The sequence below is a fragment of the Emydura macquarii genome, unplaced genomic scaffold (genome assembly GCF_026122565.2).
Source record: "Emydura macquarii macquarii isolate MOO-44397 ecotype Brisbane River unplaced genomic scaffold, CSIRO-AGI_Emac_v2 contig_719, whole genome shotgun sequence".
NCBI classification, from domain to species: Eukaryota; Metazoa; Chordata; order Testudines; family Chelidae; genus Emydura; species Emydura macquarii.
Genome location: NW_027130856.1, coordinates 16,705,937 through 16,778,025, shown reverse-complemented (window position 1 = coordinate 16,778,025; position 72,089 = coordinate 16,705,937). Strand labels below are relative to the sequence as shown.

Sequence of the window (72,089 nt, the reverse complement as noted above, 5' to 3'; positions counted from 1 at the left end):
TTGGAAGCAGAGATCATCTAGACCTAAGGACAGCAATTTTTTAGAAAAAGTATCATCCACCTCTCAGCTCTGTTGCTACATAAAGAATTGGCTTGATGCTCTATCCGTGTGTCTCTCTATTTTTAACACCCACCAGGGGCTGGGTTTTCAAAAGAGCTGCAGGCCAGATTTTCAAGCGCTCAGCACCCACAATTGGGATCAGGTTTTTTTGTTTTAAAGAAGAGTTTGGTTTCCATTTGGTCACATAAAATAAGAGTCCGATTTTCAGACATGCTCAGAATTGCCAATCACTTTTGAAAATCTGGACCTAGATTTTCCAGTAATTTGCCAAATTAGTGGAAACCAAAGTGGGGAGAGGATCATCAAGTCATCAATTACAATGTTCAAACCAAGTCTAATTGTTATATTTATTTCTGGGTCCAATCCCCATTCAGAAGCGGCTTATTTACCAGTTCTATTCATATGCATCCAAAATCTGGCCACAGTGATCCCTGTTATGGAAAAGTGGATTTTCATTCATACTCGCCTTGTTCCCAGAAAAGAGAGAGAGAGAGAGAGAGAGATCAGCTAAGCCATTTTTGGTCAAATTTTCCAAAATCATTTACCTAAAGGGAGCATTAGAGCCTGGAAAATTTGAGCCCTAAAATGAAAGCACCTGAAAGCAGTGGGTTAGAATGAGACCATTATGCAACGCTGACGATAGTGGTTGCTCTTGCTCTAACATGCACACACAGACTCCAACCTGACAAGGGACTTGGCACAGACAGACCTCTGTGTCCACTGAATCTCACTGCCTTCCACCCAGTGGGACTACTCTCACACACTTAAAGTTAGGTACATGCTTAATTACCTGGCAGAATTAAGCACTAAGTGATTTATAATTCTGTGGCAGAATTGGGAATAAACTCTAGCTTTCTTGGCTCCCACTCCCATTCCTTATCTACCGGATCATGCTTTCTTTGATTACTCATGGTTATTCAGAAGCAGACACATGAACTCAGAAGAAAAAGAAGCTAGCAGTTCTAGCCACCCGACTGTGTTAATGCTGGGCAAGGGGATAATGGGCCATCGATGGGAATTCACTTATGTAGCTACTAAAACACCCACCCACGCAGGACAGTAACACATTCAGGTGACCACCAGCTTCTGATTGTAGAATACTTGGCTAAAAAGAAGAGATCCCTGAAGTTGGGGTGTTCTGGTAAAATAAAGATGGTACAACATTACTATGGCACAACCACTCCCAAATTTCAGGGTCTGCACATGTAACCCGCTGGTGATTTAGTGTCATGGGTGTTATTTAGAGTTTAGGATTATATCTCTCTCTGTGTCTGATTCACAGAGGATATGAGTTGTTATGGACCACAGATAAAGAGCCTTGGTTCTGTTGTTCAAGCTACAGTAGCTCATGCTTTCACCTCTGGAGACCCCCAGTTTTATCCCTAGTGTTGGTGGTCGACACACTCATACACAATACAAGTTTTTCTGATGTGCTGTATCCTGCCTGTGCAATGGAACAGAGAACATTTTGGGTCAAATTGAGCCTTTGATTACATATGTGCCAGTCCAGCTGAAACTAATGGGAACCACATATGTATGCATCGCAGGGGAGAGTTCGGCTCTTCATGCTACTATAACCGAACCAGCTCAGAAATGCATTTGTAAGCATAATGCAGGAGAGCGGTTGCTCTGGACAAAACAATTGGACGGCCAGAGACAAAAGTACAAACTGATTAACTCACCACTGCTACTCAAATAGCGTGAGGCCCTGATGGAACGAAGATGGCAGGTTTACCCCCAGCTTTCAACATTTAAAACCTGCAGATAGATTCAAGTCAGCTAACAAAGCAAAGTAAGAATGTGCACGAAAGGTTCAAGTCACAGTTATTCAATATTAGGGATGGCTTCCTCGTTTTGAGAAGAGCAGCTGGAGGGAGGAATGATTTACATCAGGCTCTCTAAACTTTCAGTGGGAAGGAGCATGGTGGAGGTGGTGAGTGGGGAAATAAATTGGCTACTAAAAATCCAGGGAGGCCGGTGGCTTCTAGGTCAATTCCTCATGCACCTTTCACCACTGATATCTGATCACGAGATCTAATTGCTGGACATTTCATTGTGCAAATCAAGTAATGCTCTTTCAGCAGCAACAAATTACATAGAAATCTATGAGACAATCAGGTGCCTGAATTTGTAAGTTGCTAATTGGATGCTCAAAATAAACAGGACACCACCCATTTTTAGGATGTGGAAATTACACACTACTCCTTTCTCAGCTGAATGATCCCATTCTGGATTTATGAACGCTCAGAGTGAAGACCTAGTTGTGTCTATACTGAACTTGCTGGTTTCAGTGGATAACCTAAGCTTATCTAATGTGGCTATTTTACTAGGGTCTGTATCACATCTTTATATCGATGAACTGCTCTATTTGTCCAAACTATTTGGTGAACACTTACAAATTATGGAAGAAAATCAGGACTGGTTCATGAAGGATTTGCTGACCATGAAAGAGCTAAATCCTCACTGAGTATTATTCATCACAAAGTTCTAGTTCCAGGTAATATTTTTATATGTGAAATGTGTCAGATCACAGAGAGGAAGGGTGGTCTTGTGATTCAGGCACTGGAGAGGAACTAAGAAGATCTGGGTTCAATTCCTAACTCTGTCCCAGACTGTGTGACATTGGGCAAGTCGTTTCATCTCTCTGTGCCTCCAGGCCTCCAGTGGGGGGATATCACCATCACCTCTCTTCTGCCATCCTTTGCCTGTCCCATTTGAGGAGCAGGAACTATTATTTTACTATGTGTGTACAGCATCCAGCACAATAGGTCTCCATTCTCAGTTGAGGGGGGGGTTCCCCAGGGCCTCCTGTAATATGAACAAACCATCAAACATATCCTAACAGCAGCGAAGAGAAAAGGCCCCAGAAAACTCTGTATACACCATAAACATAAAGAGTCTTGCATTTGGGTGAACCCTAGAATTTGTTTTATCTTCTACTTTTGTATCACTGAGGCTTGGAAGGCACAAGTTACCTAATCCTTACTGCTATCCTTCATCTCTTGCTACAGTCTATCAGCATTGTAAGTCAGCATATCTGGATGTGAAGCACTCCCCATATGAATGGGCTATTCATCTTCTGACACTGCACAGGCAAAGCATGTGAAATGTCGAGAGATTAGACACTGCCAGAGTGAGAGATTCCTCAATGCAATTAAAGTGTGGAGAACACATAAATCATGGATTTAAATGATTCCATCCACAGAGCCATTTCCTCCTCCCTTCCCCCTCCCCCCTTCCTTCCCCATACACACAGGCAGCATGGACTCCATGTCATTTCAAGCAATCTGGAATCCAATTGAAAAGCTGCTTTTTGGAACATGTCATGAGCATACAGATTGAACTGTCCAGCATGCAGAGGCTTTCTTAATGGGCTATGATTGACGAGGCAGCAATAGACCACGATGACAGGTGAAGCAGCCACAGCAAAACAGCCCAGTGAAGCAGAGTGAGGAATAGAGGCGAAATGAAACAGCAACATTTGAATAAAACTGGTGTCAGGAAAGCAACCATGCTGATAGAATATCAGCAATAAGAGAGAGAATGCCACAAAAAATACATGGCAAATTAAGCACCGAGGCTGTTAAAGGTCCAGTTATTTTCCAGTTAGTTGCCTCCTGATTATTCATTAAAGTACAATACCCAAAAAAAAACAGCCTTAAAAACAGCCACTGAGATTTCACATATAGGCTGGAGATCACTCAGGTCCCTGTATGTCAACACATTGCATTGGATGACTCATACCTTAGAATCCATATACAAGCAAGTGGAGCAGCTTTTGGACAGTTTGAATATAGAAAACGCTGGGGTTGCCAAACCATGATTTTATCGCAAGTGCTCTGATATTTGGTGTTTATATTAAAGCCCTAGCTGTCAGGGTGATTAAGAGAGAATCTCTTTTCATTTGTTTTTAAAAAGAGTACGTTTCTAGCGCTCATAGTTGAGGAGGAAAGCTTGAAAACGTGACCAACATGCACCACAGAGGGCTCAAAAAACAATAACCCCCACCCCAACATCTATTATTTTGTAAAAATGTCATGACTTTGGTGGCCTGATTCATGAGTTTTGAAGCCTTGGAGTTGGCAATACTGACACTTACCTTGGCTGATTTCACAGAGGGGTATTTTGTACAAGAAGGAAGTATGAAAGCAATAATGGGAAGCACTGCCTCTTCCAGAAGAGATACTGGAGCGCTCTGGGGTGACTCTGCAGAATGCTTGTAAAACCTGCTCCTTTTACCTGGCTGGCGGCCCTGCTCTGTGTATAATCCCAAGGGGTGGCTTTTGATGTACCTGATTTCCTAGAGGTGCTGAGCACCTGTAACGCCGATTGTTTGCAGTGCTGCTGTAGCTTTGCTGGTCCCAGAATATGAGAGAGACAAATACTATTTAATCCACCTTGTAACATCCAATGACATTGGATGGAGCCAAGAGTGGAAATAATCCCTACCTGAAAAGTAATCAGTTGCAGATGTAGATGCTAAGAATGCAAATGGCTTTTCTCAGCGCTTGCATATTTACGAACAGCCACTTGGTTGTGACCAGAAACCACGTGAGATGTTCTGCTAGTGGTGGCTTGCCTCATTTCCATTGGCCACAGTTAAAAATCCCCCACGAGCTCTGCTCTTAAAGGACCAGATCCCCAGCTGGGGTAGTCTGTAGTGACACTGACTTTAATGGAGCTACCTTGAATTATCCCAGCTGAGCTCTGGCTCTAAAATAAGCTCTGTGGGTGTGCCAAAGGTGCCACACATTAGAAAATTGGTGCGTGGTGTCTCTCTAACTGAGCTGTGGAACAGTCACAGCTACTGGATTTAGTGGAAATAAGCGTTCAGAAACTAAAAAGGTGACTGAAGACAAGCTGCCTTGGGCCTGAGACCTCACATCGCACCTGAGACACACACTAACAGCATGTGAATGTGCACCATGCAGTGGCTCACTGCCATACTGTTCCTAGCTGTGACAATGAAATGTAAGTTCTTTGGGGCTAGGGCCTTTCAACTGGTCGGCCTAACTCATCTGCTGTGCAGCATTGTGGTGCTACCTTAATGGTGCTATAATAATAATCACCTAACTCTCTCATGCAGGTTTTGTCAGCGTGCCGGGCAATAATGGAGCGACACCTCACGATGTATGTAAACAAACAAGCAGTATCTTTAACACCATCTGCCACCAAAACTGAATTGCCTCCCTCTTCCCAAAATAAAACTCCTCAACAAAAAGCAGCTGCTCAGACAGACTGTCCTCTCTCTTCCCCCCTGTCTCTCCCAAATTCTTTGTAAGCTGGTGGCATTCCCGCCCTGCTCCTAGTACAGTACAGATACACAGAGGCCCAACATTACCCTTTTCCTGAGATGTGCTTTTCTTGCCAACTCAAACAACTACACATTTCAGCATAGGTTACTTCTGAGCTCTGCTATTTCTAGGGCTTTTCCCTGCAGCACACGTCTCGTCTCCTCCTTCCCCTAGTCTCTTCTGCTTCCACAAGACTCAAGCCCTTTTATATACATAGATAGAGCTGCCAGGAACACGGAATTAGCCACCAGGGTGACTTAGCAGATTTACTCCACTTCTCTGTGCATATCCCTAGAGCCTCACACTCTGTCACTATGTTCTAAGTCATCTCCACCTGCTAACTCTTACATTTACATAGCACCCATCAAACCAAAGCTGTCTGCAAGCACATCACGTCCTTGCACCACTAGAAGGCAGCAATTATTTAACACAACAGTGCCCTATAGTCTGGGTCAGGAAATGGAGTTAGGACAGCACCTTTTCCGTGTGAAATTCAAGAGGGAACTTAGATAAAACACAGTGTTACACCATCTGTCATTAAAGTTACAGATGCCACCATTATTCCCTATTGCAGACGTAGAGAAAGTGTGTGGCAACTGTGGGCCCCATTTTTCATGGTAACCATTGTAATTATTGGGCAGCACAGTGGGATCAATAGACCAAAGGCTTGGTCTACACTACATACTTATTTTGTTATAACTACATCACTCACAGGTGTGAAAAATTGACACCCCTGAGCGACATAATAATGCTGCCCTTAACTCCCCATGTAGACAGAACTGTGTCAGTGGGAGAGTGACAGTCACTCATCTACACTAGTGCTTTGTCTGTGAGTGTGTGTCATACTGTGAGTCATTTGTAGGTGCAAAACAGTGAATGTAAAAATGAGCACAGTCGCATCCAAATGTTTCCTTTAAATATGTAGGGATTTGTAGGCCTTACTGGTGTCTACGTCAATACGTTTTTTATGAGTTGATAAACGGGTGGCCCTTCAGGGTTGTAAAAATTATATTTGTGGCCCTTGAGCCGAAAAGATTGGGAACTACCACTTTGGGTGTTCCAGCTGGAAGCAGAAATTGGTGGAGTCTGGTATTTTCTTTGCTGCAATCTTGTTTATTTAAAATGGATATGTACAAAATCCTGTTTCTTTGAACACAGCAGAAACAAGAACAAAAGGAGTCATTCCTTATTTAACAGCCCCCAAGCCTCTTTATCCAATACGAGACCCAAAAACCTCTCTCTCTAGCTTTTTCCAGAGTCACACTGGCTTACAGGCTCCTGCTTGGTTTTCTTGCCTATCCCCCCTCTTTGTGCTTGTCTGGTGTCAGTTTCTGTATGATCTCTCTTCTCTCGCTCATACCCTCTACCCAAAACAATACTCAGCCAAAAGTTTCTGGGTCCGTACACACACACACACACATGCACGCACGCCTTTTGTTTTAGGTGGGGGCTTACGCTTGCAGTTATGTTAATGGAAGGGTGAGTTCATACCTATCAGTCTCAACAGGGATTTCATGCAATACATAAGGAGGTTTCACCCAGCTGATGATACCCCCTGACAACCCATCTCAAATAAAAAGAAAAGAAATTTAACAAATTACTAATGATGAACGCTTAACTATTTACATATACAGAGTGTCTTGAAAGCAGTGTAGTTTTACATCACCGACATCAAAGAATTTTATTCTCCCACAAATCTCTCTTGGGTTTTCCTCTCCCTGGATTTCCTCTCCATCACCAGGGAGGAACGCCTTTCAGTCAGCCCCTGCGGAATGCCAATTGTTACTGTGGAATTTCCTGGCTGAGGCAGGCCTGCTCTTTCTATACTAAAGGGGAATTCACCTGTAACAACTTTTACAGCCTCAACTTTCACAGCTACATTCCCAGATTTGGGGGGTAGCCATGCTGAAATCCTGTCCCCCAAACTGTGAGAACATTGGTGTCCATTATGAAAGGAGCTTTGAAACATGAATAGGCCAAGACAGGTACAGTCCCAATAGCCTCTTCAACTCTGAAAATGCTAAATCACACCCTGTTGACTGCTGAAATGGTTTCCCTTCTTTTACTCTTTGTTGCCTGTCAGAAACATTCAGGATATGAACGGAGATCTGTTCCTGATTCAGATCCACAAGAGTTTTAGCAGCTAAGACTGCCTAGGATCCGGGGTCTCAAAACAGGTTTCAAATACTCCTCATCTTTCTCTTACTGAAAAACTACCATAGCAAGTAGCTATTATAATAGGTCCTGCCCCTGGGTTCAGGACAATTAGTTCATTACAAACCAGTTGTCTCACTTGAGCCATATCTTTAAAGGGAATTTCCAGACTGAATTTGAAAAAAACCACCTTTCCTGGCATTGATTACACAGTTATTAGCCATAATGCAACCCAAGCCAATTATTAGTCACCCACTACTTCACCCACCAAGGCTTCTTTGCTTGAATTTTAGGAGGTCCAATTTCCATACGCAGTTTTTTCAGTTTTGGGATGGGTGTCCTTGTCTCAGTCACTGTCTCCACTTCAGACCAATCTGGGAGGTGGGGTCAGTTTTGGATCCCCTATTCCCTCACCTTTTCAAAATGTCTGATCTAATAACCATTATGTTTGAGCCTTTGTCAACTATCCCCATACACATCACAGATCCTATTATGCACTCCCATTACGGTTATTAATTGCCCAGATCAAAACAAAAACTATGCAGCTTATCCATTTACCTCCACCAACCTTTGCCCCTTCAGGTTGGTGTTACCCTGATTCCCAAACTGAGAGAAAGGCTTTCGTTAGATACCAGAAACTCTCTGTCTTGCCCTGCGTTAAATTTGTAACAATCCTCCTTTTTGTGGCCAATTTTGTTACAGTCCTATCATTTAAATGGATTGTTAATTTTAATTTTTGCATTATTGCCATCTTCCTTTGTTTTACAAACCAAATTTATTATCTGTTCTAATTATTCAATAGGGTCATCATGAACCAGATTACAACCCCCCCTTTCATCACCGACAGAGAACACAAAGCTGTACTTACAGGACTCATGGTGATCAACTTCCATCTTCCTCATTAGCAGCTGCTTCCTCTTCTGGTGCACTCTGGCAAAAAAAGATTCAAGTGGCAAATTCCACAGCCTCTCAGAGGATCTTTGGCCTCCTTTCTCTGACCTTCATTTGCAAATCCAAGTCCAGCTAGATTGGTCCATTCGGTCCATTGCTAGTCCATCTTGGAAGGCCTTGTGGTATCTGGGTGTGCCAGGAACACAAACCTCCAGATATTCTCCACCACTTCAGATGGGAGTTCTTCTTTCCCTATCCTTCTAGTTCTTAGCTGTGCCCTGGGGTATGTCTTCACTAGAAAACCTATTGCAGCACAGCTGCACCATGTAGTGCTGTAGTGTAGGTACTTACTACAGTGATAGAAGGGGTGCTGCACCTCGAGAGAGGACTTCAATCTGGCACAATCCTACAAGTGCTAAATTCACTTTAAATATCCAAAGGAAAAAGAGGCTAAATAAATGGCACTTCAACCTTACAATGAGGGCTCCTAGACATATCCCATGATAGAACAAAATGAATAAGTTATATATGGGAGAGCAGAGGTGTGTGGTAATCAGAAAGAGGCGGAACGAATGTAGCCCACCCAAAACCACAGTTTTCCCTTTCGATGCCCTATCTCCATAAAACAGATGGGGTCTGAGCCATATTCTCCCTCCCTCCCTGCCCCAGCATGTAGAAATTTCTTCTGCTAGTGGGTTCTGTTTACATTATGCACTAGCCAAATTTCTTCAAGCCTCAGCTGGATTTCTTTGACCCCTGGGCAAGCACATGCACCTCAAAAGTCAAGTCAGCCCTCTGGCTACCACGCTGGAATAACGTCTGCTCCAGAGCCTTTTGCTTGGAAAACATTCCAGATGTAGAATCTCTGTCGCGAAAGGATTCTTCTTTGGAAGAAACTTGGCCATGCCCATTTTGGAACAATATGACCTTTTCCTTGAAGATATATGGCTCCCTGTCAATGGCTCATAAATGGATGAACAGCTCAGCTCTTTTTAATAGAGTTAAGCACTGGGTAGTAATAGACTTGTGCACTTCTTTCTCTTGGCTTAATTCATCTTTCTACAAATCATTAACATTGTTGGAATAACTACTATCACTGTATAGGATTCCTTCTAACAGCAGCCTAATGACATCGGTTTAATGTACAGTTCATGGAAAATGAGATTTTGTGAGCAGCATTGCTCATGCTGGAATGGGGGATTGGGTTGGTTTTTTTAGTTCTTTAAATGAGGATGAAAGGTGCCAAAGTAAACAGCTCCAGAGAATGAAAATAATTTCTTCATCCACAGAATAGATACAGCGTGGACATCAGCAAAGGGTATCAGTGCAGCAGATGCAGAATAGATACCGCATGGGCATCAGCAATGCAAGCTTCTTCTGCATCCTCCATCAATATGCCTCACACCTGTCAAAGGAACCACCAGTAGTGATGACAGGTGTGCAGTCTTCAAATGCGAGCAAACTTAGCCTCTCTGCTGAGACTGCCAGCAAAAGTGCCAGATCCAACCAGTGTTTTAGGGCCCTGAATTGCAGCGCTTGATATTTTCCCATAGGGGGGATTGTAGAATTGTTTTGCCAAACTTATTTTCTTGATTTTTTAAATCCTCTTAACAACGAAAACATGAGATCAGAGCTGCATGTAATACCTCAAGGTATAGAATGATCATAGCAGAGATCCCCCCTGTATAAACAGATACGAGCAATTGGCCAGGTACATTAAGGTAGGGGAGGTTCAGTTTCCCATGTGATCTCAAAACAGGCCACTACTGAAAACTGGATGGACCATTGATCCAATATGGTATGGCAAATCCAGTATTTTTTATGGGCTAAGTTCTGCCCTGGTGTGAGCATGTGCTGCTCTACTAATTTAAATTACTTTCAACAGAGTTGATAGATTCCTGAATTCTAAAGCCAGAACAAACCATTGTGATCATCTAGTCTGACCTTCTGTATCATGTGTAATAGTAATCACCTTTTAGAAAATCTTTTAGAAAAAACATACAATCTTGATTTAAAAATTCTCAGTGATGGAGAATCCACCACAACCCTTAGTAAATTGTTCCAATGGTTAATTACTGTCACTGTTAAAAATATACACCTTATTTCCAGTCTGAATATATCTAGTTTCAACTTCCAGCCACCGGATCATGTTGTATTTTTGTCTGCTAGACTGAAAAGCCCATCATCAAATATTTGTTCCCCAAGTAGGTGCTTATAGAGTGTGACTGTAGCAAAGAGGCATGGCCTCCCTCAGGAATTGACAGCGTGGGAGGGCCAGACGCTCCCTGGTGGGCAGAATCAGGAAAGCCATGCCCACCATGCTGGAAGCAGAGGGGCAGCTTAAAAAGTATAAAAGGTGGGCCCTGTGTCGCTCAGTTAGGCTGGAGCTGCTGAAGGAGACAGATGCTTCCGCACCATTGCTGGAGCAGGAACCCGCTGAAGACTTCTGCTGGCCTGAGAACTCACCAGAACTGCCAGACGTGCTCGGTGCCGATGGACTGCTGGGGTTGCCACTGGCAATGTACCCCAGGGAGACGGAGGATGATCTCGGGATCCCTGAGGGGAGGGGAGGAAGTAGCCCGGGGATAGCCGACTACAATCTGTCTGTGCTAATGCCTGAGTACCGATTGACATGTTGCGGCCAGACCCCTACTGACCCAGTGGCAGAATACTCCACCATTGATAGGGCCCTGGGCTGGGACCTGGTGAAGTAGGGTGGTCCCGGTTCCCCCCATCCACTGCCACCTTAACCCAGGGGTGGCAGACTTCCCCCACTAGAACAGGAGACCTCTTGTTTGATGCTCACCCCTGCCTGAGCCCCAAGACAGCTTGGTGCCCTACCCTGCCTGAGTCCCGAGATGGCTTGGGCCCCTGACTTTACCCTGCCTGAGGGTTTGAGCCCTAGACGCTGCTAACTTTCCCTTCTGCAGACTGTCATTCTAGGAGGGTGTAGCAAAGAGATGTGGCCTCCCTTGGAGATTGACAGCGACGGAGGGCCCCGCCCGCCTACATGCTTACAGTGATCAAGTCACCTTTTAATCTTTTCTTTATTACACTAAATAGATTGAGCTCTTTAAGTCTATCACTATAAGGCATTTTTTCCAGTCCTTTAATCATTCCTGTGGCTCTTCACTGAACCTTCTGCAACCTTTGATTTTGTCCCTCTGTGTTAACCTTGCTGAAGCTGGAGCATTCACTAGCACCTAAAGCAGTGGTTTTCAACCTTTTTTCATTTGCAGACCTGTAAAAAATGTCAAACGGAGGCGCAGACCTCTTTGAAAATCTTAGGCATAGTCTGCAGACCCCCAGGGGTCTGCGGACTTCAGGTTGAAAACCACTGACCTAAAGCAAAGAAAGGAATTCAGCTCCCTACTGTGTTTGGTTGTTAGTGACATCAAAGGGAAGGAATGGAGATCTCTGAACTTATTTCTTGGCAAGTAAATAATCTTTTCAGTTCACTGAGAGACTAATATTTGGGCTGGATTCTGAGAGTGTTCAGCCACCCCAATTGTCACTGACTCGATGACAGCGGATGGTGCTCAGCAGCGTGCAGGATCAGACCCACTTGTATTATTCAAGGCTAGATAGATATCCTATTAATGTTGCGGGATCTGACTTTAACTGCATATGTTGTGTTTGATCTATGCAGCACATTGGTTTGGACTTGCTGACAGCCGTACACAGAATGGTAGCCATTACTATTTACACGTGCGAAGCCACATTCTTGCTCCAATTCACACGTACAACCCTAATGAAAATCACTGAGACCGCACACGTGTAGTTGAGAGCAGAATTTGACCTGTGCAGTCCTTTTCTATAGCGTTGTGTGACTGTTCCAATCTCTGAAATGCAGAGTCTTTGTTTGTGCATTAAGGGAAATAGTTCCATTTAAGTACAGTAGAATTACTATCAGAATGAAGAGCTACAGTTTAGAGGCAGAGGGGCGGCAAGATTTGTCCACACAAACTGGGAAAAAAGGTTTGATGTACTCAAAAACTCACAACATTGCTGTCTCATGCCATTAATGAAAGATTATGTGTGACCCTAACCATCATACACACTACAATCACTCATCTATTACAGAGACCAGGGAGACTTGTAAAGCACATTGTTGTAAGACATCTGCATCCCCTCCATGAAAAATGTGGAAAATGCCAGAGTTTGTGAACAGAAAGTGACTTTTACCTGTGAAAGTTGGGGTATGTCAGTAATCTGACTCAATCAAATCAGAGTCAGGAATACTTAGATAGCTCAGATTCAAAGATATCAGAACCAGGGGTGTAAAAATTGGTTCTTCCTTAAAAGATCTCTATAGCACAGTGTGACCCTTCCGTGCCTAGGGCAGCCACTTGAAAATGCTAAGGTCAGGGCATACACGATCATATTGACGGTGGCCATCAAAGCCTTCGCAAAAACGTTTTTCCGCTCTCAGGTTCCCGGTTTTAATCAGGGAATAGTAGTTGGTGCATTCCTGGTTGGGAGACAGGTCAAAGGCAAACAACGTGTAACCCTGTGCAAATTCCACACGGTCATTGAGCAGCACATGATTTTTCATGTGTTTACCGGCCATCTGTACCAGATTCATGTACTCCCTCATGCAGCGCCCAGCCTTGAAATCCAGTTGCAAAGGCTTGGTGGGTATCTGTTCACCATCCACGTACAAGGCCACAAAATTAATATCATAATGTTTAAAGTGAAAGGGGATTTTAGCGTAACTTCCGCTGAAGGCGTCATTATCCACAAAACCCAGAACAAGCATTTTGGATAGCTGTCCCAGGAACAGGTTCTCCTGGTTACTGACCCTGCTGCCTGCTGGGATGCTAAACACTTTCATTTCCACACGGTCCACCAGATATTTAGCATTAGTGGTGAGCAAGGCCTCAGTGTGCCCCAGATGGACGCCCGGGGCCACCCGTACTTTCTTCACAAAAAGGGACGCTGAGACAATGTGCGGGTTATAGCCTTTGGCCACATCACCCATTAAGCAGAAGGCGTCTTTACTGTGCGTCAGTTTAATTTTCACGTCCACGCTGTTCAACAAGTTTTTCTTGAAAAAAACAGGTCACTGTGCAGATGGCCCAACAGCTCTATTGTCCTGCTCTGGGCCGTCAGATTTGCCCTCCTGACAAACCCTAGATTCTTGCCATCCAGTGCCGTGTCTTCATGTTGTCCGGGGGTGTCTTTGAAAAACAGGCCAGGGGAAAATTGCATGGCAAGGGTGTCGTCGCTGTAATTGAGCACTGCTTCTATAAAGGCCCTGTAAGGATAACAGTTGTTGCTTTCACTTATGAGGCGGTCTCCCATCGTGACATCCAGCTGGCTGAAAATAGATGCCATGGGGTAATTCACCAGGCCTACCACGGCGTCCCAGGCAAGGGTGGTTCCATCTCCCTTTATGATCTTGCAACAGAGGTACAGAAGCATGTTGTTTAAATCCATATAATCTATGCTGTTCCCGGCTATAAAGAAGTTGAGGGGGGACGCCTCCGTAATGGCCGATAGCGGCGGCACCTCGATGCAGATGCTCTTCTCGATGCTGGTCTGGGTGGGGGCTATTTGGAACAAGTTTAATTCGGATTTGGCACAATCTTCAGATCCGCAGTAAATGAAAGCCATTTTGATTGAAATATGTCTTTTTTACCAGGGGGTGAGCTTCTCCTACGCTTTCCCTTGGTCTTTCGCTTATGACTGGCCCCATGCATCACAGCCTCTCTTTTAAAGGGCTTCGGGGGACCCGGGTGTCACGGGTATGACGTGTTCCTCTTTCTCTTTCTCCTTTTAATGTACATCAGCCCCGACCCCTCCTGCACAGGTGGTTTCCCCACCTTCTCCAGAACAGCCCAGGAGACATTGCCTACCATGTCTCTAGCTATGTTTTGAGCGGCAGTTTTGACATGGGGTTTAATAATCTCTAGCCCCCTCCTCAAAAGCGGTACAGCTTTTCTGAAGAGGCTACGGAATATTCCTCCCACTCCAGCACCATACATCACGGGGGACCTGTGATAACTGGGAAGGGCGTATCCAGCCTGGGCTCTGTAATAGTTGTTGTAGATGGCGGGGTCGCTGCAATTTTTTAGGATCACCATAATGTTTTGTTTTGTTTTTTAGAAGCCTTGCTCTCTCCAGGAACTTGGGTGCAGCTTGACAATCACCTTGCTGGAGCGAAATGAGATGTGTCTGTTCTGGTCTGTCTTTATTTCAACGGCGATGGTGTTGAGGTAGTGTTTACTGACAGGGACATAATGCACTTTATCATAGGTGATGGTGACAAACTCGTTCGTTCCTCAGATGGGAACGCAGCGTAACAGGGGAACGGAAAAGTCCCCCACAAACCGGTCTTCCACAATGTCTGTGTACAGATACAAAGAGTTGAAACCTGCAGTGATGTCTGCCTAGAAGGGGATTTTATGGACGCTGCTCTTGGGGTACAAACCCAGAATATTAGCCAGCTCTCCGACCATAGAAAACGTATAAGCAACATCGGTGGTCTCAAGTCTAACTTTTCTACCCACAGGATCATAGTTCATGACCACCTCGGGTGCCCCGGGGTGACGAGCCATGGTGCTGTTCATATGATCCAGTAATTCGCGCATGGATGAGTAATAACCTTGTCATAGGACGAAATTCCATTTCTTATCTCCAAAGGTGATTTCAAAAGGTGTGTCTTAGTTGATGTTGTTCCAGCAGTGCGAGTACTGTATTTCCACTAACCGGACCTCCCAGACATCTGGGAGATCCAAGGGTTTAATTAGCTGCACGGTAAAGTTCTAGTTGGTGTTTTGGGGAAAAACTCCAAAGCTGGCATTGCTGGGCAAAGTGACGTAAAAGTCCCCATCACTCTTTTTCTTTCCCCTCTCTTTACAGGAGTAATCGTTTTCTTCTGCATCTAAACATCGCAGAGTTGAGAAGCTTCCACCCAGCTGTTAAGCTTCTTGGGCCACCCCAACCATTTCACCAACAACTGCTTTTTTCTCCCTTTTCCTTTCTCTGCTAGAACTTTTTCAATCCTGTAAACCCTGTCCCGTTTGGGGTTCACTTTTTGTAATTCTTTGGGGTAAGAAGATCCAGCAACTGTCTCACCCGCGTAATCTTTTAATTGGTATACAGGTCTCTGTCCCTTCTTTAAGGCTTCATCCACTATGAATATCTCATCAGTAAACGTTTGTTCATAACCATTTCCAAACGTTCCTTTGGTTTTAGATAGTCTCACATGGTCACCGTTTCTAAAAGGGACAACAACCAGTTTTACTTCTAAACAGTGTCTGTAAACTGTTTTCCCCACCTTCAGAGAATTTGAGGGGTTAACATCGACGGGTCTGGCGCATAGGGTTCTGTGAAAGCTCAGATTGTAACTCTTTATAAACTTGGGTAACGATGTAGCGAAAGGTGTAGCGAAAGGTAAAATATCTCCATATCCTAGATTTGCTTGTAATTTTTCAGCACGCGACCTTCACTGAAAATAGTTTTAAAGGCCTCGGCTACTTCGCGGCCTGTCTTGTTTTTGAAGCGTAAGGCCCAGGCATATTTGGATAGACTGTCTATCACTGTTAAGATGTACTTATAACCGCTGTTGTGTTTGGCGAACCTTTGCATATCCACCAAATCTGCCTGCCACTGCACGTCCATGTCTGAAACAACCGTCTTGTTTCTTTTAAAACATATTCGAGCCGGTTTGTATAAAAAGTAAGCATCCTGGTCCCAAAGCCAGGCTGTTACCACTCCCCTGTTCAAAGTTTCACTATGCTTTTTGGCCGCTTGAAAAAGAGAGTTCACCCCTCCAAAGCTCCCAATCTCCCCAGGGGTATTATATTTTTTTTTTAAAGACTCGCCTGTGTTGACATGGCTGTCACTCGTAACACCTGTTTACTAACACAAGTATGGAGGAACATGGTCACGCTGACAAATTTAAACAATTTTTATTAACCGAGAGATTTTCAGAAAAGAAATAGTTGTAAGTCTCTACAACTTGGCTTTTGTTTTTGTTTTTAGATCTACACGACCCAGATCGGTTACTAACGCCACCACGCTCCCCATCCATGCTCATTCCTTTACCTGCGCCGCATCTTTTCCTTTGGGCTGTGCCACCGGCGACTCCCGCGAGCTGCCTTCTTCCACGGGGACGGACAACGTGAGGCCATCAGGCTCGTCGGGCTGCCTCACAGTTGCTCAGGTTTCGGGTTCTGGCGTGTCGAACAAAGGCTGAGCTAAAGGGCTGTCCTCAGAACTGTCGCTGGTGCAGCATTTTCTCCACAGACAGTTAAAGGCCCCAGGAGCCAAAACAACTTCTGAAGGCCTCATGGGAGTGGTGAAGGCATGCATGTTCTTCTCTTGGCGTTTTTCCACGAGCTGTGAACCACATGGTCTCGAAAACAAGATGCTTTAAAGGCCCCAGGATTTCCAGGGGCGGTGCTGCCGCCCAACTAACCATCAAGCCCCAGAGATTCCACCCCATCCCCGATTGGTATACCTTTCCCTTCTGGGATGGCTTAAGCCCGCTCTGATTGGTGGAGGGGGCTCCCCGCTCCTCCTCATGCCCTATCTGGGCCAATCCTGCTCTCGGCGTGAAACGCACGCTGATTGGCGAAGGGATTGCACCACCCCTTCCGGTCAGGTGGCCATCTGGGGTCCAATCCCGCTCTCGGAACGGTCCTGTGGGGCAAATCCCTCTCCCATTGGTGGGGAGCGGGTGGGAGACATTCTTGGAGGGGTCGCACCACCCGCTTCCAGTCAGGTGCTCATCTTGACCTGGAAGTCATAACCCGAGGCGGGACCGGATGTCAGGTGACCAGTTGGACGGGACTTCCGGTGACAGGTGGGCAGATGGGGCGGAACTTCTGGTGACAGGCGGGAAGGGATAACTTTTGATTGATGGTAGGCCCCTTGTACTACTCTCATTTCAGCGCAAAAGAGGCATCTCTTATCTAGCAGCCACTGCCTGGATGCAGCCCACTCCTCTGTCTCAGTCAATTGAACATTTATCATTTTCCTGGAGGTTCTAATGAGGGGCTGAAACCATTCCAGGATCAGTGGAACCATTTTTCTCATAAATAACTTCATTTTGTTTTGAAACCTCTCTGAACCTTGCCTCCAGCTGAGCTATCATTAGCATGAGGTCATTAGCTGTGTTTGTGTGTGTACTACGTACTACAATATCTGACTACTCCTGATCTATTACTTTACACAGGGAAAATATAACCCTGGCAAAAAGAGAGCCACTACAAAAAGGGTAGCAAGAGTGGTACCTGGCAGAATGAATGCTGTTAATGTGACATGAGCCTGAGCCAATGAGTGCATTCCACAACCATGTTCATCTCAACATATTCTTCCCCTTTGGCCTTCAGCCTTGTTCCCAAATGGAAACCACGATTTATGTGAACATGTAAGACAGACCTCAGGCAAAGAACAGAGGCAGGAAAAATAATGCTAATTTAATTTACTTGTTAATTACATTTCATATCTGATTCATCTGAGATACATAGTGGAGTGGAATTAACATGAACACAGAGCCAAACAAAATCGCAGGCGCTTCTCTCTTTTTGTTGCATAGAACTGAAAATGAGAATGAGGAAAAGGGACACTTTGAAGCATTTTAGTATGGAGATGAGAGATTCAGTTTGCTCCCTATCTATAATCTCTGGTCTCATCTTCCACACCAGAAATGACCCATAACTGCTGATGGGTGAGGGCAGCAACTTCAGCGGATGTTACTGAGCATGCTCAGTCTGTGTGAACATGTTCAGTACAAGGCAAGCTGCAAATCTGGGGCGAGGGGGGGAGGCACACGGCCCCACATGCCCTCCCCCCCGTCACCTCTGTTCCACACTCGCTCCAACCAATCCCTTCATCCCCCCCCTTCCCCACTCTCAGCTTTTTTTGCTACAATGCTTCCTATTTCCACAGTAGATTTCCTGGGCAAGGTTCAAGGTATCCTTGAATGTTCTCAGTACAGGACCTGAGGGAACCACAGATGATTTTAAATCACCTTTGTGCCCCTCCAAACAATCAGACTCAGGGTTGTTTTAACTTATGCCAAGTTCCCTAGGCACTCAGAGCCTACCATGCTTCCTTTCCCAGGAGAAGCCCTGCACCAGGGCATTAGGGAAGGCAACCAAACCAGTTTGGTGCCCTCTGGAGATTCTCCTTTACATAAATGGGATCTTGGCTCTGCTCATTTTATAGCTGAAAGAGCAGCTGAAAGCAGCTGTAGCAGGGCTGAGAATCTAGGCCTCTACCTTCACCCCATCCAAATCCCTCCCTTAAACTAATTTCTTCAAGCAAGTTCTCCTCCTTGCTTTCCGTCATTAACAAGACTCAGATGCTCCCTGTCCTGAATTGTTGTCCAGTGTCTGTTTCTGATCTTATATAGATTGTAGTCACTTTGGGGCAGGGAACATTTCTTATCGACAATGATGAAGCTCAGTGTAAGTCAACAGCACCTATTATATGGATCAATGTTATTTTTAACAGTAGCTAGTCATAAACATGAACCAAAAAAAAAAATACAACCCCAAAACCAAGCCCAATATCGTTTCTTCCACTGGTCAAACTGTGAAGCTTCTCAGATGTCAATTAGCACGTTGGTTCAGCAGCAGCATAATAATGAATTCATTAGTGGGTGAGGAATTGTGGGATAGTCTCCTGAATGCAATTGGAATCCTCAGAGCTTTCTTAAAAAGGCAACTGGATAAAGCACTAGGAAATGCACATAGGGGAACAATCCTGCACTACAAGAATAAAAAGTGTCTAATACCTTTGTCTTTTATAGTGCCCACAATGACCCTTACCCTGCCCCTCTCTGGCATGAGAGGAATCGACAGCCTCCTCCACATCATATACCACTCACTCAAACCATTACCTTCACATTTGCCAATATCAGAGATTCAGTTTCTTCCCCACACCACAGGATCTGCAAGCATCGACAGCTGACCCAACAAGGGTAAATAGATTTTAAGGCCAGAAGGAAGATCATTGAGTCTGACCTCCTGCATAAACACAGGCCAGAGAATTTCATCTGGTTACTTCTGTATTGAGTTCTCTTAGCGCTAAAGACCACAATTCAGCAAAGCACTAAAGCACAAGTAGTGTCGTTGAATTTACTGAAGCTACTCATATGTTTAAAGTGCCTCACTGAACCAGGCCTTAGTTAGGCTACATAAATATATCTGTTATGATTCTTAACAGTAAAAACACCAAGTATTATGGTCACTGTTCCAAGGCCCTTTTAAGACCTTCGTAGGCCCTAGGCACACTTGCCTCCATAGGCCCCCCGACCAAAATAACTAATTTGAATTTAAGCTATTAATTTAAGCACATTAATTGCGAGGTTTTGTGTCCCCTATTTATGCCACTCTGAGCAAAATGTCAAATAAAAATTGTTCAAAATTGAAACCTGCATTTAATGCATTCCCTTTTGCTAATATTGTAACCATATTCCTTAAAAGCTTTGAAAATTTTAAATCTTGTCACAGAATTAAATTTACAATGGATATATGTAATAATATAATAGTAATTTGTACCTTAGATAAATATACTTAATTTAAGAAGATATGAATTTTGATTTTATCGTTTGCTTTTCAAATTTTCGGATAAATTTTATTTTAGTTCACAAAACTTTTTGTAGGCCCTGAAAGTTTTGTAGGCCCTAGGCACTGTGCCTATTGTGCCTAATGAATAATATGGCCCTGTACTGTTCTTCATAGAGGAGGTAAAACCCATTCTGGGTAGCGTAAGACTGTCATGTACAGAGATGGACTAAATTACATAAAAGTTCTCTTTCATATCCATTTCTGTGACTTGTGGAAAAAAGGGTTTCTGAGAGAGAATCCTGGCCCTGGGCTAATGGAGCATTGCCAGACATTTTACATATAAGAGACACATAAATGAAAAGTTATTTAGAATGCTGCATTTATCCGGCAGCTTAGCTAGTGTTATAGATGTGAACTGTATGATCCCTGGGTTATGACTGGTGTCACAGTGGAATATACAACAATGGACATCTGTTCTGATTATAGTTAGAGCAAGAGGAGGAGGTTGGGTGTCAGGAATAGGAAAGGGAGCGGGTGGGTGCTCTGTGTGAGGAGCGAGGGAAGCTGCTGAAACTCAGTGGTGGGGGAAGTGTTGGGGCCCTACCTGCTCCCTGGCCTGAAGCTGGGTGCTGCGGTGGCTGCTTCAGCCTCTCTGTGGCCCTCTCTCGTTTATACCCCCATGCACGAATGCATAGTTTACAGGGACCGACATGCAGCCGACATAGTTCAGACCCCACAATTTTTCCACTCGAGATGCTAGCCCCCTCTATCCCCCTCCCCAAGTTCTGCTGCCCCTGTTTCCAGGATAAAGATATAGCAAGAGCTGATACTCCCTTTCTACTTTAAAGATTAAACAAGGCACGGGGGCCTTCAACTCTTATTACTGACATTCGGATAGAAACTGAAGATTATATACAGTTAGTTTATACTTGTCAGCACACACTTACAAATGCTCCCATGCCTTTTCTCAACTAGAGAGACAAGTGAATTGTATTTTGTTTGCCGTACATACATTATTTCAATTTAAAATTTAAAAAAGTACATCAAAATATAATCAGTTGAGCTGTAAACTCCAATCAGTTGCAGAAACTGGTTGAAAAATCATTTGCCCTTTACCTTGAGAAGTATTTTTCCTAAGCTGCCAAATAGCTATCACCAAAGACTTCACTAGATTATTTACTAGTCCAATATCTGTCAGAGAACAATTAGGTTGTTAGTTCCCTGGCATTAGGCCTCCATTAACATTAGTTGAGCTCCCTAGAATAATTTCGGATTAAATACTGACCCCACTGATGTTGATGGGAAAACTCCCATTAGCTTTACCTGCCCAAGGATTTAGCCTTTGATGTGTAGAAAAATTATGATTTTACTGCATATCTATGAACAGAAATTATCTGCACTAGCAGAAGCTACACAGCAAGATAGGAAAATCACCCAGTGTGTCTGACAACCCAATCAGTTATGAGCATTCAGTACAAACACCCTACTCCCCCCAGTTAAAGTATCAATTTTCACTAGCTCTTGTACACATGTATCTCCAAAACACACAAACAGTTCACGCCAATGCATCTGCACCCTAGCAAGGTTGACACGCCCTAGGATGTAATGCTTGCCAGCCCAAGCACGTGCACTTGTGTGGAACTGCATGCTGGCATATATGTGCCACATGTTATTCTTTTATATATATATTTAAAATCCACAGGCCCAGATCCTGAGCTGAAGACATTGATCACTCAGTACAAAGGTGGCTTTGAGCCATCTTTATATTTTCTCAATCCTGGGGCTATCTAAATAGAGGGCTAGTTGCTGGCATTTAGAACAGCCTGCAAGAAAGACATCAGTGCAATATTGTGTGGTCAACTCTCTCTCTCTCTCTCACTCACTCACTCACACACACACACACACAGAGTGATTGGAGAACATTATGTTTCTGCCGACACTGGCCTAGTGATGTAATAATTTTCCCTTTATTTTTCCCCATGCAAGCCAACTTTAGGGTGTCCTATAGGGATTGGTATGATGGGTCTTCCTAGGTCAGGAAAGAGGTTCTAACCTTGCCGTCACACACAGCATGTTTCCAATAGGCTATCCAGATGGAAAGCGTTAGTTTCTGTGCATTAATGCATTAATACAGTCGATGTCTGGACTTCACTGTTAGGTTAAGAGTTAAACTTTTAGTTATTGGATCCCTTGTGGGATATAAACTATCATTATCAGATACATTTTCTTTCCATTATACTGTAATAAAATCCTCCTTGAAATATAAATATATACATTTCCTCCGAGGCATCCTATTTGCTAAAGAACATGGTGGAAATCTAATCTCCTTTTAATCAATAAAACACCAAATGATGCTTCTATTTAATGCAAACTTCGCTCCTTACCATGTAATGAACCCGTTTCTATTAAGAACACAGCCATTAATGGAATAAGTAATGAGTTACTACTATACCGCTGCTACATTCAGGTTCCTCTTAGTATTTCCATTACGAACGCTGCTATTTAAGGGTCTGTAATTCACTGAGCGTTGAAGTTTTGTCTATAAAATCTCATTCCCTAGCCTGTGGGTTTTTTGTTGTTTTGATCATTTTGGATTTTAATTCCTGCTCAGTCACAGACTCACTGCATAACACTGGCCAAATCATTTAACCTTCTTGAGCTTCAGTCTCCCCAACTGGAAATTTGTGTCAAAAAGACCTGACAGAAAACTAAGTGTTGAACTGATCTGAACTTTAAACTAAGTTTAAAAAGGGGGCAATGGATAGCCCAGGGGACTGATAAAAGCAAAAGTCTCTGAATTCCATTAAGACAACAGTTTGAATCCAACCTAAATCAGTAATGAAAAGAAAATAGAAGTAGACCATTTCCAAAAATAAGAATTAAGAGGTATAGTTAGTGCTGGTCAAACCATTCATAAGAATGGTCATATTGGGTCAGACCAATGGCCCATCTAACCCAGTATCCCATCTTCTGACAGTGGCTAGCTTAGCCAGATGCTTCATAAGGAATGAACAGAAAAGGGCAATTTAGAGTGATACATCCTCTGTTAGCCAGTCCCAGCTTCTTACCATCAGGAGTTTAGGGACACCCAGCACATGGGGTTGCGTCCCTCACCATCATGGCTAATAGCCATCGATAGATCTATCTTCCATGAACTTATGTAATTTTTTTTAACCCAGTTATGCTTTTGGCCTTCACAACATCCCACACGACAATGAGTTCCACACCTAAAAAGAATGGCTCAGGTATGGAAATCTCCCTCACATCCTCTGCAATGAAGACCAATGCAAAGATTTCATTTAGCCTTGTCCTCCTTGAGTGCTCCTTTAACATCTTGATTGTCCAGTGGCCCCCCTGACGGTATGGAAGGTTTCCTGGCTCTAATGTACTTACAAAAATAATTGCTGTTAGTTTTGGTGTCTTTTACTACGTGCTCTTCACTTTTTTTTTTCGCCTGCCCAATTATACTTTTACACTTGACTTGCCAGAGTTTATATTCATTTCTATTTTCCTCACTAGGATTTTACTTCCAATTTTTAAAATTTGCCTCCAACTGCCTCTTTTACTCTGATGATCAATCATGGTGGCATTTTTTGTTCCTCTTATTTTTTTTCTTTCTTTCTTTTTTTTTTATTTGGGCTGTATTTAGTTTGTGCCTCTATTGTGGTGTCTTTACAAAGTTCCCATGCAGCTTTCAAGCATTTCAGATGGTTCTTTTTAATTTCTGTTTAACTAGCTTCTTCATTTGTGTATAGTTGCACTTTCTGAAGTTAAATGCTACTATGGTGGATTTCTTTGGTCTTTTCCCCCTACAAGGATGTCAAATTAAATTACATTATGCTCACTATTATTGAGTGGTTCAGTTATAGTCACCTCTTGAACCAGAACCTGTGCACCACTTCGAACAAATTCATGAATTGTCTCTCCCCTTGTGCTTTCCAGAACAAGCTGTTCCAAGAATCATATTTATAACATATAAACAGCTCTAATTTTGGCTAGAAAATGTATATATATTTTAGGAACTTTCAGATGTACAATCATTTGTGCTACAGTCCAGGAAACTTTGGGATTTACAAACATTTCATGAATAGCTAGCAAAACAAATAATAGGAACTCATTAACCGCAGCAAACTAAACTCAGTGTTGTTATTTTCAAATACGTTCATGAATTACTTTATGTAAGATTCAACGAGATCAAAGTAATCAGCCAGATCCTTTGCTCGGTGGCACAAAGGGGCTTGAAGCTGTCTCATACAGGCTACTGAAGTTTCCTCCAGCTTGGCAGGAACACATAGCTACTGAGCAGCTGCCATGGCCATCTTCACACCATCTGTTTCTTCCCTCTCATCTCCCACCAAATGCACCCTAGGACATCAGGGCTGGATTCAAGCAATCTGGGGACCTCGGCACACTGTAACAATGGGAAATCCCATAGGTCCACCCCTTACTCCACAGATTCATAGGGTTTAAGGCCAGAACAGACCGTTATATTATCTAATCCTACCTCCTGTATAACACAGGCCATTAAATTTCACCAAGTTACCTCTGTATTAAAACCAGTAACTTGTGTTTAACTACAGCATAACTTCCAAAAAGGCATCCAGCCTTGATTTGAAGACATCAAGAGATGGAGAATCCATCACTTCCCTTGGTAATTTGTTCCAATGGTTAATTACCCTCACTGTTAAAAATGTGTGCCTACTTCCAATTGAAATTGGTCCGGCTTCAGCTTTCAGCCATTGGTTCTTGTTGTGACTTTCTCTGTTAGATAAAAGAGCCCTTTTATACCGGATATTTTCATTCCATGAAGATAGATCTCAATCTTTTTCCTCCCCCATAGAGTAAACAGATGGAGTTCGTTGAGTCTTTCACTGTGAGGCATTTTCTCCAGCTCTCCAATCATTTTGAATGGTCTCTCAAATCAGTAGGTGGAGCGATAGGAGCTCCTTCCCCTACTAGATAGGCAAGACAGAAGAATGGCGTTCCTCTGTCCATCACCCCACCCCCAATAGCAACAGTGATCCCCTCTAACCTGCTCAGGGAGGTAGAGATGGCAGCAAAGGGTTCTGCAGTACTGAATCCAGGAGATAGAATGTATTTGCTTTGCTGAGAGAGCAGGGCCTCCTGTCACATACAACATCCTCTGCTAAGATGGAGATGGCAAGGTCCCCCAAGCCCTGGGTCTTCAAACAAAAAAACTGAGATGTACAAGCCCATTCAGACTTCCTAGAGCTATTGTTTTAGGCCGTCTGCACACTCCGGCAGATGTGTCTGCATCAGTTACATTTTCAAGCTTTTTTTCCCCACAGCCATGAGTGCTGGAAACTTGCTTTTATTGAAAAGGAAAGGTCCAATTCTGATAGCGATCATGTGACTCCAGGAGCTGAGGCACAGGCCTATGGTGTCCATGTTTTAATCCAGCCCTGTTGAGCACAGGGGGCATGTTGAGATGGAGCACACAGAGCTTTTACCCAATCCTTGATCAGCACAGTGGTTCCCAACACCACTGTACCTTTCCATTCCTTCTCCCTCCATGACCAAAGCCAACTTTCCCTTCCTCTGATCTTGGGACCACTGGGGGTTAAAATGAAGCAGCCTAAATGGTAGATTTCTGGTCTTGACTTTTTTCTCCTAAAAGAACATTTTAGCATACTCAGGATTATATTTCCTGATTTCATTTCTTCTATTGCTCCTAGGAGGTTGAAGCTATACTTATAGCTCCTTCTTCTTATATAGATTACTAGCAATTTATATAGATTACAACCTCTGCCCTAAACAGCTTATTCTTTAAGTAGACAAGCTAGATAAAAGTCTTACTTTGTACAGATGGAGAACAGAGGCACAGAGAAGTTAAATGAGCTGCCCAAGATCACACAGTCTGGGGCAGTAACTGAACCCAGATCTCCTGAATCCCACTCTAGTGCCTTAATCACAAAACCAGTCATGTAAGTGACGTTTAGCAGGGATAATCTGTGCCACCTGACGTAACGATTCCTGTTAAAATGACTGTATGAATCTGAAATTTTCTGTCCATTCCATTAGCTTCTCCTTCCAGAGACTCAATGAATAAAGAGTTAAAAGGAGGGTAATATAATTAATGTCAATCAACATGGGTTTATGGAAAATAGATCCTGTCAAACTAACAGTATCTTTTTAGGATATTACAGTTTTGCTTGATAAAGGTATTATTGTTGATGTAATATAATTAGACTTCTATAAGGCATTTGACTTGGTATCTCATGACATTTTCCTTAAAAAAATAGAAAGATATAAAATTAACATGGCACAGATTAAATCAATTTAAAACTGGCTATATTTCTAGTGGGGTCCCACTGAAATCAGTTCATGGGCCTACACTATTTAATATTTTTAATCAATAACCTGGAAGAGAACATAAATTCATCACTAATAACATTTGCAGATGGTAAATAATGAAGAGGACTAGTCACTGATACAAAGTGATCTGGATCACTTGATAAACTGGGTGCAAGTAAACTATATGCATTTCAATACAGCAAAATATAAAGGCATGCATCCTGGAACAAAGAACATAGGCCATCCACACAGGATGGGAGACTGCATTCTGGGAAGCAGGGACTCTGAAAACAATTGGGGGGTTGTGGTGGATAATCTGCTGAACATGAGCTCCCGGTGTGACATTGTAGCCAAAAAGGCTAATGTGATCCTTGGATGCAGAAACAGGGGAATCTCAAGTAGCTGTAGAGATAGCACTGATGTGACCACTGCTGGAACACTGTGTCCAGGTCTGGTGCCCACAGTTCAAGAAGGGTGTTGTTAAATTGGAGAGGGTTCAGAGAAGAGCCACGAAAATGATTAAAGGATTAGAAAAACATGATTTATACTGATAGAGTCAAGGAGCTCAATCTATTTAGCTCAACAAAGAGAATAATAGAAATGTAGGACTTGAAGGGAGCCGGAGAAATCATCAAGTCCAGCCCACTGTTCTGTGGCAGGGCCAAGTAAACCTAGAATGTCCCTGACAGGTGTTTGTCCATGTTGTTTTTAAAAGTTTGCAGTGCTGGAGACTTCATAACCTCCCTTGGAAGTCTACGCCATTGCTCAACTACCCTTCTAGTTGGCACAGGAGTGTCTTCACTTAAGTGATACAGAGACACAGCATTTTAGGTATTCACCCACTCTCAATTTAGATCAAAATTTTTGCTTTTAAATAGTCAGTGATGACAGTTTGGGAGTCCCAGCTATAAGTGTTGGGTCCAGTTCTGATCTTGCATGAGTGTAAATCATAAGCAACTCCATTGGAGTCAATGGAGTCACACTGCTGCAAAACTCAGGTAAGAGTCAGATTGTGCCATTCCTACTCATGCCAAGCGGTACCATATTATACACATAACCCCACTGAAATCATTGGCATTACTTGCATAGCCAGTGACTACTTACTGTAAGGGTGGCAGAATCCGGCCCTAAGTGAGGTCATAATCAGACTCATCTAACTTGTTTCTAAATATATGCTGAGGGAATTCCTCTTCCCATAGCATCACCAGCCTTTAAAAGTGGTGTCATTAAGAGAGACATTAATTCAGGGCTCTCATAGTAAACTGCTTTGTAGGCAGATTTTGGGGGGAGAGGAAGACTTCCTTCCCAGGACACAATATATTGAGTTCACTGGGTCAAGAAACATTGAAACATTACAGATGACCCCAAGCCAAAGACTGCACATACCACTTGCATCACTGATTATTGTCAGGAAAGGACACAGGCCCAGGACAAAAGGCAAAGCCAGCAAGACAATGTGCATTATGCTTTGAAGTGACTGCATGACCTGATTGATTTTGCACTCCCCCAGCCTTAACTCTCCCTGTGTTGTCATTCTAGACTGCAAGTTCTTGGGACCTCCATCTATACCCCTGGCTCTGTATTAGCCAGAAATAAACAACATTTAAACTTTAAAGCAAAGGAGAAAAGAAGAAAAATGCAACACCCAGCCTTAATAAAGCTACTCAAGAAATACTTCTCTCAAAAGCCCCCATTAAGCAAACAAAGAGAACAAATTTTGCAACCTGCCCCGAAGATCAGCAAGTTTAGGAGCTTTTTGGACCAAGATAGATTTATTGAAAGTGGTGTAAGTTAGCCAAGAAACCTGGAAAATTGCACAGAGGGGTTCTTTTTGTTTGTTTCTTTCTTTCTTTCTTTTCATATAATAGAACTGAATTTGAGCCATTTTCACACACAATTAATCTTCCGTTTTTGGAATGCAAACAACATTTTTGGGAAAATTCTTTTTTGCAAAACAGGTAGCTCTGCACGTGTGAAGATACTCAAAATATCACTAACAACACAGAGCTCAGCTCACTAGACTCCATTCAAAAGGAAAGGGTTGGTGGCTGGTAAAGGTGAAGAACCTCCATCACCACCAAACAAAAATTCTTGTTTTTCACCCAAAATTTTGCATTTTTTTCCAAAAATCTCAGTGTTTCACTGAAAGTTTGGAATTTGAAAAAAAATGTGGACAAAACTGTAATTGCAATTAGAACTAGTCATAAAAAGGAAACATTTGGTAAAATATTCATAAACAAAAGTGCTTGAATTCAATGCCTTGCACTTTGTGCAAGCACATTCATCATTTGCCAATACTCATATGACCATTCATGAAAGATCCACAAAGCCCAAAACTTTCACAAATTTTTACCAGGATGAGTATTATTTGATGTTTGATATTTTCCTAAGAGGTTTTATTTATTCATTCAGCAATCACACACCATGAGTAATGGATAGTCAAACACTTCACAAACTCACTGGCTGAAAATTATTTTTCTGAAATATTCACTGAATCCCTTTAGTCTAAATTCATATAGAGTTAATAGGACAAAAAACAAAACAAAAACATCAATTCATTGAACTGTCATTTCAGTGAATACTCTGGTCACCTCTAGTTATAACAACTGCTCAGATACCAAAGTGATGGGTACATTAGAAACGCACAGACAGATTTCCCTTCACCCTCCAAAATATTTTATGGAAATAGAGATGATTCATGTACCACATTAAGTCCTGCTCATTGCAGAATTAGGTCAATGGGCTCCCACACAGGTACATAGATCCCCTCTACATCGCAAGATCAGGATCCAGCAATGTATTAATAATGCCTGGGAGGTACCCTTCCTAACAAAACAGTAACTTAATTCGATAGGACTTTGACAAAAGTTCTCTCCCACCCACAGTTGCCCTAGGTCAATAATAGAGGTCACAGATAAGACCTAGAGAAATTTTTGTTGAATTTTGGAAAAACTGTGCAGAAGTAGTAAAGTAAAGAAGGGAGCTGCCATATCCAATTGGAAATAAAAGACATCTATTGTAAGCTTAATGCAATTTTATTGGAATTAAATTCAATCTCTTCGTCTTTGATGCAGTAATGGATCAGCAAATAGAACTGAAGAGCAGAGTCCCAGCCAAGTAATGTTTCTGTGGTCAGATGTGCCACCATCAGAAGTACACTTTATAAAGCAGGGTCAGTGAAGATTGATTTAGAACGTTTAAAGCACAGTGCTTTTCCCAGTTGTGGGTGTGCCGTGTGCACGCACACACCCTCCCCCCCATACCCCTCAGCATCTATTCCCAAGCCATCACCGCAAGCAGAAGCCTCACAGAGTATGTCTACACTGCAATTAAAAACTGTGGCCGACCTGTGCCAGCTGATTCGGGTTCATGGGCTCAGGCTGTTTAACGGCAGGGTAGACTTCTGGGTTTGGGCTGGAGTCCAGGCTCTCTGCAGACCCAGCCTGGAAGTCTGCACTGCAATGAAATAGCCCCAGCCCGAGCCTCGTGGGCCCGAGTCAGCTGGCGTGGGCTAGCTGCAGGTGTCTGTCTGCTGTGTAGACATGCCCTAAAACAGCAAATCTGCCCCATGATATAACGGAGACCTTTTCTCTAATAGTATTTGTTCTCCTAATCCAAACTGCTTGGTGGTATGGCCCATCTACTTCGGTTCATTACATGTGAATGCAGCAGTGGGGGAGGAGAGGGGAATGGGTAACACACACCAGGTCAGATCTTCACATAATTTAAATCGGTGTAGTTCCATTTACTTCAAAGGAGTGACATTGATTTACAGTAGCTAAGGATCTGGCCCTACAGGCTCTTTTCAAGAGTCAATGGGTAACCTCTGACCAGACGGTTTGCAGAATAAAAGGCACTTTGTGGGGATGATTCTCCCCAGTCTTGACAATGAGATTGCCTTGGTCTGTGTTAGCAGAACTTCTACATTGTGACACTTGAAAAGAAATATCTTGCTTCTGAAATGCTTGACAGCCCAGTTTACATGTTTTATTGCACAAAAGCCCATTTATTAATAGAGAGAACAGCACGTATACATTTTAAAGAGGGAATTAAAAAGGAGAAAGATTGTGAGAGCACAAAGCAGAAGGACGTTTTTCATCTGTTTTCATATTTTTTCACCACTTCTCTTTGCGGTTGGGAAGAAACACAGTGAAGTAACACTCCGAACAGTGGATCATTTATAACATGTCCTACTTTTCCTTCCTCCCTGCTTCTACAGTCACAGGTATCACGCCCTTATTTGCAGTGGCGTTCTCAGAGGTCAAATGACGTTTCAAAAGTACTCACCCGTCCCCATGTTCTTGACCTACGAGCGTTTTGGCAGAAGTGTTCATGAAAAAATGAACGTTGAAGACTGTTCACAGAAAAGTTTTTGCCAGTGCAGCCAGGGCTGTTGTCATGTGGTTCCTTGGCCCCTTCTATAGCTGGAACACAGGCAGAGGTTACTGAGTCTGCTATGTCCAGCACCACTGACTCATGGGCCTTTGTCTCAGGGGTTAGAGACTCCTGCTTTCAGGCCAGTGCTGGCGCACTAAAAAGGAAATGCTAGGGTGCAGGGCAGTAGAAGGCCTCAGAGGGAGCAGGAGAAGCTGAGGGGTCTGGGGAGAGCTGGGGGCGTAGGTCCTGAAACTGGGGGGTGGTACCGCACCCCCTGGCTTGACGTAGAAATAAAAACCCAAATATACGGTTTCCACCTTCATCACTCCCACTATGAACATTGCTCCAGCACCACTGGCTGAGGAAGGCCTGGGGGAGCAGGGGTGAGTCCACACAGAATCTATCCCCACATCCCCTCTACCTGTGCCCAGCTCCTGCTCCCTGTGGGGGGGCTCTGCTGTCCAGGCAGCACCAGTGTACAGCTCCCGACATCACCCAGCTCTGTCTATAACTCTGCCCTAGGCTCCAGCCCTGACACATCCCTGCCCAGTCCCAGCTGCAACATCCTCGACTCCATCTGCGCTGACCCACCACCAACGGCTCCCCCCTGAGCCCAGCCCCAGCACTTGCCACCTCAGAGGATGCTCTGCAGCCAGGGAGGGAAAGGAGATGACTGGCCTGGGACTAGCAGAAGTACGAGTCCATCCTTCTAGCTCCTATAAAGAAGACCAGAAAGGCATTTCAGAGTGTTCCGGCAGCATTCAAGTGCTATTTTAGACACAGCCCATCAGGGCTTGATCACTGCAGAGGACCTGCCTAGAGGCATCAGTAAATAACATGAGTATCTGCACCAGGAAACTGATTTTAAAAGTTACATTTATACAAGGCCAGAAGCCAAGTGGCAGGGGTGTAGCGTCATTGACTCAGGAGAAGCCCAGAGAACTCGGTCCCAATACATTCCTTGGTATTCCTCTTTCTTGCAGGAGGTAGTAATTTGGTACTGCCCTAACCATTAGCCATTACTATCCCCTGCTTGCTGCCTTGGTGGGCCAAAGCTCATACATTTGCTATGCACCTGCATGGAAGGACCAGCCACATAACCCCTGATCTGTGTCATCTGTGCACACACAGCAATCTGAGTAACCTACACAGGGGGTAAGAAGGGAAATTATGTTCCCCAACTCCCCTTTATGGGCACCCTAAGGACAAGACTGTAGCTTGCCCTCCAATCAGGGAACTGAACCAGACCATGTGACCTGTGCGTCCAATCACAGCTAACCAATGAGGCTCAAAATTTCTAACAACTACAATGAACTCCTAAAGAACAACATCCAGGCCAAGAGAAGTTGGTCCAATACAAAGTATTACCTCACCCACCTTGTCTCTCTAATACAGACCAAGAGTTATTGGCAGGAGCCTGTTTTGATTACAGTCACATCAAGGTGTTTTACCAGAAGGAGTGGTTAGTATATTTTAATTAGATACTAGAGGGTTTTTAAAATGGGCTTTTTCCTCATCTGGAAAATTTCAATCTTCTGGCAGAAATTCAAAAACTGAAATATTGCGATTTGGAAATGCCGCCACTGTGCCTCTTACTCCCATTCTCCTCTGCAAGCCAAGCACCCTGGTCAGACGTCATTTGAGAGGGGAGGCAGGGCATCATGGCATTACCTGGCCAAGAGGCACCATGCGAGATGTAGTTCAGCCCTGGAGCCCGGCCCACAAAGGAGAATGGTGACACCAGGCACCTGAAGTACAACAGTTCAACAACTGCAACAACTGCGGAAACATGGCCACACTTCCAAAGCTTTTGGGTATTTGGTTTAAAAAAAAAAAAAAAAAAATTAAAAATTTCCAACACTTTTCATGAAAAAATGTGATTTAGTCAAAACTACCAGTTTTCCATCAAGAACAGTTTTAATGCAATTTTTTTTTACCTGCTGTATTGATATGCTGACATTACAATCTTATAATGGGTCTCAATATATGCGTGCTATGAGATTCTCAGCGCTGCAGAAGGATTTCGATGTAAGCCCTCAATAAGGGCTCTTCCCCAATGCCCGTCTCTTATTTGAGCATAAATATTTACTCTTACTTGAGCATAAACTTTGTCCATTAGTGCTTCTTGCACCAGGGGGATAATAGACTATTCTAATAGTCTGAGTCACAGTAGGCATCCAAAATAGGACTCTCAGATACTGGGTTGGTCACAGAGTTGTGTGCCTGCAGAACTCTTGCTCTGAAGGTACAGAGTCACAGACAGACAGTCAGAAATCCACAAGTTCAGCAAGGATATTGAATGCTCTTCTGAAAATGCCTTTGCATGCTCTTCTAATGCACTGAATAAGGTACCTGCCTGGGAAAGGAGTCATTTTCCTATAAGAAAGAAAGGGGGGAAATAAAGCTACTGTTTTTCAGCATATTTTAAAGTAGTCACAGGGTATTCAAAGGTCCTTTGACCACCTTAACTACTTTCAGCAAGGGAATTGTCAAGCAGAATTTTCCTATACTAGCTATTTTTACGGATATCTATGCCTCAGATATCACTTTGTTCTAGGGTGACCCTGTGCCACTTTCAATTCCCAGAAAATTAAAAGATCTAAGGCTGGCAGTGAAGTCATCTTCCATGTCTTTTTCAGGGTCTTCCAGTGAACCGTTATGATCCGTTTCTATTTTAATTTACAGTAATACCTTTCTTTGGTTTACTTTGATGCTGTCTCCTGCTTCAGTTAAACTAAATCTGGTGGAAGGAAAGTCCAGCTTAGTAGAGTTCATGACACTGGCAGCTGGCTTTTGATAAAAGCCCTACACGAATGCAATAATATCATTATTGTACAATATATGATAAAATACATTTAGACCACTGGACAGTACAAAGTCAGCTCCCCCTTGCACAGTTTTATTCTTAAGCTTGAGGTTATGCTACTTCACTAGACCACTGCACTGGGAGACTTTGGGAAAGAGAGGGAAATATAGGTCCAGAGCAACAAAGCCCCCACAGAATTTTATAAAAATGTTTGGGCAGGTGGAGGAGGAGGAAGGGGCAAAGTTGCACATGGAGTGGCTGAAATGTGGTCCTGTATTTTGACCAGAATATGAATGAGACTCAGTATTATTATTTTGGATATTCCAGGGATGAATGGTGTAAAAGGGGAAGGTCACGTTCAGGAGTATTGAGATTTATACCTGAATTCAAAGCCTTCTCCTATACAAAGTCGCCATAGTTCAGCTACTCCAACTGAAGCTAGACAAATTCAGAGTGGAAATAAGGTGTACATTTTTAACTGTCAGAGTTATTAACCATGGGAGAAATGTACTGAGGGTTGTGGTGGATTCTCCATCACCGACAATTTTAAAAGTACAATTGGATATTTTTCTAAAAGATGTGACCTAGGAATACAGGGAAGGTCTCTGGCCTGTGTTAGACAGGAGGTCAGATTAGATTATCACAATGGTCCCATCTGACCTTGGAATCTACTGCTGAACAGGGCTAGAGGTGAAAGAATGTCCAGGGCTTAGAGGGCTAGCCTGGGCCTTGAGAGACATGAGTGTAAATCTCTGCTCCACCAGAGTCTTCCTATGTAACCTTGGTCAAGTCACTTAGACTCTCTGCCTCAGTTTCCCATCTGTAAAATAAGGATAATAGCACTTTCCTACCTCACAAGGGAATTATGGGGATAAATACATTAACAATTATGAGGTGCTCAAATACTACAATAAAGGGCAGGCCTACAAGTCCCCAAGATAGACATATCTTTTATAGGTCTTTCTATTCTTGGTATGCATCATTATGGGAAAACTGAGTCACAGATAGTTGAAATGACTTGGTCAAGGTCACATAGTAGTTAAGTAGCAGAGCTGGGTATACAGGCCAGATCTTTGGTGTCATATCCATTAGACAATGCTACCTATAAGGAAGCAGAAAACCTCAGAGAACACAAAAAGATGCTACAGCTGAGTTTTCGCTGGGGAAATTCATTCCAAACAATAAACACGAGTTACTGCCCCAAGAGATAAGCCTTTCTATGAAGGATGCCATCAATGTGTGTGACAGTTCCCTTTTGGCAAGGAAATGTAGCCAGACGTGGGTCAAAGTTGGTTAACGTATCACCTTTTAAGCATAGTTGATCTGATTAACTTAGTATATGCAAATATAAATGAGGCCATGTTTTCAATAACATAACATATGGCGGAGCTGACTGACTGCTGCAGAGATCAAGAGAAGAGACCTACATTCAAAAAAGCATTTTAATTATTGAACATTTTTGTTTACCAGGGGAATGGGGTGAGGAGATGAGTGATCAAAGTTTATATCCAAGGTTGTGTCTGAATTTCTGTATTTCAAGCACAATATAAATCAGGCCTTTTAATTTTGTCAGTTGTGTGAGATGCAAATTAACATCACACACATTATTAATAAGGTATGAAAGAGAGGAAGAATAGAGGAAAGAGATAATCTACACCCTACGAGTCCCTGTTTCCATCATTGTACATAAAACAAGATTTCTAACATCCCATTTCTCAACTTAACCCACCTTTCCTCCAGACAGACTGCCTGCCAGATGTGGGTTTCAGCAGGGCTCACTTTCCAATAGTGAACCTATATGGACCCCATCACCCTAGTGACTGAGCAAATGTTAGTGAATTTATCCTCACAAAATCCCTGTGAGGTAGGAAGTATATTCCCCATCTGGAAAATGGGTACGGACTCACAGAACACCAGATCATAATTCACACAGAAATTATGGGCTTGATGCAGGAATCATTGGGTGTTCTATGTTCTCTGTATACAGGAAGTCAGATGAGATCAGAATGGCCCCAAAAAAATCTATGAACAACGCTTAGATCTTATTTTCTGTCCATCCATAATTCTTAGAATACATTACCCAAGAAAGTATCATTCCCCCCACTTTTACAGGTGGGGAAACTGAGGCAAGGCCTGATTAAGTGACTTGCCCAACCTCAGTGGCAGAATGCAGTGGATCTCTTGAGTCCCCCATCAGTGCTGTAAGCATCAGATTAATAGATTCCAAGGCCAGAAGGGACCATTGTGATCATCAGGTCCAACCTCCTGTATCAACACAGGCCATAGGACTTCCCCAAAAATAATTCCAGAGCATATCCTTTAGAAAAACATTCAGTCTTGATTTTAAAATTGTCAGTGATGGAGAATGCACAACCACCCTTGGTAAATAGTTCCAGTGGTTATACATTTTTAACAGTGAGAGATAATACCTTATTTCCGATATGAATTTGGCTAGCTTCACCTTTCAGCTATCGGACTGTGTAACACCTTTCTCTGCTAGATTGAAAATATTTGTTCCCCATGTAGTTAATTATAGATTGATCAAGTTAACTCTTAGCCTTCTCTTTATTAAGACAGAGCTCCTTAAGTGTATCTGTTTATCACTATAAGGCATGTTTTCTAATCCTTTAATCATTCTTGTGGCTCTTCTCTGAACCCTCTCCAATTTATCAACAACCTTCTTGAATTGTAAGAAGCAGAACTAGATACAGTATTTCAGCAGTGGTTGCACCAGTGCCAAATACAAAGGTAAAATAAACTCTCCACTCCTACTTGATATTTCTCTATTTATGCTCTTTTCGTCACAGTGTCATATTAGGAGATCACGTTCAGCTGATTAACCACCAAGCCCCTCCCCCAATATTTTTCAGAATCAGTGCTTTCCAGGATCAATTCCCTCATCCTGTAAGCATAGCCTACATTCTTTGTTCCTAGATGTATACATTTAGCCATATTTAAATGCATAGTTTGTGAGAGCCCAGTTTGCCAAGCAAGCCATATCGGTCCGAATCAGTGACCTCTTCACTTCATTGTTTACCATTCCCTCCCTTTTGTGTGTCATCTGCAAACTTTATCAGTGATGATTTTATTTTATTTCAGGTTATTGATAAAAATATATAGTAGCAAAGGGCCGAGAATTGTTCTCTGCCAGACCCCACTGGAAATACACTTGCTCAAGGACAATTCCCCATTTACAATTATATTTTCAGACCCATCAGTTAGCCAGTTTTTAATCCATTTAATTGGTGCCATGTTAATTTTATATCTTTCTAGCTTTTTAATCAAAATGTCATAGAGTAACTAGTCAAATGCCTTACCGAAATCTAAGTACATTATGTAACACTGTTACAGTTATCAACCAAACTTAATTTTATTTAAAAAAAAAATCAAGTTAGTTTCACAGGATCTGTTTTCCAAAACCGATTTTGATTTGCATTAATTACATACCCTTCTGGACCATTATCCTGAACAGGAGCAATATCAGGCCTATAATTACCCAGGTCATCCTGGTGATCCTTTTTAAAATTTGGCACATTAGCTTTCTTCCAGTCTCCTGGAACTTCCCCAGTGCTTCAAGATTTATTGAATATCAACATTAAAGGCCCAGCAAGCCCCTTGCATCCAAGGAGTGGGTAAGTAATCTGGAACTGGTGATTTAAATATGTCTAACGTTAGTAGCTTCAGTTTAAAATCCTCCAGAGATACTAGTGGAATGGAAGGAGTGTTATCACAATATGATGAGACAATATCCATTTCCCCCTTAACTACAGTAGAATCGTCGAATCATAGAGTTGGAGGGGACCTCAGGAGGTCATCTAATCCAACCCCCTGCTCAAAGCAGGACTAACCAGAACTAACCTTAGCTAAATAATCCCAGCCAGGGCTTTGTCAAGTCGCAGCTTAAAAACCTGTAAAGATGGAGATTCCACCACCTCCCTAGGTAACTCCTTCCAGTGCTTCACTACCCTCCTAGTGAAAAACTTTTTCCTAATGTCCAACCTAGACCTCCCCCGCTGCAACTTGAGACGGTTGCTCCTTGTTCTGTCATCTGCCACCACTGAGACCAGCCTAGCCCCATCCTCCCTGGAACCCCCTTTCAGGTAGTTAAAGGCTGCTATCAAATCCCCCCTCATTCTTCTCTTCTGTAGACTAAACGAGCCTAAACAAGACTAAACAGTACAGAAATATTTATTGAATACTTCTGCCTTTTCTGCATTATTATTGATAATTCTACTCTTTCCATCTAGAACCAGGCCAATACCTTTGTCAGGATTTTTTTGTTTGTTTCTAATATATTTAAAACACTCCTTGTCCATAAGCCCACTGATTTCTCCTTGTATCCCTTGACTTCCCCTATCAATTTCCTACAATTCTTAACTTCTGATTTATATTAATTACTATCAACTTCCCCTTTGTTCCATTTGATACACACACACACAGGTGCCTTCACTTCCCCTTTAAACAGATAAGATGTTAACCAGTACAGACTTCTTCCTTGATTGTGGCTTTTTAGGTATCTAATAAGTTCTTAAATGATTCTCAATTATCATTCACATTTTTCTGATTGAATTCTTTCTCTCAGCTAATCTGGCTCATAATTGTTTTCAGCTTTGTAAAACTGGGCATATTAAAGCACCAGATATATATATATATACACACACACACACACACACACACTACTGGTCTGGACTTCATTTTGCTTGCACATTATAAATGTGATCAACTCATGATCACTTGTACCTACCATTAATTTTTAGTTCTGTGATCAGTTCCTCTTTATCTGTTGGGACATGGTCTAATAAAGAATTCTCCCATGTCAGCTGTAACACTTTTAGAGTTAGGAAATTATCATCTATAATGTTTAGAAATTCCAAGGTTGTTTTAGTACTGGCAGCATAAGACCGTCAGTATATATCACTCAAATTGAAGTTCCCCCTCATCACACAGCTTTTTTCCCCCCTACACATCGTAGATAGGTGTATAAGGTGGCAGTCAGCCTGTTCCTTAGTGTGATGTTGTGATCTGTAGCAGACACCAACTAGTCCCTCCCTCTTGTGCTTTATCTGTTAGGACATTGATCCATAAGCATTCAGGATCATATTCTATGAGTTATCAGTGACTCATCCTCCTTTTCTCTTCTATTTACTCCTTTGCTTCCTGTTGCTCTTGTTTTTCCTAAAGATGCCCACCACCTTGATGTCTCATATCACCAAAAACAGAATTTGCTGCAGAAACAGTAAGGATTGCAAGCAGTAAGTCAGTAACTGTGACACCCCCTGGGGCCAGCAGGAAAAATTGCTATTGTGCCTGTGGCATTCTTAAATGATGCAGAGAAGAACATATGGATGGCTGGAGCTAGTTCCCATCACCCCAGGGTCAGGGGAATTCAATATGCTCTGCTGTCAATGGAACAATCATATAAGAAAGAGTGTTAAGGTGTCAGGGAAGATCTTTTAGCAGATTGGAAGAGGAGATGGTGGTTGTGGCTTGGTTTTTTATAATTACATGTAGCTTTCCCCTGCTCTAGCATGCATTCGAAACATCTTTAGGGATGATGGTGTCACTGGTACAGTAGAGTATCCTGCTCAGTTTAGCTAGTGTTAAAAGCTCCTCAGAATAATTCTGTCACACAACTCAGATTACACATTTGACCCTCTAATTTACAGTCCATTTGCCTAGGCTGAACAGAGAGGCAACGGGAAGGCAGGAATATCTGGGAAAGCCCAATCCATCCCATGGGGGCAGCGCTCTCTCCTTCGCTGGGGAGCATTTGTGCAGGAACACACACAATAATATGCTGCTGGTTAACTAGCAGGCAAATGCAAACTCAGACAGCAGCGAGCTGGACAGGCGTAAATGTGTAAACCACTGCCGCTCTGCAAAACATGGCACATGCCACTTGGTGAGGCTGGAAAAGGGAATCTTATAGAGGTCAAGAGTTCACAGCATGTGTAAATGCACCATTCAGCCTCCCGGGGGCATTCCTTTTCACATCTCCAGAGCCGGTCTGCCTTCAGGCTTCAGCAGCAGGGGTGAAGGCTTCACCACTCTCTAGACTATCAAAATATTTCTGCTGCACCGCACAAATCCAGGGGGGTCTCTTTTCGACTGTGGAACCTGTAAAAACTGACATGCGTGATTTAAAACTGAAACCCAAATTGTGCCAAATGTATCATAGGGGTTGAAGGATGGGAGAACTAAAAGTTGTAAGTAGATTTTTATCAAGGGTACATTTGGCCCATTGTGTTGAAGTCCTCATTTTCTGGTGTACCGGCTTTTTAAAAAAACAAAAACAAAACATTGAGGTGCTAGTAAAAACATTGGTGTGGGTAAACAGGGTGAGGTGGAGGCTGATTTGAAGGGGAGGAGTGAGTGACTAACTGAAGTCATTTGACAGCAGGATTTCTGATGTTTTTCAAAACGGCTGCTTTATAATCAGGCAAAAAAAAAAAAAAAAAAAAAAAAAATCACCCCTTTCCTAGATAGCCCCACCAGCCACTGAGAAGAACCAGTCCTACTATTCAGATATTTATATGGCAACGCTGTCCCCATAGTAGCTGGCCATCTCACAAGCAGCATATTTAGCCTCTCAGTAAAGCTGTGATGTAAGGCTGCATCATTATCCCATATGTCACGAGACAAAGAGCTTAAACAACTTACCAAAGGGAGTCTGCGGCACAGCTGGGAACAGAACCCAGGACTCCTGAAGCCCAGTTAAGAGCTTTAACCACAAGACTGTCTTTCCGCTCTCTGTAGGATGTTACCTGGTTTGTTTCCACATAGCCACCATATCTTCACCGATAGATGAAGGCTAGAAGAGCACACTGACCCCACGTTGGTCTGTCTTGGGCAGAAGTTTTTTCTAAATGACACTGTGCCAAGGTACACAGAAGCTGGGGTTTCTGAAAAAGCCGAGGTCTTGAATTCTATTGAATAAGCAGTGAAAAATTTGGGGTATAGACTGGAAAAAATCTCTTCATCCAGTTATTCCCCAATACCTGTTAGACTATAAATAGTAATGTCTATAATTGTAATATCATAAAGGGGAGAGAGAAAGTCAACCTCTCTGCCTTTGCAAACTCCTTTTTTCTTAGTGTTCACTGAGGACTCAATGCAATCAGATTATCCAGGAGGTTCTTTTGAACTGTACCATGAACGTAGCTCAGTACCAGGCATTCTTAATGTAACACAGCACAGTGGCAAAAAAAAGCAAGGCTAAATAGTCAAACACTTTCACCTTGGCAACAGGGCGAGCAAGCATGCCAAGGAAGTCAAAGGTCAGACGAAGAGAACTGTAAGAAAGGCCAGCAAGCAACAGGCATAGCTTTCAGACAAGAGCTCAACAGCTAAAAATCTGCATGGAAAATAATGAAGTCAAGGTCCTCGAACGACTTCTGCTGTAGCTGGAAAGTGCTTAAGCCTGAAACATTCCTATTTAGATCTGGCACAACAACACTATATATTTCCAGAGTGATTGATTCATAACTCCTGAGTGTTCTTTGCTGCGTTCTTTATTCTTTCTTTTCCCAATAGCAGCTTGTAAAATCCAGCCCTCAAACCAGATGAAAGAGATCATCTCCCTGCATTCTCCTTAACACCAGTAGGTCCCAAAAGCATTTAGAAAGGAACATTTTTAATACTTAATGCTCCAAGGAGGAAATCCAACTGCCATCAGTATAGCCTGTTTTGATGGCCTGGGTAAACACAATATTTTGGTGACAGGTAATTTTCATACTGAACTGATTAATTCCTGAACACTGGAACAATGGGTTTCCTTCAGCTGCTGAATAATGCATGCATAGCATTGCAACTGGTATCAGCAGGGTTCCTGGTTAGTGACAGAAATTCACACTACTACTATTTTAATAAACCATCACTGCTATTTACATTATTCATCTCCAACCTTTGCACAGACATGCCAACTACGGAGGTGGGGGAAAATGAAGTTAGAAAAAGATACCGTTTCTTAAGCATTTACTTTAATGATCAACATAAATGAAACAAAGCAAAGTTTATTTTAAGCACGTGATGTTAAAGGTGCTTTCTCTGGTCTACAGCTGGGACAGCGTAAGCACGTGAGAAAGTGACAGAGCTTGACAGAAGAGGGAAAAGCCAAGCAAAGAACAGCCAACCAGACCAAAGCTGTGGCAGAACGCTGCTTGATATACTTGTGTATCAGTCAGTTGGCCTTAGGACTGTCCTAAGTACAGTTGTCTGTAGCTACCCTTTGTGGGCCATTATGGCAGTCAGGGATCATTGGCCAGCAGCAGTTCTCTAGCCATGGGCCCCTACGTCTGGGGCTGCCATTACTGGCTGTCCACCGCTCGGGAACTACTCAAGTAAGTGGATTTGATGAGTTTCCAGCTGCTCCATTGGTGTGATCCAGCCAGGGACAAGGATCCAGCCTGGAATTATGAAAATAAGGGATGAAATGACCGGTTTGGTCACTATAGTCCAGCCCCTTGCCAAAGCAGGATTGTTCCACTTTAGTTACGAATGATGCAGGTGGTGAGAGGAAGGGATGTTTTGGGGGGTTAATGTTGGATTGGAAATCAGGAGCTCCAGGTTTGATTCCTGACTGTCGGATTCCTCACGTCACCTTGGGCAAGTCACTTAGGATCAGATTTTCCAGAAAGATCAGTTTCTATTTAGGACCAGCTCTGTGGTTAAATTGTCAGAAGTGAGCATATCAGAGGACAAGCTTTTTACACAAATTGGATCTAGATTTGAGTGCTGAACCCTTGGGGAAAAAAAAACAAAACAAAAAAACAAACTGTCCCTCACATGCTCCAGGCCTCAATTTCCCATTAGTAAAATAAGGGAAATATGTCCTATCTCCCACCCTTTGTCTCTAATGTCTATTAAACCTGTAAGCTCTTTGGCGTAGGCAATTTCTCTTACTTTGTTTGTACAGTGCCTAGCATAACGGGGGCCTGATCTTCATAGGTGCCACCAAAACAATAGTTTTAAGTGACTCAGATAACAGCACTTTTAACAGTTGCACTTCCTTGGATCCCACTCAAGAATTCCATCTTACTCCTTGGAGTTTACACCCTTCAAATACCTGTAGATCTTTCTTCCTCCTCTTCTGGAGTAGTAGGAATGTTTTCTATGAGCTCGTATCTCCAGTGTGGGACTTGCCTCCATTTTGATATTTTATTGTATTTTGAATTTTATTCTTAACTCTTTTTTGTGAACAGAGCCCATAGCAGATGTGTTTAAGATCTATTCAGTCCAAAAAAAAGATAAACAAAGCAGCATGACCATTTCTTCTTGCTTTGCAAAAAAACTAAAACAAACAAACAAAAATAAATACCCCCCCCCCAAAAACCTTGAAAACATGAGACCATGGTGCATATTAATTCAATGTCAGGATCAAAGGAACGTCTGGCAATTGCAGAGCTAAATGGGAGGGACTGCGCCCAGTATTACAATGTGCAATGAGTTATTTCGGTCTCTCTGCAGATCCATAATTGAGGCATATTGAAAAAAAAATTACACCATACATTAAGTTGCCCAATTGACATGACAAACTAAACTAAATTTTCTAACCTGTTAAGCCTTCACTTTTAATCTGGGAACATGCATGAGAAATTTCAGTTTGAGTTTTCTTGAAAGACTGGAAAGAGGAGGATGGCGGCAGAAGTTTACAAAGCCTCTTCCAAACATTACTGGCTCCCTATTCCCTCCCCCTGCATCACATCCATTTAAGCTTCTTGTCCTTGCCTTCACTTACTTAGTTATTGTGTGCAGGACTGTACAAACATATAGCAAGAGACTGTCCTTAACCTGATTGGTTTATATTACGAAGAGACAAGACAAAGGAAGTATCATCAACCCCGTGTTTGACAAGTTCTGACAGGTAGTTGGGATTTTTAAAAAAAAAATGTTATTCCATTCCCTCCCTAGAAAAGGGGCAAAGCAAGAATCTTTTTGCCTAGAAAAGTCTCCACAACGTGTGTGGTTTTTATTAAAAAAACAAAAAACAAAAAAACAAAAAAAAAAAACCAAGAGGAGAACCAATGTCTTCAGAACTGTTTTTTGGTGCCTTTGTTTTTGGGGCCTCATCTTGACACTTATGGAAGGGATGCCTGGTTCTCAGTAATTCAGCCTCTAATAAAAAGCACCCAAAAGGGGCCTGAACTTAAGGGGCCTTAAAGTCACCAGTCACTTTTCAAGAGAGTCTTAAAGGCTGCCAGAATCAACAATGGGACGTTCCCCAATAGCTCCTTGAAGATCGCTACTTTGTAGTAGGTTGGATGGAAAAAACCCCAAGAAGCTATAGTTGAGCACAAGTCAACAACGCAAACGCAGCTTGTGGAACCATGCCATTCAGTTCTAGTTTAGTGGCACAAATCAATACTAATTATGTAATGCTAAAGCCTCAGGATCCTCTCAGAGCTCTCATGGTGATCTTTTATCACTTGTTCTGTGGCTTTACAGCATCAGCCTTCATTACAGTGCACAGAGCGGGAAAGCTTCTTTACTCAAATGAATACTGTACCCATTTTATGGCTGGTTAATACTGCACCAAGCTCAAGTGACCGTGTACAGCCAATGAACGGGTGGACTCTGGCAAAGAGTGGTCCTCAAGATGTGTGGCCTTCATGAGTGGAATGGGGTACAGAAATGGCAAGGATCTTGGGTTAGCCATGCACAAAGCCTTCCCTCCCACCCCAAAACAGCACCACCTTTTTCTGCAGCATTTGCATTCCAGAACCTAAGGTTTCATTTCAGGACAACAGGTATGGCTCTGGTCCTCACTGTGATGAAGCTAACCTGGTCAGCATGATCTGAATGTATACCCATACAAAGCGGGGAAGGAGACACATGAAGCAGCGCTTTATGGTCTCTGCACAGCCTTGGCAATCTTTGTTCCCCTCGAGTGCAAGTGTGGTTCCCACAGATGCCCCTGTGGCTGGCCACAGAGGGATGCGTATATTGCACCTTCCTAAGGTTGTAGCAGCTGGTACTCTCCCACTACGCAGCTTTGTACCACCCTCATTGCGGGACCTTGCCCACTACATACAGCCAGTTTCAGGCGGGAGGAGAGTCTTGTGATCAAGGACTAGACCCAGGAGCTCACGGTTCAATTTCCTGATCTGACGCAGGCTGCCTGTGTGACCTGGACCAAGTCACTGTGTCTCAGTTCTCCCGTTTTACCACTAAGATTATAGTGCTTCCTTTATTATCCTTTGCCTTCTCTACTTAGATGGCAACCTCTTTGGTTCAGAGATCCTCTCACTGTTTGCATAGTTCCTCCAGGTGCTACTGTAGCCTCAATAGTTTGTAGAGCACTTGGAAAAGTAGAGCAGTGCTAAGCATTCAGAAGAATGATACCAGCCTACAAAATTACCTTGAAAAGGAGCCTACATTCAAGCCACGAACACGTGCCTGCAACCTTGACAAAGAGGCATGAGTGGGATTTACTGCAGCACATAAAACTTTTTTCTAGATTTCCAACTGCATGAAACATACTTCAAGTGAAGCAGACTCTCTCACAGTAACAATCGCTCTCAACCATAAACTGCCTTGAAGGATTCTATGACCATATAGGAGTAAACGGTGTGCCTTTATTGCCAAGAAGGTTAAGGGCATATTGGGCTGCAATAGCAGGAGCATTGGCAGCAGATCAAGGGAAGTGATTTTTTCCCCTCTATTTAGCACAGGTGAGTCATCATTTGGAGTATTGTGTCCTGTTTTGGGCCCCCCACTACAAAAAGGATGTGGACAAGTTGGAGAGAGTCCAGCGGAGGGCAACAAAAATGATTAGGGGGCTGGAGCACAAGACTTATGGGCAGAGGCTGAGAGAACTAAGCTAGTTTAGTCTGCAGAAGAGAATAATGAGGGAGGATTGGATAGCAGCCTTCAACTACCTGAAGGAGGGGGGGGGGGGGGTCCAGTGAGGATGGAGCTAGGCCGTTCTCAGTGGTGGCAGATGACAGAACTAGGAGCAATGGTCTCAAGTTGCAGTGGGGGAGGCCTAGGTTGGATATTAGGAAAAAGTTTTTCACTAGGAGGGTGGTGAAGCACTGGAATGGGTTACCTAGGGAGGTGGTGGAATCTCCATCCTTAGAGGTTTTTAAGGTATGGCTTGACAAAGCCCTGGCTGGGATGGTTTATTTGGGGTTGGTCCTGCTTTGAGCAGGGGGTTGGACTAGATGACCTCCTGAGGTCCCTTCCAACCCTAATCTTCTATGATCTCAGCAGATCCTGCCCTGAGAAGTAAAGCTATGCCAAAGTGTTCTAAAATTCAAATAGCTGTGACCCCATCTTGCCAGTTCAGAACCAGATGGCACAATGACATGATTCAGCAGATAAAGTTCTATCAACAAACAGCTTATTTTCAGATGAACACATTGCTCACTATCAATTAGGATAGCATTAATTCAGTCCAATTTTGTTTTGTGTTGCTACTACAAGCTGGCCTGCTTCTATAAGTAGCTATTTCAGAAATGGAAACAAACTGCACAAGGCATGAAAGCTTCATAGAACCTTTAGAAAGGAAGTAATGCATGCCATCACCCCCTCCCCCCACCCGCATATCACTAAGTTATTTTGTCATCCTGAGAATTCCCAGAGTGACTGGGAATTTTCTCCCCACAACTCAGCAGTACTAAATTGGGATCACTTTGGTCTGCTGAATACAAGGCAATAACTGTGAACAAAGAACCACAAATGTTTTCCCAAATTTTTAAATGAATGTTCTCCATTCACTTTTTATGTGAATGGTTCCCATGAACACTCTTGCTAACCAGTTTTATTGGCACAGATGTTTCCAGACAGCAACCTCTAAAGCAGCATCTGCTAGTTTTCATGGTAACCAACCTCTCAAAAAACAAAAACAAAAACCCACACTACCCACCTATTAATACTGAAAGTGCTTGCAAACTCATCCAATTAGAAAAACAAATGTCATATGACTTAACTGGCCAATCAGAACTCACAGCTTGGCTTTCGCACACCAAATATTGAATACTTGCATAGAGTTCATAATTATTCAACAAAAGTACTTGAGGGATTAAGTTTGAACAAATAAATTCCAGAAATCATAATCTACTGAATACTCTCCTTCCTCACCACGTTGTGAGCATTCATTATTAGTGCGAGAAAAGCACATGTATGCAGTTAAACACATCAAAAGTCTACATATTGCTGGGGCTCTGGTGCACCTCAGGCCCTCCTATGCTGTGGCACATAACAGTTTAGTCTCCTGTGGGCTGGGATACTTTGGTCCAATTTTGGTCGGTGGGTTTTGCTAGCTTGTTTCAGAGAAATAGCAGCTTCTTCCAACAAACCCAAAAGCCTTTCTCCCACCTTTTACTTCAGCTCAGAATCTGAATCCTTCCCATATTGTCAAGCCAGGCACAAATCAGGCTCTACCATCCTCATCTATCCGGGGCCACTATTTGCATGTCCTCTACGTTGTCAAGTCCCATAAGTTTTCCCTTTGAGGACAGTTCAATAGAGGTCAAACAAGTCAAATTAACACTAAGATGGCCAGAGGACATTTTACAACAGCAATGGAAAGAGTAACCCTCAATCTGCTAAACCAGAGCCACATCTATCAAATCCATTTGTAACATCTAGAGTAAGCCTAGGGCAGCATAGGGGATTTGGGCTGAATGTCCATTACAGCTGAGAGACAAGGTGGGTGAGGTAATATCTTTTATTGGACCAACTTCTGTTGGTGAGAAGTTGGTCCAGTAAAAGATATTCTCTCACCCATCTTGTCTCTCTAATAGTCTGGGACTAATACAGCTACAACAACAGTACATATTACACATCTGAGAAGAGTGTGCCATCTTAAAAACAATAGCAGGCAAGTAAGCATAACCTCTTAACTCCCCCCGGCCATCTCATTCACATCAAACACAGCACTCACCAGCTGCCATGCATTTTCTGTCTTGTGCTGCTATTGGCTATCCTCCTTCTGGCTGTCGAATAGACGTAGGGCACTGAGTCTGGAAAAGAAGAGTTTATTCCAAGGGACTGCTAGGCAGAATTTGCTCTGGTTTGGTACCTGCAAGAACATTACACAGCCCTCCCACCTAGCAAGGAGAAAGTGGATAGCCTTTCAGATTGTGACAGCCTGCGCTCTCACTCATCTAATTAGGTCAGATAAGAGCTTGCATAAAGAAGCAGGTGAAGTGCTGTAGATTCAAGGAAAATAGGTAAATTAGCTCAGTTAAAATGAGAGCAGCTGCCTCCAGCTACAAGCCCTCAGCCAGAACTAAAGCCAAACTTTTTTTAAAAGTTCAGAATAAATGTGGTTAAAGGCAACAGCAGCTAGTGAAGCAACTTGCCCCCAAACCACACACAAAATCAGCCAATCAGATCCTCTTTCCCAGTGAAAACTGTTTTCTGATCACAGGAAAAATATCATATTATTTCCCCTACTCAGCATTTTTACCCACCACCTTCCAGGCCAGGATCTGCCTCCTGTCTGCTGTTCATGGAACAGCTGCCTTTAAGGCCTCTCCCTCAAGCACCTGTGTTGTTATTAACTCATTTGCCATGGACAGAGCTCTCCCAGTCCCTGGCTATGGTATGGAGCTTTCAAAGCCCTTCCAGAATCCCAGTCTATTGATGATGGCTGAGCTTTTCTTACCTTGATTTTGCTAAATCAGTTTTTATCATTGATAAATACCTAGTTCTGATTAGTGCTTTTCATCTGTAGCTCTCAAGGCACTTTAAAAGGGAGGTCAGTATCATTAGCCCCATCAAACCACAGCACAGAAAGATGAAGTTAGCACATTAGGTCAGTGATAGAGCTCCAATCTCCTGAATCCTAGTCCAGTGCACTATCCATCAGGCCACACATAGCCCTTGGGGCGGACAGCCTGCTGCCCACTAATATAAGGTGATCATATGTCCGAGTTTCTCATGTGATTTGTCAGTGTTTCAGGAGCTGCTCTGAGGATGCCTGAAACATTCCACTTCTCCGTGTTATCAGTGAAAACATTAGGGCTTAGTGAAGGCTTATTGCTGCACCACAGAGGATTAGCTCATTGTTTTACAAGTACAAACAGTCCAGTGGAATGAGCGTTCAGTGCGATGAAGAGTGTTTGGAATCGAATGAGTGTTGACACTCATATCAGAGCTTTTCCTTTGCTCCAAATGAACGTTAATGACACTTGTTCAGGGGCATGATAAATTCCTTCAGACACTACCTTAAATGTCCTAAAAATGTCACTGCAAAAGTGTCCTGGTTTTTCATGTTGAAAATATGTCCTCAGCTACCATCCCTCTATCCTGCTGACTCCATTCTCATCCCTTCCACGCACCCCCACCCATGGCTTCACAAACATAAAAAAGTTACATTCATCACAAAAAAAACCCTTTATTTTCTAAGCGAGGAACAAAACATTTGAAATAGATACAAGAAGCAGCAGAGAGACCCTTGAAGTTAAGTGGGTTATAACTAAAGCAGCCAGGTGTGCTTATCATTCTAACTTTTGCCTTCCCCCACCCCTTTTGTACGTTATGCTAAACATAGGGGCTGATCCTGCAAACACTACTGTAAGTAGCAAGTGGTTCCTCCTCAAGTGAGACTGTTCTGAGTAGAAAGCCCTATGCTGGGGTAAGAGTTTGCAGGACTGGACCTTCTGACTGTAACCTCTTTGGGTATGTCCAGACTGCAGCTGGCAAAGTTGATTCCCAGCCCAGGTAGACAGACTCACATCAGCTCAGCTTGAGTTAGCATGCTAAAGCGAGCAACATGTATATTTGTGGATGGGCAGAGGCTTGGGCTACCCCCCTGAATTCCCCATCCCTTTGGGTCCCAGCTCAGGCAGCTGTCCCATGCCTCCTCCCATGGTGCAACATCTACCCTGCTATTTTTAGCATGCTAGCTCAAGTCTGTCTACCCATGCTGGGAATCACACCTCCCAGCTGCAGTCCAGACATACCCGTTGGGGCAAAGACCATGTGCCAACACTGGGGCTGAAGGGAGGCAGCTGGCACCTCACCAGTTATCCTGGGGCTTTTTGGGTACCCACTCCAGGCTATGGCAGCTATACCTTGCACCCTTGTTGCAGTAGCCTCCATGGGCCATAGTGAGCATGAAGAAACACTGGGACTCAGGACCATCACTGCCACTCGTCTTGGTTAATGTAGATTGAAACAGGAGGGGCAGCTCTCAGGGAAGAGGGGGAGCTGTGATGGGGGAACAACTTACCTAGGCCAGGGAAACTCCCTTCTGCCTTTAATGTGCTTCCCCCTCCTCCTGCCTCAGGGCCTTCTGCAGGAGGAGCAGAGCCAGTGCTATGCTTGCCGCTGAGGGTCCCACCTGCTGGGGGATTTCACTGTGCGGGGAGAGGGGGGTTGAATCACCATAGCCAGTTCAGAAAAGCCCTAGGGCAACATTGACTAGGGCTCCATATATTTAATTTGTAAAAGCACCAGGCATATCCATTGTACATAATACCAAATCCCCATGTTGATTTAATATTATTGCACATCATAGAATCATAGAATATTAGGGTTGGAAGGGACCTCAGGAGGTCATCTAGTCCAACCCCCTGCTCAAAGCAGGACTAACCTCAGCTATATCATCCCAGCCAGGGCTTTGTCAAGCCACACCTTAAAAACCTCTAAAGATGGAGATTCCACCACCTCTCTAGGTAACCCATTCCAGTGCTTCACCAGTGCTTCACCAGTGCTCCTAGTGAAAAACTTTTTCCTAATATCCAACCTAGGCCTCCCCCACTGCAACTTGAGACCATTGCTCCTTGTTCTGTCATCTACTACCATTGAAAACAGCCTAGCTCCATCCTCCCTGGAATCCCCTTTCAGGTAGTTAAAGGCTGCTAGTCAAATCCCCCCTCACTCTTCTGTTCTGCAGACTAAACAAGCCTAGTTCCCTCAGCCTCTCCTCATAAGTCTTGTGCTCCAGCCCCCTAATCATTTTTGTTGCCCTCCGCTGGACTCTCTCCAACTTGTCCACATCCTTTTTGTAGTGGGGGGCCCAAAATTGGACACAATAATCCATATACTCATGTATATGGCAGTCGCACCAACCAAGTAGGAACCCTCTTCTTGTGCTAGGTGCTGTACAAACACATACTAAATGGCAATCCTGACCAAACTAGCTTACAGTCGATGGTTTATAAGACTCCATTCCAACTGCTGACCCTACCCCTGTCTTCTAATGGTGGGAGCAGCTATTCTCAGATTATGGCTCAATCTGAAGAGTTTTAGCTGACATTTTAACTACTGAAGAATGACGTTTGTCTGTCTTGTGGAAGCAGATTGTACTCTGAAAGGATAAAATTCGGCTGCTTTTTTCTCATGCCTCAAATCATATCAATGCTGTTTTCTCTCTTTCTAATTCCTTTAAAACCAACTCTGAAAAAGGTTGCTGAATTTGAAGAGCAACAAGGATTTGAGCATGGTGAACGCTGGCTCCCTAAAAGAGTTGAAGGGGAGAAAATTGAGTGAAATGGCTCAGCTAATGCATAAACAGTTTGTAATTATAGGGCCGGGCCAGGCACACATGAGTTACCTGGGGAATATTCTTATTAAATAAAGCAGAATTCTGTCATCTTCTTAATCGTGAAATATTGATGAAGCTGTAAGCGGCCCATCAGAGGTTTTAGCCTTTGCCCTCTGTGTGTGTGCGTGTGCTTGTCCTTCATCCACGAAAAGAAGGGGGGCAGAAATAAAACCCAGCAATTTGTTCACAGAATACAAACGACACTCTCTGGTGCTGTTGGGTTTTGTTGAGTTTGCATGGACATGTGGATTACAGCCATAAGAATTCTACACTATCTACAGCCATGAGCTTCTTTTCAGCTGATCATAAACATATGGATGGTTATTTATAGACAGGTAGTTCTTGGCCACATTAAAGGGAGGTTTGTCTTGGAGTTTTGGAGATATGTGGCCACAGGCTGATTCTTTCACTCATGTTGAATAGTTCCCCGGACGTCAGTGGGATTTCTGGTGGATTATGGTTCTATTTAGCACCAGAAGCCGGTCCTCCGAGCACCCCCAGTGAAGAACTAGCTTTATGCCCTTTCTTCCAGGATTACAGCCCAGCTCCGCAAAGGTACTTAGGAACCTAACTCTCACTGATTTCAATTGTGATTTAGGCACCTTTGAGGCTCCGGGGCTACATTATTATGCACAGGACAGGCCTGAGGATTCTGTGGAAGAGTTTTGAGAGGTTTCTTTGGGAACCTTCACCACCCTTCAGCCTCTTTCATTGCAGGAGGAGTCCAGAGGCAAAATCCTGGCTTCACTGATGTCAAGGGGAATTTTCCCATTGACTTTAATGGGGCCAGGAAGTCACCCCCAGATGCTCGCTGGCATCAATGACTACCTCTTGGAAAAGGTTTCTTGCCTCCCCCCCTCCCCGTCTTATTTAAGGGCCATTTTCCAAGGGCCTGACTCTGAAGCCCAGGGGAGGCTGAGAGGAGAGATGGACAGCGATGTTCTCCGCTGGATTCTGTGGAAGCTGTGGGCACGCCCCGCCTCTGAAAGTGATACCCAAAGTGTCTCAAGAGTTGAAAGCACAAAAATCAGTAGCATATTTTTGAAAGTCTGAGCCTAAATCACCCGAGTCTGTGCCAGAGCCAGGAGCGGTTTAAGCTACTGGCAACTGGCTGGCAGCAGGGCTGGAGGTTATTGCAACCATAGCACCAGGCAGCCTGAGTTTGGCCACGATTTCCTACCACCATGATTTGTCTGGGATTCCCCTTGGGTGAGGCCACAGAAGCCAGCACTGTGCAGTGGGAAGGGAGGTGCATGGGGTGGGGGGAGGGGGCTGTTCACAACAGTTCAAGATCAGGGGTGGTGGGGGGGAAGAATCACAGTGACAAACTTTCATCCCTACGCACTTTCAAAGCTGTCTCTGCCAGGGGAATGGCTGTGGACTCCCTTACTGAGATTAAGTTTGTACAGCACCGAGCACCATGGGCACTTGGTCCATGCCTGAAGCTCAGAGGTGCTCCTGGAATACAAACAAATAATTTGTAGCTTCACCAAAGCAGAGGATTTCCATGGCTGGGTGCTTCACAGGTGCTGGCTTCACACACACCGGCTCTGCCTGCACATCAAAGGGCTGAAGGGTGGAGCAGGAAAGCAGCAGTGAGTGAGTGTGAAGAAGGGACTGAGGGCAGAGACCAGGAGAAAAAGGGGCTGGTATCAAAGTGACTGTCTGGACCAGGAGAGAGGACAAGGAGCAGGAGGGAGGCAGTGGAAGCTCAGAGAAGGGCAGAGATGCAGCGAGCAGCAGAGGCTCCTCTTCTCTGCCTGCTTTGGCATCATGGGACCTTTTGTTCTGTCTCTTTTACACTCACACACAAGAGCTGAATCAAATCGCTTGCCAGTGATAGAGGAGAGTGGGGAGTGATTGACAGCTTACACGGAGAGCAGGGTGAAAGCTTTCAGATGAGTTGTTGATTCAATGACAACAACAACCAAAAAATGCAGTTTTGGCTGACCTGAAACTATTCACGAATTAGACACACACAGTTTCAGCTAGGCAGCAGCAGCAGTGTTGCCATTGCCAGGCCGCCTCCCTTCCCTCTTGTAACTTTTAGCCCAGTGGTTAGGGCAGTCACCTTAGAGATGGGAGACCAAGGTTAGCATCCCTGCTGTGGAAGACCCCTGCCACGGGCTCTTTCAATTCACTGAAAAATTCCAGATTCTGTGTGACCCAAATTGATTTTCCCGCCCAGTTTTTCAGAATTGCCGCACAAAAAAGGAAAGCAGTTATTCATCCAGCTCTACCCACAGCTCCATTGGCTCCGCCTGTTATTTCTGAGAGGACAGAGGTTTTGGTTCATTTCTGGGTCACAACTTCTTGACCCGATTGGGATCTGGATCTAAAAATGCAAACTTGCCACACCCACAGCAACTTTGAACAGGTTTGGATTTTAGGCCCATATTTTGTTTCCAAGCTAACGTGAAGCTCTGAAAATCTGCATTCATGGTGTCCCGAGTATGTTAAAAGTTGTAGATGAACCAGAAAACTGAGGCTATGTCCACTCAGAGCCACTGACAGATGATCTTATAGCACTTGCCACAGAAGTAGGGTTTCCTTGAGGTATATCTACACTGCACTAAGACATCCTCAGTTGGCCCAGGTCACCAAAAGGGGCGGGGCCTACAGCCCATGATCCAGCCCAAGTCAGAACATCCACACTGCAGTTTTATAGTCTTGCAGTCAGAGTCCCATGACCCCAAGTCAGTGGACCCGAGCCAACCATGGGTTTTTTATTGAAGTGGAGACATACCCTTAGAGACCCAGTGTCCTGCAGACTGTCGGTGGAGCACTACTTCATGTTCCTAATCAGGCAGAAAGAAAGCCCCTCCTGCAGTGTTGTAGGGCACTGTTTTGAAGGCTGCTCTGTGTCACCCCTTCAGTGGCTGCATTTTAGTGCTGTATGATGTAGCACTCCCTGTACATAACCTGGAATCCTTCAGGATGACAGCTGCTATGTAGAGGCTATACTGTGACATACAGAGCTATTGTTATGTTTGGGGTGGGAGAGACCCACGGCACTAGCACAACTGGCTGGAGATGTTCTACCTGCAGAAGAGAGAGGCAATCCCCTCCTTGGGTGCAGGGGGAAGAACGTGCGGGGTGAAGCAATGTGCTCTCCTTCAGTGCTGGCCCCGGAAGGTTGGCTGGTGCAGAGACCAATAGCAATGGCTCAACTACACCCGTTTTGTGACATCTGGAGCAGGAGGGACTGTCTTTGTGTTCTGTGTTTGTACAGCACCTAACATAATGGAGTCCTGGTCCATGACGAGGATCTTACGTACTTATGATCTGGAGGATGGGGTGCATTGCACCCTCAGCAAGTTTGCAGATGACAGTAAGTTGAGGGGAGTGGTAGATACAATGGAGGGCAGGGATAGCATACAGAGTGATTTAGACAAATTAGAGGATTGGTCCAAAAGAAATCTGATGAGGTTCAACAAGGATGAGTGCATAGTCCTGCACTTAGGACAAAAGAATCCCATGCATTGCTACAGACTGGAGACCGACTGGCTAGGCAGCAGTTCTGCAGAAAAGGACCTACGGGTTACAGTGGATATGAGCTGGATATGAGTCAACAGTGTGCCTCTATTGCCAAAAAGGCTAAGAGCATATTAGGCTGCATCTGTAGGAGCATTGCCAGCAGATTGCGGGAAGTGATTATTCCCCTCTATTCGGCACTGGTGAGGCCTCATTTGGAGTATTGTGTCCAGTTTTGGGCCTCCCACTACAGAAAGGATGTGGACAAATTGGAAAAGAGTCCAGTGGAGGGCAACAAAAATGATTAGGGGGCTGGAGCACAAGACTTATGAGGAGAGCCTGAGGGAACTAGGCTTGTTTAGTTTGCAGAAGAGAAGAATGTGGGGGGATTTGATAGCAGCCTTTAACTACCTGAAAGGAGGTTCCAGGGAGGATGGAGCTAGGCTGTTCTCAATGGTAGTAGGTGACAGAACTAGGAGCAATGGTCCCAAGTTGCAGTGGGGGAAGGTCTAGGTTGGATATTAGGAAAAAGTTTTTCACTAGGAGGGTGGTGAAGCACTGGAATGGGTTACCTAGAGAGGTGGTGGAATCTCCATCTTTAGAGGTTTTTAAGATGCGGCTTGACAAAGCCCTGGCTGGGATGGTTTATTTGGGGTTGGTCCTGCTTTGAGCAGGGGGTTGGACTAGATGTCCTCCTGAGGTCCCTTCCAGCCCTAATCTTCTATGACACTGCAATATCGATTAATAATACGGAGGTTGGCGGGGAAAGCACACATTTCAAGAGTTTCCCCGCCTGGTTTACAGAGGGGTCTCTGTGTCCTCTCCATCCTAACCATCTATGCAGAAGCAACCAGAATCTAACTTTTAAGCACCCTCCTCCTACTTGAAAGTACACTACAGTGATAGATAAGCAGAACTGACCTCAAAGCGCTCATTATTCACCACGTTAATCCCCCTCACTCACTAGAACTTCTATCCTTCAGCCAGCCTCTCAGTTTTAAGAACATCAGCCAGCTAGAAAAATGGGGTGTTCTCATCTGAACGTTTCTCATGGTGCTGCAGTGAATCATGCTGCCCTCTGATCAGCAGCCTCACTCACAAAAGCCCATCTGATATGATGGACCGCAACAGGACACAGCATAACAAGGTACAGGGGTTTGAATGCAGAGAAAGATGCAGCTGTTTACTACAGCCTGCTTCCAGAAGTTATGCAGAAGCCAAAACCTCCTCTGTAGAATGGCTGCCATGCCCACTGGCAGCACAGCGACCGTTCCACGCAGAACAGCCTCAAAAGATCGGCAAACTCCAAAAGGGGGTGTGGTCTGAAGATGTGGGAGGAGCCCAGGTGAACCAAAAAGAAGTTATTACAGCAAACGAAGAATGTGTTACTGCTGCTGCGAAGAGTAGAAAGTTGCTAAGAGCCAGATTCTGCTGCCTTCACATAGAGTAGGGCCTTACTTCTTAATCAGATCCATTGCTTTCAGTTCAAACAGGAGGAGTTAGGTACTACTCCATGCAAGTAAGAATGGCCAAATACGGCCCTAATACTCTGATCTGATGCTTCCTGAAGTAACTAGAAAGATTCTCATTCATTTCAATGTATGTTAAATCAGACCCTAAATTACCCAAAATCCATATCAGTGCAGCCAAGCAGTATGTGTCCGTGGCTGACCAAGCATATAGATTTGGGGAGTGGCTGGATTTAATCTCAGGTCACAGGGGGTTTGCAAAATTTTGCTGCACTTTTCCACAAGCCATAGCCTCTTTCTGCAGGCTGTAGTAGTGCTGTACTAGGCAGCTTTCCCACAGGGTTTTAATCTCTCCAGTGGGGGTTTTTAGTCATTCCCAGTGCTGGTTACTAAGAATATCTATTTCTCATGACTGGATTGTAGAGCACATTATGTACACTATTCAGGTTTGTAATATATTTTCAAAAATCTTAATACTTACCACTCCAGTTAACCACAAATGGAGCATGTGGCCCCGTGAAAGAACATGTTAGAAATGGAAGAAGGAACCATTTGGGGTTAGATTGTGCCATCATGTTTTAAAAACAGACATTTCTTTTGAAATCATTGAGGAGTTGTGCCAAAACATCATTATAGTACAATATGTCTCCTTGGTTTGGATAGTTGCTTTCTTTTGTGATGAGTGAAGTGTCCAACAGATGCTTTAAATCCCAAACAGTGAAATCCAGGATTTGTCAAACTACCCAAGTTCTTAAAAGATAGATCAGTATAAGGCTAATCATAATTGTATTTTGATCTGATCTTCCACAATGATTTCCATTAGATATGGATCTTAGACAAACTCTTGGATCTGAGCACTTCCTAGACTACGGGGAATTTCTAATCCAGGTCTGAATCAGAATTTAGCATCTCAAGGCCTGTCTCTTGTTTGAAATAAAGGCCCATGTCTTTTATAATGTAGCTGGTTATCACCAGGTAACAAGCCTTTTTTATTAGCCCAGAAAGAATGCTGGTGATGCAGAGGTAAATTAAAGAAGTCTAAATTTAGGATGGGCAAGGGACAGTGATTCATTTCTGGAAAACAGAATGCCCAGGTAGGCCAAGTTGTCAGCCAGTGGCTACTCGGGTCCTGATATCAGGAAAGCCTCCTTTTTCAGGAACTTAAAACACATGCTAATTGCTTTCTTCAAATGGGCCCTCAAGGAACAATTAAGTGGCATTCTAGGAAGTAGCAAAAAAAGAGCTTTCTCTGTATGAACGGCCTTATTGATCTGAAATCTTATGCTCTTTCTTTGCCAATTTTGTTCAGCTGGAGTTGATTTACAACTATAGCATGTGTCTTATTAAACATTCAGCTGAAATAATCACATTCAGGCCCAGATCCGCAGCTGGCCTAACCAGACAACACCAATTAAACTTTCATGTATGTCACAACATGCTAAATACTATGAAGGTTAAACTAACCCAGCCTGAGGAAAATAAATACTCTCAAAAAGGCAGCTATATTTTGTTTGAATAATCCATGCATTATGTTGCCAGTGACAGTGTGATGACGTTACTCTAAATTCACCTCCAGGTGAATGAGTTCATAGATGTAATAATTTGTCACCTTGTTCAGAATCTCTCATTTTTACCTCCTGCTTTCTATCTGGTAAACATTTCAATGCAACAATCATTCAGTTTCTAATAGAAAAGAGAGACTTTTTCGGGGGCATCAAGCAACCAGTGTAGAGAGCTTCTCTCAGCCACCTGCTTTAAAATGCAACTCCTGTCCTGTACCTACCCTGTATGTAACTTTCTGTTCCTCTCCCTACTCTGATTGCTCTCTCTTTCTCTCTCTCTCTTTTTTTTTTTTTTTTTTACTATCACATTATCCCATATTGCAATTGTAAAACCACATTATAAAAGCAGCCAATATTGAACTAATTTTATCACAGGGCTAGTAATAAAGTTTAACACCAACTATAATATTGTTGTACACCAGAAATATTGCAACAGAGCAGTAATATCCTGTTAAATTCATTTTCCATCCAGCACCATAAGATCTGTTGAAAGATGTGAAGGGTGAAGGGTTTTTTGTTTGTTTGTTTTTTTAAGCTTTATTTCGGTGGAGCTCTATAAATGTTTAAATTTCATTAAAAATAGATCGGTGCATTTCAGAAGTTGGGCAGTAATTGTACTGGTGGTGTGTCCAAGACCTTTATAGTCTGAACAATGTAACTGATGTAACCACCCTGCAAAATAATGTACATCATTACAGCTAGCCCGTGGACAGTAATAACTAGAGAGATTTGGTACTTATGTGGCCCTCGTTACTGTAGTATCTGAGTGCCTCATAACCTAATGTATTTTGCCTCACAACATCCAGTAAAATGGGGATAATAGCACTGCCCTGTTTTATAGACAGGTTAAGTGACTTGCCCACAGCTGTACAGGGAGTCTGTGGCGGAGCAAGGAATTAAATCGGGGGCTCCCAAGTCTAGCACCCAAGCCACTGGACTATCCTTTCTCTGCATAGGAGGAAAACATTAATGTTTTCTGTTGCCTTGGGTCATGGCTAAAAATATTAGTTAGAAGCAAGGGGAAGAGTAAGGACAGGATAGGCCCGTTACTCAATGAGGGGGGGAAAACAACAGAAAGTGCAGAAATGGCAGGGGTGCTAAATGACTTCTTTGTTTCGGTTTTCACCAAGAAGGTTGGTGGCAATTGGACATCTAACATAGTGAATGCCAGTGAAAATGAGGCAGGATCAGAAGCTTAGACAAGTTAGATGTCTTCAAGTCACCAGGGCCTGATAAAATGCATCCTAGAATACCCAAAGAGCTGATTGAGGAGATATCTGAGCCACTAGCAATTATCTTTGAAAAGTCTTGGAAGACAGGAGAGATTCCAGAAGACCGGAAAAGGGCAAATATAGTGCCCATCTACTAAAAGGGAAATAAGGACAACCCGGGGAATTACAGTTCAGTCAGCTTAACTTCTGTATCCAGAAAGATAATGGAGCAAATAATTAAGCAATCAATTTGCAAACATCTGGAAGATAAGGTAATAAGTAATAGTCAGCATGGATTTGTCAAGAACAAATCATGTCAAACAAACCTGATAGCTTTCTTTGACAGGGTAACAAGACTTGTGGATGGGGGGAGGTGGTAGATGTGGTATATCTTGACTTTAATAAGGCTTTTGATACTGTCCCACATGACCTTCTCTTAAACAAACTAGGGAAATACAACCTAGATAGAGCTACTATAAGGTGGGTGCAAAACTGATTGGAAAACCATTCTCAGAGAGTAGTCATCAATGGTTCACAGGCATGCTGGAAGGGCATAACGAGTGGGGTTCCACAGGGATCGGGTCTGGTTCTGTTCAATATTTTCATGAATGAGTTAGATAATGGCACAGAGAATACACTTATTAAATTTGAGGACAGTACCAAGCTGGGAGAGGTTGCAAGTGCTTTGGAGGATAGGATTATAATTCAGAATGTTCTGGACACCCTGGAGAATTGATCTGAGGCAAATAGGATGAAATTTAACAAGGACAAATGCAAAGTGCTCCTCTTAGGAAGGAACAATCAGTTTAACATGTACAAAATGGGAAATGACTGCCTAGGAAGGAGTACTGTGGAAAGGGATCTGGGGGTCATAGTGGACCATGAGCTAAATATGAGTCAACAGTGTAATGCTGTTGCAAAAAGAGAAAACATGATTCTGGGATGTATTAGCAGGAGTGTAGTAAGAAAGACACAAGTAGTAATTCTTCTACTCTACTCCGTGCTGATTAGGCCTCAACTGGAGTATTGTGTCCAGTTCTGAGCTCCAGATTTCAGGAAAGAGGTGGACAAATTGGAGAAAGTCCAGAGAAGAGCAACAAAAATGATTAAAAGTCTAGAAAACATGACCTATGAGGCAAGACTGAAAGAACTGGGTTTGTTTAGCCTGGAGAAGAGAAGACTTAGAGGGGACATGATAACAGCTTTCAAGTGCATAAAAGGTTGTTACAAGGAGGAGGGAGAAAATTGTTCTTTTTAACCTCTGAGGACAGGACAAGAAGCAATGGGCTTAAACTGCAGCAAGGTAGGTTTTGGTTTGACATTGGAAAAACTTCCTAACTGTCAGGGTGGTTAATCACTGGAATAAATTGCCTAGGGAAGTTGTGGAATCTCCATCACTGGAGATTTTTAAGAGCAGGTTAGACAAACACCTGTCAGGGATGGTCTAGATATTAATTAGTCCTGCCATGAGTGCAGGGGACTGGACTAGATGACCTCTCGAGGTCCCTTCCAGCCCTATGATTCTATATGTCTATGATTCTAAGGACAGGAAGTAAATTACCCTAGCCCCTTAAGGTTGCACAGGGTATTATAATTAATACTTTATTTACAGTAGCAGCCAAAATGTGCTAGTGTTTTCCAAACATCTGAGAAAGGGCTAGTTTTGCTCTGAGGCACTCAGAATGGGAGGCCATGTCCACCTATAGGTACGCCCTGGATTAATTAAAGGTGTGTGTTGAAACCAATTTACTTAAACTGCTACCAAGGCCTGTGTTGGCACGCATTTCATTGCAAACTGGGTTTTAAATCAGTTTAGTTTACATCAGTAAATTTGTCAATACAATAGTGTCCACTCAGATTTGCACCGGTTCAATTAAATTGGTGCAGAGTCTGTGTACAGACAAGTCTTAAAGACGGACAAACAGATAGACAAGTAGACAGAGCTTAGGGGTAGAAGAGCACAGCTCAATTCAATTAACTGTTAACAACACAGCAGAATTTATTGCCATTTCTTATTTGTACAATGGTAGCCCCTGTGCTCCCCAGCCAAGATCAAAGTCCCAGTACCCGGGGTGCTGTACGAACAGATACTACCCCTAAAGAATTTAACAGCTCAATAGATGTTACAGACAAGGGGAAGGAGAAAAGAAATATCCCCATTTTACAGACGGGAAATTGAGGCACAGAGAATTTAAGCAATATGCCTAAGATCACACGGGAAGTCAGTAGTCAAGGAGGGACTTGATCCTACACCTTCTGCCTCCCAGTCCAATGGATTAACTACAAGGCCATCCTTTCTTTCACAGTAGGACCTAGATGTGCGTCTTAAAGAGGATTTTAAATGCAGACTGGGTAGGGACCTTTGGGATGACCTCTGGGAGGTCATATCATGCATAGGGTGCCAAGCACAAGATAGCGTATGTCAGAAGGTCACCTTCTCATACCACCCCTGCCTGGTGTGTGGTGGCCCTGCATGCACCCCACTTTTTGCTTCCCCTTCTCAGAGCTCCTCAAGAATACTTCTCCAAGACTGTCTCAGGTAATAACATCTATCTCATGAGGTAATTTAGTAACATGGACACCTCCTGTGACAAAAGAAAGCCCAAATTTGTCACTCAGAAGGGTCAGATTCCACCATCTTCTGTGACTCCAGGCTCTTCATCAATCTCAATTGTCCTTCATGGTCAAAGGCTACCAGAGGCCCCTACTAGAGTTCAAAAGCTCAAACAACAATAACACTCACCTATCCTGGGCTTAATAAAAGTCTCCCATCTCTCCTGGGTCTTCCCCAGCTCCCTATCCCTTGTACAGGGCATGGGCCACGGAGCCAATCCATGGGTCTTCCGCTTGGTCCAGTTTCTTTCTTCCACTAATCCAGGCCTCCCAGCATCTGACTTGTCTCCCTATTCCCAGGAAGCACTACAGAGTGTACTGCTCTCCGCAGCTTCCCTCAGGCCCATGACAAAAGCCCCACATCTATTCTCTCAGGCATGGCTCATCCAATCTGCTTCCTTTTATGGCCCAGCCACCTTCTCTTAAACCCAACTGAGAGGTCAGCTGACCTGTGACAGGTGCACATGGTCAATGCCACCCTGTTATAGCACAGAGGCGATTATGCACTGGCATTAAATTTATCCAAAAGGCAAAATATTAACATATGCCACAAGGCACAGGACAGAGTGTTCAACAAGTGCTTAGGGGAGGAGAACTGTAGATTACACACATCAATATTTGACCTGTCTAGTTACGGTAGGTACTGTACATTGCACTTTCAAGAATACACTTAAACAAATGTTCTGAACTTGTTAAGAATAAAAGCTGGGAGGAAAAGTGTTATTCCTCTTGAAAAGTTTTGGTCTTTAAGAGTGTCCAGTGTTCTTTCATTTGATAATATATATGCCGAGCAAGGTAAATTTAAATTTTGAACACTATGGACCAGTGTGATATTTAAATTGCTGTCCTCCCCATGGGAGCTAGCTCTTCAATGATGCCGACTTTCGAGAAGTTTTTGCCGTTGGTTTCAAGCCTTTCCCTCCAATCTTCTTCAGCTAATACTGGTGTTTGGTTTTCCAAAGTCCACATTATATTCCTAGAATAAAGATGGACACAAAGTGATGGCTACATGGCATTTATTCAAGGGTATATAGCTCAAGTTATGCCATAGTTTTGTAAAAAGGATGAACTTAGGGGTGTAAACTGTCACAATAACTCATGAAAATAAATCAATCAATCAATCACATTTTGTAGCCCTAGTCGGGAGTTTGCAGATTAATAACACAATACAGTTTGTTGTGTAGTATCCAAGGAAGTAGTGTGAACTGGCAGTATGAGGGGGGGACTGAGTTCAGAGACTAAAGTTCTAGTCCCAACTCAACCTCTTTAAGTAACTTTGTTGTGTGAATTGGGCAAGTCATTTAAACATTTAAAACTGTTTCCCATCTGTATGAGGATAATGAGGATAATAATACTTGCCAGCTTTCACAGAGTACTTTGACGACCTGATATGAAGTGTGATATGCTCATCCAAATATTGCTATAACAGAACCCCTCCCCCCCCGCAACAAAAAAAGGGATGAAAATAGAGGATCGGATCCCTCAAGAACTCAACAGAGCTATGGTGATTTACACCAGCTGAGCAACTGGCCCATAATGAATATTACCACAGAAGTAAACTTAAAACAGTCTATTCAAAGCCCAAATCTATGAGGTGCCAAGAGCTTTCAGCTCACTGATGCATCAGACCAAAGGTTGACCATGACCTTGATGTCACTGGCAAAGGTGGTGGCATGCCAATAGGATGCCTTCTCAGCAACCATTATCCACCAGTGGCTCTTTGGATCAGAAGTCTAAGCAACCCCCAGCAGGGGACCAGCATGTCAATCAGGCAAATATGTACTGCTAGGTGACTACTGGGCAGAGTCACTGTCTACAAGTACAAAATAGAAAGATGGCAAGACTGGCCACCTTTCCTGGGTGATCTTGGGAAGGCACTGGAGGACAACCATATTGGGACTCTCTTGACTGAGCAACAATCAATTTAGCATAATTCAAGCTCTACCTCAATTTCTATCATGATCAACATATGATGGAGGGAATTTTGTGTTTGGACACGGGGTGAGATAAAGGGAACAATCAATCTCCACCTCAAGATAGATGTCTAGTGTGGACAAACCCTGAGAGATGATGTGCCACTATCAGGGCAAGTGTTCAAAGAAACTATGGGCCTGATTCTTCACTGTCTTGCACCTTGGGTTGTTATTTAACCCAGTGTAAAGTGGGTGTAAAAGTCTACCATGCTGAATTGCTAGTGTTTTACATCCACTCTGCGCAAGTGTAAATGACAACACACGTGACAAAACAATGGAGAACACGGTCCTCTAGTTTAAGAGCAGCTAAAGCTCTTTGTGCCAATGGCTATGATAGCAAATTACCCGATTTGCTTGATTCTCATTTCACTTATATTGGTCATATGCTAGTGTAACACCACTGACTTCACTTGAGCTACTCCTGCTTTATACCTATGTAAGCAAAAGGAGAATCAGGCCTTAGATTTCCTATTACATTATTCACTTTAATGGAGCTATGTTGATGTAGCCAGCTGAGGATCTTGCTCATATTCCTAAAGAGAAAAATAAATGTAGGCTTGACATATGAATACATGTTATCTCACAGCTGCTGCTGGCATGCCATGTTCTATTACTTAGCTGATTCATGACCTGCCTTAAGTTCATTCATGTCATGAGCAATCTAATAAAGATATTGGGAGTTCTGCCTGAACTTTACAAGTACACGTGATATCTAGACTGAAGCAACCAAGGGCCCGACTCTGATCTCAGATATAGTGATGTAACTCTCAAGATACTTCACTAAGTGTAATGGGTTACTCCAGATTTCCTCATAGTGGATGAGACCAGAATCTGTCCCTTAATATCATTTTTCTGAAGAACAGTCAGTGTCTGTCACAGCCCTGGCTGAGCTTCCCCTGTAGTCACAGTACAGAGAGTTAGGGCAGCAAAAAAGGCAAAATGGAGATATCTCAGGGGTCTTTTATATCCGCTGCCATGTGCCTGGAAATTTACTGTCCCAAACAAACCCCAAAGCCCTTGTTTGTGGAAAGTTACTGGCCCAAGATGGCTCCAGGGTCACTGAGCAGATCACATGTCCTTACATAGTTTGCTGAATCACAAAGGTGGCCATTGGCCCCCTCACTGCCTGACACACCCTGAGGAAGGGCTATCTGGGTGGAATAAGTTTCTTCAGTGGCCCACTGTGAGAACTGAATGTCCTTGATGGACCATCAACACATAGCTGTCTAGCCCTAATGTAAATTCTAACTGGAGGGGGTCACCCCAAGACCAAACAGATTTGAGATACAAATACATAGCCAATACCCATCACTTCCGATGCAGTGATGATACATGGATTTAATCAGGATAATCGTATTTGACAGACTGTAACTTTTCCATTGACAGCTTACATGATACACTTTGTATGAGATTTAGGGAAATTGGTAACAACAGCGATATAAATGGTCACCTTCCTTATACACAGCATCACAGGGTAGAAGAGATCAGAGAGCACCTAAGTGCTTGAGCAGACTCTGCTTGTGAGTAGCAATTTGATTCTCCCACCTTAGCATACAAGTAACTCCCCTTGACTTCAGTGACTTCAAAGGAAGCAGGAGCATGTCCTCTGTGCATAGAAGCTGAGTGCAAATTTCCCTAAAAACGGTCATCAGTCGTTACCAATGATACAGACTTACAGCTTCCCCTCCATTGAATCTCAGGGAGAGTCATCAGACGCTTGAGTTTCCAACATAGCAATTCCATATTGAACCACTTTATGGCTGGCTGAGTCTATGTTGCCTTCTTCTGTTTGTCAGATATGATAGCACAAGGTCAGTTTAAATTAATTTGCCTCATCATGATACCTGTGGCAAAGCCAATGCATTGCAATGGTAGATATAGTCCCCTTGACTGCCACAGGTAGCCAATACCACGGAAAAAGAATTCTTTTAAGCCGTCTCCCCCTCCTCTTCATCGTGTTTCACAGATCTGTGCACTGCCTCTTCCACACCTTTCTTAAGACTTCCAGTCTTGCCTTCTTGCGAGAATACCATTGAGTAGATGGTGTCTTCTTGTGCAGATTGGGTGGTCCAAGAAAGGGCAGTTATGTTTTAAAGAGAGTGGCAGGCTGGCTGGCTGGCACCGCTTTTTAAACTTATTGCATGCACAAAAAAGAGAAGCACTAAAATGAAAGCATTGAGCAAAAACAAAAAATTTATGAGAGATTTAAAAAAGAAAAAGACTAAAAAATGATTCTTCCTCTATAGCTGTAAAAGCAGAATTCCAGAACTGCACTCTGAACAACAACCTACAGTCCATCAATTCTGACAGGCTTCTCAAGTAACTTTTGCAAAAAATATACTTGGACCCTGTACAGATATTGTATTGAATTTTCTAAGCTAAGGTCCTGTCAGGAGAACCTAGAACTTAATTTATTGTGTATGTTTACCAGCTGTCTTTGGGAGCGTCTATAATGATTCCCTTTTTATCTGGCAACAATAGAGGACAAAGGTGCAGTGATGCAAAGAAAGATACATTAGCTGTCAGAAACAGGTAACATATCTTGCTAACATACTCCATTTTATTTTCCCCCCACTAGCTTGGAGCAGTGTTTTCCCTTTTAAAGCATCCTATCATCTCTGACAGAAGCATTAAACCTGAAAGGCATCAATACCTTGGGAAAGTGCTGCCGGCTAAGGACCTAGCTCTAGTTTTGTCATTCAAGAGGTTTTATTTTTCCTATTAGGTCCTTTTTCCTGGAAAGCATCAACCATTTACTTTAAACTTTATCTGCTGTTTTTTTCAGTGAATACATTACCTGTCAGTTGTGGGGATGAGTGAGAGCAGTATATCCTGAAAGGCCTGGGCCATGCAATTGCCATGGTTCTTTCTGAAAGAGGGGCATGGATCTATAGAAAGTTCCTCTATTGCCAGGGCTGGTAAAGGACGATCAGTCTAGTTTAGATTAAATAAGGATCAACATGAACCTTCATTCCAGAACGCCAGCAGAACACAAATCTTTTCTGGGATTCAAGAAAGTGCACGGCTAATTTATTATTAATTATTTTTTAAACAGTTCTCTGCACAACTTGGTTTTGGTCAGAACAAATTCTTATGAGAGAGGCTAGTCTTGATTTTTTTTCCCCAATAGCAGAAAATCTTATGAAAGAGCCTGGTCTCCAGCCCAACCTCAGCGTTGTGAGAAGAACATCACAGCATCCATGTTGCTTAGAACATCAGCTGTGAGAACACTAATACTGACTAATTCCCAAGCAGGCTAATAGGAGTATTATAACAAGACAGCACCAGAATCAGAACTTTAGCCCAGGTTGTGGTACCTACCTAGAGCTTGGTCTTGGAAGGGTGCTGAGTGCTCTCAACTTCCATTGAAGTCAGTGGGAGTTGAAGGTACAAAGCACCTGGAAGAATCAAGCACTTAGTGAATCAGATCTACAAGGCAGATAAACAAAACAGTAGCTGATCTACCTGTAACTGTACTTCTATGTTGATAGAAGGACAGTTAGAGCCATTTCTACACAGGACCCACAAGAGGGATGAAATAAAGAGAAGAGAAGCAGAACGAAGAAGAGAGAAGTAAAGACATGAGAAAAGTTGAGTTTTCTAAGGGAAGGCCATGAAATGCACTGTACTATTATTGCCTTAGGGCTCTGTTCAGCTCAATTACACAGCATTTACTCTATGCAGGCTCTGAAACTAATTAGCAGCTGTTAATTGGGATACAACCTCTAAGCACAGGACCAGATTTGGATCCAGGGATTTGATTATAAAAAACACTCCAACATGGAATGAGATCTTCTGGTTTGGGCTTAATTCTAATATCCACCTTTCATTCAATTTGGGTTTCAGTGTGGCCCAAAAACTCAACACAAAAGAAACTTTTGTGGCCAGGAAAGTTTTAGAGTCGGTCACCAATGAACCTTTCAACTCACCTAAGCTGCAAATGTCAAGTATGTAACAAGATTAGAAATCAGCCAAGGTTCTTCTGATTTCAGGTTCTACTGCCAACATTTACGCAGCTCTAATTTCTGTTTGGATTCAGGAGGATGATAGAGGGATGTCCGCTTCAAATGACTCACTCTCATTTAGAAGCTATAGCGACTTCTCCATTCTATTATCTGGATGATTGTAATGATTCCTAGAAGTGTATCTGAAATTGTAACTGGCAAGAAATTATATGTCTAGGATATAGTAAAGGAACCAGGAAGAAGAGGCACAGTGTCCTAGGGAAAGCAGGAAGAATGGAAACAAGAATCTCAGACCCAAGCATGATTATCATAATGAATTTGTGGATGGATACAAATATATAAGAAACCTAGAGATATTTTTTATTAATCATTCGTGGGGGGAATTGTGAATCCCTGACTTCCACTGGCGAGCAGTCACTCATACAAGTTCTCCCAGTGAAGTCAATGTGTCCACAGAAAGCAAAGCAATTTGCCCAAAGTCCCAGAGAAGATCTGTGGCAGAGCCAGGAATACAACCCAAGTCTCCTAGTCCTGTGAGCTAGTTAGTGGACATTTGCTAAACACTCACACACATTACACTGTCCTCCTCAGTGGACGTGGAAAGACTGTTAAACTATTTCCTGGGTGAGTAACTTGCTTAGACAGAAGAATGAGCATGACAGAAGCATCATGTCACCACACCCAATTTTGTAACACGCCACCTTTAGGGGACCAACTATGCACAGAGCAGAAGGTGTGTTCTGGCCCCCTATTAATTAATTAATTATATTATACTATATTATATTACTGAAATCCCTGAGGCCTTGTCTACATAAGACATTTTCTAAAAAATTCTGACCATTACTAACATCCTGTCAGCTCCTTCAGTCTTAGCCACACTGGGAGTCTTAGGCCTGGTCCACACCTAAAACTTAGGTCAACCGAGCAATATTGTATGACATAGTTAGGTTGACCTAACTCCCACTGCAGACACTACTAGGTCAACAGAAGAATTCTTCCATTAACCTAGCTATTGCCTCTTGAGGGGTTGGATTTAGTACAGTGACAGGAAAAAACCCTCCCGCCGCTGTAGCAAGTGTCTACACTACAGTGCTAAAGCAGCATTAGTAGCATAAACATACCTTTATAGGGTATACAGGTCAAGCTGCCATGCTCATAGAGTGATTCTAATTGACAGGGTGCTGAAAATGCCAGTGGCAGCTGGTAGCTCATCAATGCTTGGGCTGCCAGTGCTGCTAACAATGATGGAGCTCAGCTGGTGCTAGTGAGGGTCAGAAATGTTTAGAGAATTTCCCAGTGCCAGTAGGGCATATAGCTCTTAGATTTTTAAGACGAAAAGGGATCGTTATGTTCATCCGGTTTGAATTACTGCATTACACAGATCATATAATTTCACCCCGTGAACTCAAATTCTACATCAAATTCAACAGCTTCTGATTGATCGAGGGCACAGCTTTTAGAAAGACACCCAAGTCTTGATGTAAAGATGGCAGTGGTTAATTACCATCACTTCTAAAAGTAATGCAGCTCTGACGGACTGATTTCATCCTAAATATATTAGTAAGAAGGTAGGAACAGTTCTAGTGTGTCCACTTGCACAAACAAGGGCTTCCCACCTAAGGTGCCTTTTTTTTTTTCCTTCATAACCAAGATACATAATTTTATCCGTGAAGTCATTTTTGCTCTCGATCAACAGGAAGAAATGAGGTGCTAGCTAAACTAATGTCACTAACTGAAATGACAGGTTAAGTATAAGTGTGTGTGATTGCAGAGTGCAGGATGGTAAAGTATATATCAACCCTTTTCAAATGTGACTGTTTAATAGTATTGTCATTCTTTGGGAAGAATCTTTCACACAATGAAAATGACAAGTTAGTGATACTCACTTTGGGGGCTAAATTCCACTCTCAGTTACACTGCTTGAAAATGACTTTAATGGAGTTACTACAGATTTATGTTGATGTAACTGAGAACTGAATTTGGAGCTTTATTTATTACAATATACTGCTATTTTACTGTTTTATATTGCTGACATTTTTCAGAATCATGTGAGCACCCTGCATCTTCAAATCAGTGTGAATGTACTCTCCTTCCTAATCCTGTGCAAAGAACGCAGGTTAATTAAACCTATGTTTGATTTATAAATGTTATCCCTTCTGGGAAGTGGAGCACAACTCAAGCTGCAAGGCAATACTATGTTTGTTTTACTCCCCCCTGGGACGCTCCTTGCATGCAATAATTTATGGCATAAATAATATTTTAAGGTAAGGACTGTTATAGCTTGTTTGAGTGACTCTGGTGAAAACTGTTCTAAAACAAGGCCAATTTTAAAAAAGATTGTGAGGAAGCGCAAGCCAAATGATGCAAGCATCCTCCAAGGGAGATGTAGTAATTTGTCCTTTAGCGGGTAAGCCATAAACCAAAGACATATCACAATGACATCAGGATGTAAAAACCATACAATTAAAAAGGGCAAATTTCTTACAGAGAGATCCAAATTCTGACCTCAGTCACACCGGTGTAAATCTGGAGCAATTCCATTTGAATCATTGCAGTTCCTCTGGATTTAAAGCAGGGTAAATGAGAGCAGAATATGATTCTTAAGATTGTATTTAACTCCTTTCCCTTCCCTCTGGAGAAATCATTATGGGCCAATTCCTCAGCTGGTGTAGGATCTGGCCCCATAACTTGATTATTGGTACCCATCTCAGGGGCTACTTTGCAATCATGGCCATCTTCCAGCTCTGCTTCCATCACATTGCTAAGTGTGGGTATGAAGTTAGTTGTGGGTAAGCGCAGGCCGGGACAATGGAACCGTGTGAAATCTCTCTCTGTCACACACACACACATCCCTGTAAAGAATTTCAATTAACTAAATGCCACAAAAGTGGTAGTTGGACTGCAAAAACCCATACCAAAATGTACACATTTTCTCAGTGAAAACAATTGCACTCAATATGTGCCTGTTTCAAAACAAAAAATTCACAAAAACCAGGCCTGAATTTGAATTCACAAAGAAATGGTCAGATTTAGAACATGCTGAATGGTGTTGCAAATATTTCACGCATCTCTTGTAATTAAGCTGCCCTGCTTCATTAAGGGAGGCTGCATCTGCTACAGTAAGTAGTGTCTGCCTCACCCATTCTTTTCCTAACCCCCAGTAGAAGGGAACGAATGTGAAGCAGCTACAGTGATCTCCACTGAAAAGTTGCTTAAATTGTAAGCTCTCTAGTATAAGAATTGTCTTGTATTCTGTATATGTGCAGCACCTTGCAGAATAAGAACATAAGACTGGCCCTGCTGGGTCAGACCAATGGTCCATCTGGCACAGTATCCTCTCTTCTGACAGTGGCCAATGCCAGGTGCTTCAGAGGGAATGAACAGAACAGGTAATCATCAAGTGATCAATCTCGCCAGCCATTCCCAGCCTCTGGCAAAGAGCAATCACTGCCTATCCTGGCCAATAGTCATTGATGGACTAATCCTCCATGAATTTATCTTGTTCAGTTTTTGAACCACATTATAATCTCGGCCTTCACAATATCCTATAGCAAGGAGTTCCACAGGTTGACTGGTTATCCACAGGTTCCACAGGTTGCGTGAAGAAATACTTCCTTTTATTCATTAAACCTGCTGCCTATTAACTTCATTTGGTGACCCTAATTCTTGGGTTATAAGAAGGAATAAATAACACTTCCTCATTTACTTTCTCCACACCAATCATGATTTTATAGACCTCGATCATATCCCCCCTTAGTCATCTCTTTTTCAAGCTGAAAAGTCCCAGTTTTTTAATTTCTCCATACCCCAAAATCATTTTTAATGCCCTTCTCTGTACCTTTTCCAATTCTAATATATCTTTTTTTGAGATGGGGTGACCAGATCTCCATGCAGTATTCAAGATGTGGGCATATCATGGATTTATATAGAGGCAATATGATATTTTTTGTCTAATGATTCACAGCATTCGTTAGCTTTTTTGACTGCTGCTGCAAATTGAGTGGATATTTTTGGAGAACTATCCACAGTGCCTCCAAAATCTCTTTCTTAAGCAGTAACAGACCCCATTAGATGGGGTAATTAGACCCCATCATTTTATATGTATAGTTGGGATTATATTGTCCAATGTGCATTATTTTGCCTTTATCAGGATTGAATTTCATCTGCCATTGTCTTGTCCAGTCACCCAGTTTTGTGAGATCCCTTTATAACTCTTCACAGTCTGCTTTGGACTTAACTATCTTGAGTAGTTTTGTACCATCTGCAAATACCTCACTGTTTACCCCTTTTTCCAGATCATTTATGAATATGTTGAACAGCACTGGTCCCAGCACTGACCCCTGCAGGACACCACTATTTACCTCTCTCCGGTCTGAAAACTGACCAGATTTTCCTATCCTCCTTCCCTATCTTTTAACCAGTTCTGATCCAGGAGAGAACCTTCTCTTTTTTCCCATGACAGCTTACTTTGCTTAAGAGCCTTTGGTGAGGGACCTTTTCAAAGGCTTTCTGAAAATCTAAGTACACTTTATCCACTGGATCACCTTGTCCACATGCTTATTGACCCCCACTAAGAATTGTAGTAGATTGGTGAGGCATGACTTCCCTTTACAAAAAAACATGTTGACTAACTAGGTACTGTCTTGGCCTGTTTCAGTAGTTGCTATGTGCCCATTAAGGGTGTGTCTTCACTGCCCCCAGAGTTAACTCAGGCTCTGACCCAAGTTTTGGACTTGGCCTCTGAAAAGCTGGATTCAACTCCTAGCTCTACCACAGATTTCACATGTGACTTTGGGCAAATCACTTAATCTCTCTGGGCCTCATCTTCCCATCTACAAATTAGGGATAATAATGCTTCCAATGTCTATTTGAAGTGTGAATTTTTTGGGGCAGGTACTGACTA

The 72,089-nt window shown here is 43.1% G+C and overlaps 1 protein-coding gene and 1 long non-coding RNA gene across 2 annotated transcripts; both read right to left on the bottom strand.

Annotated features, from left to right (window-relative positions):
- Nucleotides 1-12,735: 12,735 nt before the first annotated feature.
- LOC137149192 (uncharacterized protein F54H12.2-like) lies at nt 12,736-14,015 on the bottom strand. Its single transcript, XM_067542551.1, has 2 exons — nt 13,531-14,015; nt 12,736-13,429 (listed from the first exon to the last, which is right to left on the bottom strand). Exons 1-2 carry the CDS (start codon nt 14,013-14,015, stop codon nt 12,736-12,738), a joined length of 1,179 nt encoding a protein of 392 aa, XP_067398652.1.
- A 27,403-nt stretch (nt 14,016-41,418) lies between these two features.
- On the bottom strand, nt 41,419-47,858 carry LOC137149313 (uncharacterized). Its single transcript, XR_010918740.1, has 4 exons — nt 47,840-47,858; nt 47,308-47,386; nt 42,487-42,647; nt 41,419-41,827 (listed from the first exon to the last, which is right to left on the bottom strand). It is a non-coding gene; the product is annotated as an uncharacterized lncRNA (long non-coding RNA).
- Between the last annotated feature and the right edge of the window lie 24,231 nt (nt 47,859-72,089).

Excerpts from the sequence above, each read along its gene's own strand:
- LOC137149192 (XM_067542551.1), bottom strand. The coding sequence starts at position 14,015 with ATGGCTTTCATTTACTGCGGATCTGAAGATTGTGCCAAATCCGAATTA. Across the intron at positions 13,430-13,530 it reads CTGGATGGCAAGAATCTAGG|CGTGGACGTGAAAATTAAAC; the intron begins GTTTGTCAGGAG and ends CTTGTTGAACAG.